Source organism: Aedes aegypti, chromosome 3, assembly GCF_002204515.2.
Source record: "Aedes aegypti strain LVP_AGWG chromosome 3, AaegL5.0 Primary Assembly, whole genome shotgun sequence".
NCBI lineage: Eukaryota > Metazoa > Arthropoda > Insecta > Diptera > Culicidae > Aedes > Aedes aegypti.
In genome coordinates this window covers 362,535,921-362,597,138 of record NC_035109.1, presented here as the reverse complement: position 1 = coordinate 362,597,138, position 61,218 = coordinate 362,535,921, and the positions used below count along the sequence as shown (strand labels likewise).

Genomic DNA, 61,218 nt, shown 5'->3' with positions numbered 1-61,218 from the left:
GCTTTTTCCAGATACTGGGAGAAAGATTTTCCAGTTTCTGGAAGGAAGTTTTACCAGCTTCTGGATGAAAGCATTTCCAGCTTCTGGAGGGAAGTTTTTGCAGGTTCTGGAAAGAAGATTTCCTGCTTTTGGAAGGAAGCTTTTCCAGCTTGTGTAAAAAAGCTTTTCCAGCTTCTGAAAGGAAACTTTTCCAGCTTCTGAAAGGAAGCTTTTCCAGCTGCCGCAACTCATTTATATCCAACGAAGTCTCGCGGGCCGCACAGAATTGTGGAAAGGGCCGCATGCGGCCCGCGGGCCGCAATTTGGTGACCACTGGATTACGGTATTTCCTTGACCACTATGAAAAGAATTCTTGGAAAACCTTAGAAGAAAATCAAAAGGGATACTGTGTTTCCTCCAGAACTTCTTCCAGATTTCTCAAGGAATAGCATAAACTTTTATAGTGACTCGTTGAAGTTTTCTTCAGGAGTACATATGGTCGCCGTTAAGTCAGAGGGGACCAAGTACAAATCTTGAGAAAATTGGATTATTCGCTCATTAGATGCAAAATTAGTTTACCTACGTTACACTTTGATCAGATTTGAAGAATGCTGTAAACTGCGAGAGATATGTAATAAATTTACTTTGGATGATCAACAAAAATCGATAAAAGTGTGCAGTCAGAATGGACCAAGTGCTTATTACCATAACAGCGAAAATGATCAGCGCGCTTAGGAATGCGAGGAAATGAAAGACATTTCGGGAGATTTGTCAGATTTTTCGACATCGAATCATTCTTCTACTTATCCATCAATAGAAATTTATAAATATTACATGATTCGATGCATTTGATTTTGATTTTTGACCATTTACCATATTCGGATGGGTGGCCAGAAATTGCAACAAATTCTGTGCAGACAGAGCGGACCAAGTGTTGAAAAGCAATAAAATGATTGATTACTGCATTTTTTGAGTCAATTTCAGAGTCCGATAGAAGTTTACGGTAGTTCTATGGTGTATGTATGGCATGTCCTACGATCCGCTTATTGGACCAGCATATTTTGGTCGGTACTCAAGATTTTCACTTGGTCCACTCTGACTGAACGCATATTTGAATATTTCTGGTCTTCAACGCCCTGACCCTGCGAAACCTTAATTTTCAAGCTATCGTAATGCCACTGATTTTGGTATTCACCATATGGGTTGTTTAAGAATTTAAGATACTGGTGTCGAAGGGTCTTGATAATCTGTTTATCTTAGAGATATGCTCCAAGTTTGACAATGGAAGCATTGAATGATTGTTATTTTTCAAGAAATTGTTCAGTCAGAGTGAACCAGCTCACTGAACGGTGGTCTTTGGTTCAGTCAGAGTGGACCAACTACATATAGTCCATAAAAAAATCGTTCTATTAGAGGTTTTGATTATGATTTTTCATGATTATCACTTCACATTATATTGTTTGATAGTAACATAAAGACGTGTAAAAATATTGAACCGAAATTTAAATGAATTCAAAAATTACAAAGTGTTAGACTTTAAGCCCATTTTTCTCAAAATATCAAAAATGTCACTTGGTCCACTCTGACTTAACGCCGACCATATAGGAGATCATCCAAGGATTCCGCTAAAAAATCCTCAAGAAACTCATCCGCCCACTCTTGCAGGGATTTGATCAGGAACTCCTCCAGTAATTTTTCGTGGAAAGCTTAATGAATTTTCTTCAGAGATTCTTCCACCGTTTTCTGTAGTAGTTACTGTAGGAGACTTTCCCAAGATTTCAATAGTAATTCTGACAGAAAAACTCACACTGATTCATTCAAATCCTACAAGAGTTCCTCCGGGATTTCCTAAGTCGTTTTTTTCTATTATTCTTTAAGACATTACCACAGAAATTCCTTCAAAAACCCTACGAAATAAACGCAAAAGATCGGCTGCTTGGGCACGTCAGGAGTTAATCATCAATATTAACCTCCTTTTCTCAAGCAGCCTAGATAGCCGCGTAGTGTCGGTAGCGGTTGTTTAAACTGGCTAAGAATTAACACTACGGACTGCCTGTTCCGGTGGTAAAAGTCCACCTCACAGGTGACCCCTAATTTATGGTGTGATGCGTACCGTGCCTAGAAATGAATGGTTAGGGGGGTCTAAATAAAACCTAACCGCTAACGGAGCCTGTGGGGTACCAGGGCGCCCTCCACAGTATTGAGTCCTTCCTGTGCTACCCGGAGCAATGGTGCAGGTGACCTTGTGTTTCTCCGAGATAATCGCCTGCCCTTCTTCAGTCTCTATCCTGAGGCTAAATAAGGGTTGGATTATGAATATGTTGACATTTAATTTAAATTATCACCTATATGGATTCGCATTATGCGTTTTACACAGTGTATTCTGTGCTCTTTCGCCTTTGGCGACTTTAAATAGATACCGATCTGGTTTTTTCGTTGCTGGTCTTTTTCGTGCTGAGATTACAAAAAGCTTAATCCTGCCTAGTTTGGGTTGTGGCTACGGTTAGGTTAGCTCAGATCAATCTTCAGCATAAAAGAACAGCAACGATCAATCTTTGCAGACTCATGCAAAATGGTGCAGCCCAAGTAGCGCTAGTTCAAGAACCCTACTCCCGTAGAGGGAACTTCTATCTAGGTAACCTTATGGACCCAGTTTTTGCTACTTTCAGCAAATTTGAAATGACAAACTCGCGCTCCATGCCCCGCGCATGCGTGCTCGTTAATAAAGCAATCGTTGCTACACTCATTTTTGAGTTAACTACCAGAGATGTATGTGCTGTCACAATTGATGTTTCTGTTGGTGACCTCAACAGGAAATACGTCTATTGTTCGGTATATTTACCACATGATGAACCATCCCCAACGGATGACTTCAAACGAGTTGTCGTACACTGCGTAACAAAAGGCCTTCCGCTGATTGTGGGCAGTGATGCCAATGCTCATCACATCATCTGGGGCAGCTCGGATATCTATTTGAGAGACTCCAGTCTGATGGAATACTTAAGTAGTACAGACCTTGGATTACTTAACATAGGCAATCGCCCAACCTTAATGGTTTCTAATAGAGAAGAAGTGTTAGACATAACGCTCTGCTCGAATAGAATCAGTCACGAGTTGACGAATTGGCATGTATCCGATAAGGAATCATTATCTGATCATCGCTACATTTTCTTTGAACATTCAAATGTAATTGCGCAGACTTTGCGTTTTAGGAATCCCCGATCAACAAACTGGGAACTCTATATTGAATTGGTTGTGACCAAATTTCATGGATATTCTCCGTCCATTGAAAATCCAAGTGATCTGGATGATGCCGTTGATACTACAACATCCTACATTATGGAAGCTTTTGAAGAAGCATGTCCTCTGCGGTCTGTAAAGACTACAAGAGGGACCCCATGGTGGAATTCCGATCTGACTAGACTCAGGAAACTATGTAGAAGGAGTTGGAACAGACGCCGTTCAGCTGGATCACAGTCGTTCAAGTCGGCTCGCAAGGCTTACAAGAAGGCTCTTCGTTCTGCTGAACGATCCGGCTGGAAAAACCTTTGTACAAATGTTTCCAGTTTGAGTGAAGTCAGTCGGCTGAACAAAATCCTTGCAAAGTCTAAGGATTTCCAAGTGAACGAAATTCGCTTATCCAATGGTGACTTTACTTCTTCCGATGAAGAAGTTTTAGAATGTTTATTCAATACACACTTCCCCGGATGTGTGAACATAGCATCTACGGATGATCCAAATGTCTTTTCATGTAGTTACGAGTCTCTGGCCTCGGCTCGCAGTATCGTAACTACTGAATCGATTCAATGGGCACTTAATAGTTTTGCTCCTTTCAAATCTCCAGGAGCGGATGGGATGTATCCTGTTCTGCTCCAAAAGGGATTTGAGTTTATCAAACATGTTTTGAAAAAGCTACTTGTAAGCAGTTTTGCTACCGGGTACATTCCCAAATCCTGGCGTGATATTACTGTAAAGTTTATTCCAAAAGGAGGACGTGCGTCGTATGAGGAAGCGAAGAGTTTTGGACCAATCAGTCTGACCTTTTTTCTTCTGAAATGTCTGGTACGCATTATCGATCATCACATCCGTGATGTTTATTTGGCAAACATGCCTCTTCATGTGAATCAACATGCTTACCAATCTGGAAAGTCCACAGTGACTCTTCTACACAAAGTTGTATACGATATCGAGAAAGCATTCGCTCAGAAGCAATCCTGCTTGGGTGTTTTCTTGGATATTGAGGATGCCTTTGATAACGTGTCTTTCGATGCCATATTGAAAGCCACACGAAACCATGGGCTACCTACAATGATTACCAATTGGATTCATCAAATGCTCAAAAACCGACATCTCTTCTCGACATTGCGTCAAGCAGCGATTCGAAAATTGAGTGTTTGCGGAAGCCCCCAAGGGGGAGTCTTGTCACCACTTTTGTGGAATCTCGTAGCAGATACGCTATTGAGGCAACTCAATAATTGCGGTTTTCCAACTTATGGATTTGCCGACGACTATCTAGCTCTGATGGTTGGTATGTGCATAAGCACCCTATTCGACCTGATGCAAAGTGCTCTTCAGTTAGTCGAGAGTTGGTGTCGCCAATATGGCCTTTCGGTTAACCCGAATAAAACATCTATTGTTCTTTTTACGGAAAGACGAAACCGCGAAGGAATACGACCTTTACGTCTTTTTGGCACTGAGATTAATGTGATTGATCAAGTAAAGTATGTCGGAGTCATTCTAGATTCCAAACTTTTATGGACAGCTCACATTGATTTCAGAGTGAAAAAAGCTTGCATGGCCTTCGGTCAATGCCGGCGAACCTTTGGTAAAACTTGGGGCCTCAAACCCAAATATATCAAATGGATTTACACAACAGTTGTTCGACCAATATTGGCATATGGATGTCTTGTGTGGTGGCAAAAGGGCGAAGTGAGAACAATCCAATCAAAAATGGGCCATCTCCAAAGGATGTGCTTGATGGCGATGTCTGGTGCGTTCTCTACAACTCCCACAGCAGCGCTTGAGGCCATTTTCGACGTTGCGCCACTACACATATATCTTAAACAAGAAGCACTTTCTTGCTCTTACCGTTTATGGTTACTGGATCTACTGGAGAAAAATCCAGTGAATCGAAGATCTACACACACTTCGTTGTTTCCACTTTTGGTGAATTGGGACAAAATTGTCCTTACTCCAAGTGATCTCACAATTGCTTGTAACTTTCCTTACAGGACATTTACCACACAATTCCCTTCACGGGAAGAGTGGACGTCTGGCTATTTGGAAAGAAGTATATCAAACAATATAGTATGTTACACTGAAGGCTCCCTTCTTGAAGGTAGAGCTGGTGCAGGAGTATATTCTCGTGAGCTAAGGCTGAATCAGTTTTACTCACTTGGTAGAAACTGCACCGTTTTTCAGGCGGAAATATTTGCTCTTATGTGTGGAGTGCAATCAGCATTTCAACAGCGCGTAATGGGTAAAGTCATATACTTCTGTTCAGATAGTCAGGCTGCTATAAAAGCTCTCGCTTCGGCCAACTCAAGGTCGAAGCTTGTTATCGCATGTCGAACTCAAATTGAGGAACTGAATTCAGTCAACTCTGTAAACCTTGTATGGGTACCAGGCCATTCTTCCATCGCTGGAAATGAATTGGCTGATGAGCTAGCTCGCGATGGAGCATCGCATGACTTCATTGGCCCTGAGCCGGCTATTCCAATTTCGAAGTGCTGTGTGAAGCTTCAGATAAACTCTTGGGCGGCAACTCAGCACAAGCAATATTGGAATAGTTTGGAGTCATGTCGTCAAACAAAATTGTACATTACTGAGCCATCTCCAAGGGTGGCGAAGTATTTAACAAATCTGTCAAAGCAGAATTGCAGTCTCTTGGTCAGAGCGTTGACAGGCCACTGCCGACTCAACTATCACATGGCAAATATTCAGCGTGCTGATTCATTTGTGTGTGATAGTTGTGACTCCGATTATGGAACTTCGTATCACCTGATATGTAACTGTCCAGTTTTTTCGCAAATGCGATTCCAATTACTTGGTAAACACTTATTAAGTGAAACTGAATTCAGAAGCCTGAATCTTCAGGACATTCTGTTATTCTTAACCCGCTGTGGTAATGAGCTATAGGCTCTCTACGCTCATGCGTTTTGCAGTGCCCTTTTTAGGGCGCTGTTCGAACCCATTGTGGTATGGAGCTACATGCTCTCATTTCGCTTATGCGATTTTCCCTCTTCAAGGGACCCCACTCCTATTTCCTCCCATCTTTCCCTTCCCTTTCCTCTCCCATCGGGTAGATGATAAAATAGGCTCAAATATGGCGATGGCACAAATCTCTCAACTGGTGGGGAGCGTGCCTTTGGAGCCGGTCTTCTGATACCTGATACCTGAATAGAGACTCGTTGAAGTTTTCTTCAGGAGTACATATAGGAGATCATCCAAGGATTCCGCTAAAAATCCTCAAGAAACTCATCCACCCACTCTTGCAGGGATTTGATCAGGAACTCCTCCAGTAATTTTTCGTGGAAAGCTTAATGAATTTTCTTCAGAGATTCTTCCACCGTTTTCTGTAGTAGTTACTGTAGGAGACTTTCCCAAGATTTCAATAGTAATTCTGACAGAAAAACTCACACTGATTCATTCAAATCCTACAAGAGTTCCTCCGGGATTTCCTAAGTCGTTTTTTTAAGACATTACCACAGAAATTCCTTCAAAAACCCTACGAAATAAACGCAAAAAAAAAATTTCTCATGATTTTTCTAGAAAATCTCACCCCAGGAATTTTCTATTGATTTCTTGAGTAATCACTCTGAAGATTCCTCCTGGACAGCTTGGTTGAATTCTACCGTAATTTCTACCGTGTGTTCAACAGCGATGCAGGGTGAACTATTGGGGCAAATCTCGATTAATTTATGATTTCGCCCTAAAATCAATTGGTAATCAAGTGTGCAGCTTCTTGTTATTTGGCAAACGAATGGATACATGTTTATTAACAATGCTACGATGAATGGAAGACACTCCTCTACCTCCTTTCGAAGCGAGACAATAAGATAAAAACGACGCCAAACAGAGCAAATTTCAATTTGCTTTTGTAGTGTTCACAAAATTTAGAACGGGCTGGTTGTCGTTCCAAATGTTGCGCAGAATGAAACGAAGCCGTATGGCAGTTTTATTTATTTGGACTAGAATTGTTCGAATAGCAAATTTAGAACGCCCCGGTAGAGATGCAAAATTTTGGTTTGGTCTATTTAATTGTCAATATTTAGAATAGACCACGACCGCTGAAACCGATCTAAATACTTCATTTTCATACCAGATGTTACCACCAGAGTGGATAAGAGTGGCGTCAATGTCAAATAGAGGCGAACTGTCATTTCCATACAAATACGCCTTCCAATTGAGCAGGAGACCTGCCAAATTTTCTAGATTTCCTAGATAATAAATAGCTAATATAATCGAAAAAAATCAATTGATTCTCGGGATAGTATTCCGCAGAATTTTCTAAAGAAATTTCTGGAAAAATATTGGACAGAATCTCTATAGAAATTTGTGTAGGAATGATCGGAGTAATTATTGGAAAAATAGCTGTAGTAGCTATAGCTGTAGTATATAATGAATACTTAAATATACTATTGAAGATTTCAAGGAGAGAATTCGATTGAAGGATTAGTAAAAAATACCCAAATGAAATTCTTGGATAGTTTTGAAAAAACAAAATCAAAGATATATTCGTGAAAATTACTGGAGGCTGTAGCTCTGGAGCTCTCAAGCATTTCCTGAGCGTATTCTTCCGAGTATCCCTTGAAAAATCACTGGAAGAATTTCTGGGAAATTTGGTGGATAAATCTCTAGAATAATTTATGGAGATATCCCTGTAGGAGAATCTGGAAGTAATCTAAAAATAATCACTATTTGTCACTTTTACTCTGGGAATCTGAGACGAAAGTTTTAAAGAACCTGTCAAACCCGTTATAGTTTCTGAAGTCTTCTTTAGAAGTTGTATAATTTTGCATCATGCTAAAAAAATTTTTCATCGCGCAGAAACTTCATAAAATTTTGTCAAAAATTTAAAAAAAAAAAAAATCTTTTAAAAAATTGTCATAATCTGCTCATAATATTTTTATGAATGATGCCAAAATATCAGTAGGAATTAGATCAAATCATTTTTCAGGAATTAACTGAGAACAACTTTCAGAAATTTCTACATCAGTTTTGTATAAGCCAAGAACTTCTATAGAGTGTGCTGCGGGAGTTCTATAGGAATTGCTCGGAAAATTGTCAAGAGATGCAGCAGTGCTCCGATATATCATACCAATAGTGATCACACGTTTTAAAATCGCTAGCACCATCACACTTGTGTAGTGTATAACATGATGCGAATGGTTAATAGATTAATCCATTTCTTCGTCCAAAGATTCTTCAATAATCTTCTGATGAGGAATGTTTACGGCAATTTGTGCTAGAACATATCCCTTTCGAACGGACGATTTTTCACTTTTATAATCATTTTTCTCGTGCTAAGTGCTAACGTCCAGAATGAATTGTGCACTTCATGTGTTAATGTAACTCATTGGCTATGCATAATTTAAGACGGAATGAAACTATATGTGAATCCGACTCTGTACGAGCCATTCCAAATATTATGTCTAAAACAAATGTGCTGTTTGACCATAGTTATTTTTAAGAAACCATCCATTGATTCATTCACAAATGCCATAGAGGATTGTTCCATTTTTGTAACGGTTAAAGAAGTTTCTTGTAGCAATAATTACAGTTAGTTTCCCAGGATTTTTATTTTACATATTCACAGTCATTCTTCGCACCAAGCAGGCCTTTGGGGGGTTATGCACAAACCATCTCAATCTCTACTAGGCATGAGAATACCATGAAAAACCTCATCATGTCTTCCATCCTCTATAAGAATAAGTACGACGTTGATCGAGGTTGTATGTATTTCTAGGCGATGATAAATAGTTTACTTTATTTTCCAAGTTTTTGACTGATCTTGTTTTTTTTTTGTTACATCGTGGGTAAGACAATCCTTTGACTGTCCTACCCAGGTGTTTTTGTGCGAAGTACATGTGCTACCTGTCCTACCCACTTCCCGTGCCACTAATTTGAGATGAAAATCTTATATTAATTGCATTTCAAATGCGCCAGCTCATGGATCAACCAAATGAGTTGAATTTTTTAGGAAATCTTTTTCAAACCTCAAAACATAATTCTATGGGTACACCGTGAAATTCTACAATGTTTTCTTACATACTGAGTTGGGCCAGTATGGTGCATGAGTATTGGTCATGTTTGCGTAATATTTGTAAAAGAACTTTCAAGGTAGCTTGCCCCACACCACCACCCCTACGGGAATCCTGGCTACGCCCATGACAAGAAGGTTTTCTTTCAGAGATCAAACTCAACGAAATTCCATTCTTAAATGCAATTGTATTCACGCTTTACAAACTTATATCATTAAAATCCTTAAACATCTAGGACCTCAAGGTGTACGCTTAAAAGCGCCAAATCACACCCGGAGGACGCATTACGCGATTAATCACAACACACAACCTTTGGGCGCCATTAAGGCATTAAGTTCTGCTTTCCGCCCCATTTAACCCTTGCCCCGGGTCTTCCCTGCGATGATCGTTTGCTCTCACACTATGTGGGCGTTGGCAGCATCATCCTGTTCCCGTTCCCGCTCCTCGGCCACCGGAGTGAGGGACGAGTGTTTCTGATTATCCCGACGCTGCTGCTGACTGTGGGTGGGTGACGCCGCCGCGTGCAGTTGATTATACCCATTCTCCCAGGGCGGCGTCGTCGTTGGGACCAGTTCTTCAGATGCGGGCAATTGCTGCTCCTGCTGAAGGTAGTTAGGGTGGTGGTGGGGGTGCCGTTGATGACGATGACGTAGTACTTTTGAGATGCTGCTGCCATTGCCAGCATTGCCGGAGCTGGAAAGCAACAACGTTATCGATCGATACCGGAAGCACACGAATACGGCAAATATGGTCAAACCGCACCAACTGAGCGCGTACAGCAAGTTGTACCGGCTGGCCACGAACAGGATCCAGTGCAGCAGCTGCAGGACCGTCGCAAACGAGGACAGGATGGCTCTGTGGGGGAAGAAAGTGAGAGGGGGGAAATTGAAAAGTTGCAAGTGATTGATTGGTTGGCTAAGATGCAGGAAGCTGGAGGTTCTACCTAGTTTCTTAAATTTAATGATGAGGAAATTTCTTCTGAAGTATAAGCTGATACATGACAATTTACTAATAGCTTCACATGGTCCACAACTTTTAGTTTTAAAACTACTAACAGCAGTAAAACAGTTTTTCTCAGTGTTACTTTTTTCTACCTATCCATTCGATCCTTCTATGAACCCGTGTTCTCGAATTTTCGTTGGACCCGTTAGCGAGAGCTAGCGATTGTAATCCTTTTTGGACACCGTCTTGGAAAAAAAAACTCGTAGAAGGTCAGTTCTTCTTTCGTTTATTCGCTGAACATGATTGCAACCACAAAAAAAGGGAAAGTGAATCTCTGATTTCACAATTTCTTTCCAAAAAGTTGGTTTTCAAATTGTCACTAAATGTGAGCAATGGAAGAAAGGACATTCTCCGGAACGCACGCTGTCTTCAAGGGTGCAATAGTTAATGTTGATATTTGCATCGAAATTAACAATCAGTTCGATGCTTTAGGCAAATTTTCCTAACAGTAAATCAAAGCAGCCTCTAGCCCAGGCTCTTTGATTCAAGTGAAGCAAAGAGTGCCGCCTATCGTGGTCAACTATTCCGAATTTGTAGTATTTAGGCAGGAGATTTTGAACTCCATTAGGGGAATCAAGGTTTTCTTCTAAATCGCAAAAAAGAAGACAGTCGCGTTTTGCTGGAAAATTTAAAGATTGTGAACATCGTCTCAAACACAGAGGAGAAGCACTAATCTTTTACTTATGACGATAAACCTGAACGTTTGTTCAAGGTTGTCTTATAAGGTCTCTCAAGTGACTATGAGACCTGAAGAAATCAAGAAATGGAAATGATTAAAGTTCTAAAAAAAACCAGACTAATGATCGATGTCCCTGTGACATGGAAAAATTCCAAACCCCTGGAGGAAATTTCTACACATCTACTTAGACTTCAATATTTTTTTAGTTACCACTAGGAGCCCCGCGATCAAATATCAGTTGTATCTAAAATTTCAATCAGTCATATCTCAGCAACCGTTTAACCAATTTACAAAACTCGTTCACCTATGTCATGTCCATATTTCATAGTTCAGTACGGTAGGAAACAAAATGTTTCTAGGGGTATTCAAGTTTCCCCTAGAACAATTGACAAATACATTTTTACGCACACTGAAGCGGCATGAGATTCGTGTCCAGTTTTACCGCAAATGTTATAAAATGTTTTCCAAACGCGAATGACCTAAGATAACTTTATAAATAATGCTGTGAACGAAATTTACTTGTAGACTTGCAGAGAACATGTTTGAACAAATATATACAAATATACATTACACCCAAAATTAAAATTACTGAATAAACGAACATTTTGCCTATGAATCAAAATTCGAACTACGTACGTGTAGTTTTTTCGACATTAACTTGATTGCAGAAGTCTAGACATAATTTTTGAGAAGAAATAGAAATTCTAGATTACACTAAAAACGTATTTTGATTTAAGAACTTTAGGAAATCTTATATTTAACCTTTACGTTACCGGCCTCCGACAAGGCATTTTCAAATAGCTGCCATTTCGTCAATTCCAATTCGATTTCTTTGAAACCACCGTCAGTTTACCTTAAAAAGGTTTCAGTCATTTGTCTTATATGGAGAATGCTGAATTCGGAACCATGCCGGAGATATTCCGGATTGTACTGGGGTCACGAGGGTGCCGAATTCGGGAAATGTGATTAATTTTTAATTTATTGCAGTTACAACGCTGAAGTTTTTATGTAAAATATAAGATAAAGGACTATTGTCATCATTTCAACATAATTCGGATAAGTGAACCGTTCCGGAACATTGTAGCCGGTTCCGCTAGGGCCAGTTTGGGGACATTTCCGTTCCATGTCCAAAACATACCGTGCGACGTCTCAATCTTCATGAATTCGGGAGAACATGTCAATAAAAGAAGAAAAAACCCCGGTACAAACAAATGTGGCCACTTCAGATCTCCTGGCACAGGTTCCACGAGGGTCTCTTTGGGGACATTTACGTTTTATGTCCAAAACATACCGTGCGATGTCTCAATCATCTTGAATTCAAAAGTACATGTTGACAAAGGAAGAATAAACTAAACATCCATAGATGTGGCCACTCCAGAGCGCCTGACACAGGTTGCGCCAAGGCCTCTTTGAGGACATTTCCGTTTCTTGTCGGAAACATACCGTGTGACGTCTCAATTTTCATGAGTTCGAGGGAACTTGTCAATAAACGAAGATTTGGCTACTCCAGAGCAATAAAATTTGAATTGGAGCGAATTAACTGGCTTATTTGAAACTCAATAAAATAAAATAAAAAAAGAAAATATACATGAAGAATTTGTCAGCAAAAGATTTTGCGGATAGAGCATGAGCTCAAGCATAGATGTACGCTTCGTAGTTGCACTCCGTGATTGACCGGAGCAGTCGAAGATGCACAGAGATTTAATGAATGGGGCTTGGGTTTAGCGAACGATTCTCAAAGAGCACGAATCGAGAGTTCAAAGACTGAATATACCTCTGCATCTTCACAATTTTCTTAGTGGGTGTTTCTGGTCCCATCGCTCGCTCCAGCTGGAGCAAGCAATAAAATCGATGGACCAAACATTTATGACTGGATTACACCACTTTTTCTTCGCACCGCGCGAACCGGACACTTCTGATTTCTATTGCATCGCTCTCCCCTGTAGGGGCAAGTGACACAATGGATGGACCGAACACTAGTCTGTAAGAAAACCCTTTGCGGGTAAAAGATGAAATCTTGAATGGGTTCCAAATTAGATAATTGCTGGCTAGATTATTGTTTAATTTTTTTTGTGTATAGAGACTTTACCCAGAATTATTGTTTAATTTCTGATGAAATCCTTAACATATTCTAAGCAAAATTTTTATTCTGTTGCACGTGGAATTCCTCCATGCATGAATTAGCGGTACGATTGACGGAACCGGCGTTTGGTCGAATTTCCTCTTCTTTGAACGGGCAATAGGTTGTTCTTTTTTTATACTGTTAAAACAATTATTGGCAGTAAATATGCCAAACGTCTGTAAGCAAAGAAATTCCATAAATTATAAGACTGTTTATATGGTGTATTCGTGAGGAGTTCCAAAGCGAATTCCTTTTAAGTTTTTATCAACAAATTTATTGAGAACCCTGATTAATTAATAGAAAATTTTCTTCGAAGTTTACAATAGATTCTTGGTAACATTCTAGCCAAAACCTGTCCAGAAAGATCCTACCTAAAACTGCATCAGTGAAGAGAAGCCACATCAGTTAGTATGTATTTTATCCTAGATTTATTTGAATACATTTCAGAATTTTCAATATGCTTTGCCCGTGGCACATCATGTTTTGTTCAAAGAATTTTCAAAAAAGGCGAGGCCTATTCCTTGTGCTCTGTAGTAGTGATTTCTGTTGATAGCGAGGTCATTCATAAAATAGGCCTTTCTGGAACGGAGTGGAAACACAGGGTCTATTCCTCATTAATTGACATGTTTTGTTGAATTCATGAAGATCAAAACGTTGCACAATAGGTTTTGGACATGAAACTGAAATGTCCTGATGGCCACATCACATGTTAATAAGTTGATTCTTCTTTTATTGACATGTTTTTTTTACAATTCACAAAGATTGAGACAAAAGCAGAAATATTCCCAGAGAAGCTCTTATGGAACCTGTGCCAGAAGCTCTGGAGTGGCCAAATCTTTTACATTTTCTTTACCTTGTTATTTTTCATTCATTGGCAAGTTATTTAAAATTTATTAAGATTGAGATGTCACACGGTATGTTTTTGGACATAAAATGGAAATGTTCCCCAAGAAACCATCGTGGAACCTGTACCTGGAGATCTGGAGTGGCCACATCTGTTCGTACCGAGCTTTTTCTTCTTTTATTGACAAGTTCTCTCGAATTCACGAAGATTGATACGTCGCACGGTATGTTTCCGACAAAAAACGGAAATGTCCTCAAAGAGGCCCTGGCGGAACCTGTGACATGTTCTCTCGAATTCACGAAGATTGAGACGTCGCACGGTATGTTTCCGACAAAAAACAGAAATGTCCTCAAAGAGGCCCTGGCGGAACATGTGTCAGGTGCTGTGGAGTGGCCACGTCTATGGATATTTAGTTTATTCTCGTTTTATTGACATGTTCTTCTGAATTCAAGAAAATTGAGACGTCGCACGATATGTTTTGGACATAAAACGGAAATGTCCCCAAATAGGCCTTCGTGGGACCTATGCCAGGATCTGGAGTGGCCACATCTGTTTGTACCGGAGTTTTTCTTCTTTTATTGACATGTTCTCAAAGAGGCCCTGGCGGCACCTGTGTCAGGTTCTCTGGAGTGGCCAAATCTACTGCCATTTAGTTTATTCTTCCTTCATTGACATGTTCTCCTGAATTCATGAAGATTGAGACGTCACACGGTATGTTTTGGACATGAAACGAAAATGTCCCCAAACTGGCCCTGGCGGAACCGGCTACGATGTTCCGGAACGATCCACTTATTCAAATTATGTTGAAATGATGACAATGGACCATTATCCCACGTTTTACATAAAAACTCTAGTGTTGTAGCTGAAATAAATAAAAAAATAATCACATTTACCGAATTTGTCACCCTGTGACCCTAGTACAATCCGGAATATCTCCGGCATGGTTCCGACTACAGAATTGTCCATTTATGACAAATAACTGAAACCTTTTTAAAGTAAACTGAGGGTAGTTTCAAAAAATCAAATGGAAATTGATGAAATGGCAGCTATTTGAAAATGCCTTGTCGGAGGTCGGTAACGTAAAGGTTAATAAAAATCATTAACCGTCTTCAATATCAATAGCCAAAGTGAGCATCGTTTTAGCATGTGGACACCAATACGTAGCTGGACCAAACATAAATCATGCGAAATGGTTCAACTTAACTTAACTGTCGTCCTCTAAAATATCAATTTGAAAATTATAAGCCGTATCAACGCCCTGAAGTAGTTTGACCTTATTCTACGAAATGCAGTCGCATCTTAACCCCCCGAAGACATTAATTCATTGTCCAAATTGTATCAACGCCCTGTTGTAATTTGACATTATCCTTTGTAGATCAGGTACATCTTGGCGCCCTCGACATCAGATAGAAATCATAAGCTGCATGAACGCCCTAGAGTTTTTCAACCTTAACCCACGTAGACCAGGTGTACTCAACCCCCTGTATGACATTAATGGAAATGTCCTAGTTGTATCCACGCCCTGGAGTAATTTGACCTTAAGGGTTCCGGGTCATTTGGCCGAATGCCGTTTGGCTGAATGCCATTTGGTCGAAAGGGTAATTTGGCCGATTGCCATTTGGCCGAAATTGAAAACAATAGTGAACTACAGTTAGTATGAATTTGTAATGAATTTCAAAAAACTTATTCTGCTCATTCGTAAAGAAAGATAAATCATCATTGATACACAAATAATTAGCTCTTTAGTATTATTTCAAAAAACAGTCAGTGCTGAAAGAAAAACGTCCTAAATGTAAGCAATCATTCACTTCTCTGCTGGGGGTGAGAGCTGCCAGCTAAAAAAAATTAAATTAAATTTTAAGTTAAAAAAATGGGTAGGGAATTACGTTTATACCTAGTTTTAATATATAATGTGTGCAAACGATGGTTTTCTTCAAGTCGAGTCTAGTACACGACACTGAAGACGGCCTTACAGTTGAGGTCGAAATACTCGTATCTGTTAAAGGATACAAACTCTAGTGGAATTAAATGGTATAGTACTAAATACGTTTTTTTTTCATCTACCCACTTATTTTTTTTTTTTTTTTTTTGACTTATTGCAAGTCAATTCCACAAGTCAGTTTAAAGCAAATAAACTTGCTGCCTAATGCATTGAAAAAGCAAATAAGTAGCTATGAAAGTATATTTACCAGGCTGTATTTCAACAGAAACATACAAATTTTCAAAAACTTTGGTTTTAAACGACGGAAAAAGTAACTTTAACAGAACCCATTGTTGAAGTAAGGGACATTACATTACCAAAATGTGAAATTCGTATCCGTGATTATATATGATGATCTTACACTCCTGATCCGTCCTTGAAAAGTGAGGAGAAGGCAATTTAAACGCACTCGCGATCCTGCTATGAAAATTATATGGCAGGATCTGCAAAAAGAAATTAAAAAACGGGTTTTTTCAATTACACTGCGGAACACTGTCTCAAGCATGAAAATACCGCTATTTACTTAATTAAGGGTTGCTGAATCCATTGCCGTTTAAAAAATTTTACAGCACGTCTAGTTCTCGTAATATTGGCAGTTGAAAATGTAAAATATGACTTTTTAGGTCAACTTGCATGCAAGTTTGACAGCTTGAATGGCAATTTTTTTTTGCTTAATTTGCCACATAATTCAAACTTTATGTGTATAAAAATACTTATCATCAAAGTTTATAATACTATCGACATTCAAAAGTTATTTTTTTGGTTATTAAATTAATTAACTAATTACGCGTGGTAAAGATGGACAAATTATGGGTGAAATTATGAAAAAATCCACGAGCTCGGCTGGGATTCGAACTCAGGACTCTTGTATGCTAGACGAGCGCTTTACCAACTAAACTACCGAGCCACTTGGTGACCCAATAACTGAGTTGGTTACAAGTTTAGAATTCAAATCCCTACAGACCACGCGAGCACGTGGATTTTTTTCATAATTTCACCCATAATGTGTCCATCTTTACCACGCGTAATTAGTTAATTAATTTAATAACCATGCGGATTTGATTACCGAACAGCTCAATATAAGCGTCAATTTATTTTTTGGTGTTTTAGAAAAGTATTGTATTTCACCATATAAGAGAAACAAAGAGATTTGTATGGAGACTGCTGAAAAAAATCGATGAAATTTAAATTTTAACGTGCAATTTCAACCAAATTACTTCTAAAATGAAAGTTGAAGTCCTATTTCACATGTTTGCAGGATTGGATTACAAAAAAGATTGATAAATGAGCAATTCTCGCTGAAACCAGGCCGCCATCGGCACCCATCGTTAGAATTCCAATTTTATGTCACTGATCGCTAGTTTTCGATAAAACTTAAGGGTGGTCCTTTCTGTTTTCTCAAATTGGTGGACCCCTCGTACGCCAGCTAGCTGAACAGTTTGCGAAAAAGCCCATTTTTTGATAAATCTTGGGTATTTCTTCACGGGATATGTCTCATATTTCGCTTGGAACACATAGCAAACTTAGTGGCATCGTATAGAGAAAGGATATAGCTTTCATTTAAACTTGAAAAAATTTTGGCGGCCGTTTTGAATTTGGCCGCCATCTTGAATTCAAAAATGTCATTTTTGTTACGCTGAGTTAGGAAACAAAAATTTTGAGAATAAAATTTCCAAATTTCCCTGGCTCTAAGCTCTTTTGGAAATTATCAAAATTTTGAAAAACCTCATTAGCCAATACCGGCATTAAAAGAAGAAAACAAATTATAACTAAATTATTGCGAAAAAGCTCATAACCTTGCCATGCAGTTGAAAGCGCGTACAATATAAATTTAGGACTTACTAGTTCAATTGAAATTCAAATTACTCAGGATTTTGAAAACATTCTCAATCATGAGAACATTTCTAAAAATTCCTGGGAGATTTAATTGGAAGAAGTGAAAACTATCATTCAAATAAATCAAAACATGAAAGCTCCTTACGATGATGGAATTTTTTACATCCATATCAAGAAACTTCCAGAAAGTAGCTTATCATTCTTAGTTGATATATTTAACAAATGTTTTCAGTCGGAATATTTTCCTGACAAATGGAAAAACACCAAGGTTGTATAAATTTTAACACAAGATAAAAATCCTTCAGAAACTTATAGCTATCGTACAATCAGTTTGCTTTCCTCCATCAGTAAACTTTTTGAAAAAGTAATTTTGAACAGAATGTTGGTCCACATCAATGAAAATTCAATTTTTGTCAATGAACAGTTCGGATTCCGACATGGACATTTGACCAGCCACCAAATTTTACGTGTAACAAATTTGATTCGTTCTTATAGATATAGAAAAAAGCATTCGACAGTGTTTGGCATGAAGGCTTAATTGTAAAATTAAAAAAAACTTCAATTTTAGAATAAGCATTTTTATCTGCTGAATCGAAGTGTAATGTTTGAAAATTTTGAACTGCTACGGCGAAGAAAAAAGAAATGTTAATAATAGCTTTGTTTAGTTTAACGAAAGATTCACCCCCGCACCAAATGCACGATGTACAAAACGCTCATATGACCGGTAGTCCTCTACGGGCATAAGACGTGGACTATACTCGAGGAGGACTTGCAAGCTCTTGGGTTTTTCGAACACCGAGAACGATCTTTGGCGGCGTGCAGGAGAACGGTATGTGGCGGCGAAGGATGAACCAAGAGCTCGCTCAACTCTACGGCGAACCCAGTATCGTGAAGGTAGCTAAAGCTACGCTGGGCAGGACATGTTGCAAGAATGCCGGACAACAACCCTGTTAAGATAATGTTTGCTACGAATCCGGTCGGAACAAGAAGGCGTGAGGCGCAGCGAGCTAGGTGGATTGACCAGGTGCACCAGGACCTGGAGAGCGTGGGTCGCAGTCGGGGATGGAGAGAAGCGGCCATGAACCGAGGGAATTGGCGAAATGTTGTTGGCGAGGTTTTATCAAGATAATTGATGTAAAGCCAAATAAATGAATAATAAGTTTGACGAAATTAGGATGATTGTTTTTCCTAACACATTGATATAAGAATTAATGTTATTTTTTCATTGATGCTACAAATGTATTTGAAAATATATAAAAGCTATAATCTTTTCAATACTTACAGCTCTTTCCTGTGGTAGACATAGGTTGAATACTCGGAGCTATCTGAAATCTCGTAGCAACTGTCCATCGCCGTGAGCAGCTGATGTCGGCGGTTGAAAATCCCCCGCAGGATAATCAAATTGACTAGAACACTTAACAGCAAACCGCTGAAAATGGTACAGAGAGCGACCATTTTGTCTGAAATAAGTTAGGTATCAATTAATAGTCAAATTTCTTATAAGCCAAGTACAAGTTCAAAACATACCATTAAAGTACATTGTTAGCAGAACGGAAGCCACCCAGAAGATGCAGCATCCAAACGCCAAGTACACCACGTTTCGATTGTCTATCTTCTGGTAGTTGCTCAGACTTGTGAACAAGGAATACAAATTGGCTGCCGCAAAAAGGACATATGCCGCTCCAATGAGGAAGTACACGATAGTTGAGTAGAAAGCTGAAAATTTCGGAATTTTGAATAACCTGGTCAACTCTAAACTAGAATCAGACTAACCTTCGTTGAACTCGGTCAGCGCCGCCTCCAGTAACAGTGCGGTGAACAGCAATCCCGCATGGATCAGAATCAACCGTCCGAACACGGTCTGGAAGCTGGGCTCGAAAGCGTACAACAACACCGTCACGAACAGGAGCAACAGTGCCATGCCAATGATCAGCTTATCAACCCAGTCGAACGGATCCGGAGTGTAAATGGCATCGCACACGTGTGCGATCAGTACCGAACTTCCCGTTTCCTCCAGGCAGTAATCCTTGTAGATCAGCACCTTTTCTGCGGTGGACACCATCAGGGACCCGTTCTGGATCACCGTGAACATTGCTCCGTCGTTGAACACCAGACTGGATCGAAGGTAAAATTGATTGATTAATGCTGATTACGTGGCATGAATTGATCGAACTTACTGTTTCCCGATGCAATGGCCATCGACGGTCAGGTTATGCTTGAGGTACGTCCCGAATTTATAGCAGGATCGATCGTACAGATGCACCTCGCGGCTAACGACCGGGAAGCGTGGTCGACGCAGTGGAATGCGGCATTTGCTGATGCTTTCGTGCAGGAATGACTGGCCCATGGGGCAGCATTTGTTCACTGTTAGCCCCGCAAGTGCTTTGATTGGTTGTGGCTGCAAAAAAAAACGAAAATACGAGTTTATTAGTGTTTTTGGGGGCTTCCTTAGTTTAGTGGATAAATTCACGGCTCTCCGCCAAAGGACGAAGCCTTCGTGTTATCTGTAGTAGATTGCAAAGCCAAGGTCAAGGTGTCTGCGTTTAATTCCCAGTCGCGACTTTTCGGTCCAGGATCTCTTCGTAAGGCAGCGTCCATAAATGACGTAGCATTTTCAGACGATGTTTACAACACCCTCCCCCTACTCCATGGCAGCCTATTTTCACATATCTATTACACCTTTGGTCACAAAATCATGGACTCTACCCTAAAATACTACATCATTTATGGACGGTCCCTTATGGAAATTTATTCGACTACGGCCTGTCATATGAATTACGAATACGAAAATGGCCACTTTGGTAAAGAAAGCCGGAGACATAATGCCAGTAAAAAGAAAAAAAAAAGTTCTTTTAATTTTTAATCCATTTTAACTCTAGTTTTGTATTACAGTCATCTCTCCCTTAAGCCTGATTTGCTGCTGAACAGGAATCGCTAAAGAAATTTCTCGCCGATTCCTTGCAGAAACTTTCTACAGCAACTCCCGTTTGAACTGACATCTCTTTTCAACTGCGTACTGCGATCAGAAAAAAAAGCGCTTCCTTGATCGATTCCTTGCAGGAATTTTGCATGCATCAAGATAGGCCAAGAAATTACTTGTCAGCAGCGAATCAGGCTTTACTCGATATTCTGTACCTCGATATTTCCCCTTAACTCGATGGAATGCGCGGTCCCTTCAATTTAGCATGCTTTGATACCTCTGTAAGTCGATACCTCTCTAACTCGATGTTCCCTAATTCGATGCTATCTGTTTCAGTTTTTCAAGTAAGCTTACCTCTCTAACTCGATATTTTCATGAACAGTTCCAAATGTCCTCCAAACATTAATAAATTTCATGAATTTGATTCTAATGATCAAATTGATAGTTAAATCAAATTTAACTGTCAATTTCTGGATGCTAAAATTTTTAATTTTTGCAGATCGGTAAAAAAGTTTCACATAGGTAAATGTGAAAAAAATGTATTGTTTTTCACGTTAAAATGACTATTCAGAAATTATTTTGTCAAAATAATGAAAAGTTTAAAATTTGAAAAATATGTGTTCTGTATCTCGATACCTTCCTAACTCGATGGGGGGGTCCCCGATTAGTCCCTTCAATATCGAGTAAGGGAGAGTTAACTGTACTTGTGTGATCTTAAAGAGCATTTCTCCCTCTTCTGTTTGAGTGAGCCACTGCGACCAGTATTTTGATCTATTTTAGCATTACCTCCCATTATCTCCGTAGAGTACAGTTTCTTTCACGTTTCTGCATTGCCATCGGCACAGAAAGCATATTGACGATGGAAGATGCATTCAGATCTGCAGAACGAATTTTTAATCAATAACTGTCTTCTGAAAAGTTGTTCGTATCAACTAGGCCTTAGAGGGAGGTTTGGAGAAATTCTGGAAACATTCCAGTGTGATTCTGTAGCATTAATTATGAATTATTAACCTCTCTTGCTACGTTTCTGTATGGATCCTCTTAAACGTTTGTAAGGTTTGTCACATTTTCCATAACCTCCTAGACAATCAGAATGTACGTTTAATAAAATCTCCTTTTGCGTGATATACTTCAACATCTTTTTACGACCGAACTTTCTAAAACGGTTGACCACTTTTTATGACACGCGTAACAAAAATAAAATTTTTGTGAACAATGTTTAAATTACAATAGGGAATCTAGACTCTAGAACGGTTTAGGTAAAACAAAAGAAGAAATATCAAACGTCGAAAGACAAAACTATCGGAAGGAAATGGCCATAGAACGAAACATCAGGCGATTAGTGGCGAAAAACTCACGAAAATCGGATTTTAAAAGACCCGTGCGAAGAAATCGTGCTCGCTTATTACGCATTAACTTTTATTCTAAAATACAGAAGGAAATACAAAGGTTGGCAATATTTTCTCTTCCGCTGTTTGACAAATGACAGCTAGTCTTGCTTCCGTTTCTGAAACGTCACCAGGTCGTCAGCGCCCTTCAGAAATTCCGCTTACACTCCTCCTCGCTGACGAACTGCATTTCCGGCATCAGTTAAGTTCGACAAGTCCTAGAGCCTTCGTGAAATATTTGATCTTATTCGGCCCCAAAGGCTTCGTAAAGATGTCGGCGATCATCTCACTGGTCGAACAGTAGCGTAGCTGTATTACTCCCTTGGCGCATAAATCCTTGGCATGATGATACTTGGTGTCTATATGTTTGCTTTGTTTGTTCAGACGATCTAAGGCCACGAAGTCTATACAACTACGATTGTCTTCGTTGATTATAGTCGGCCGCCGTTGCTGCTCGCCCAGCTCACCCAGCAAACGACGTAGCCATATCACCTCTTGTGCTGCATCCGATAGAGCCAAGTATTCAGCTTCCGTTGTTGATGTTGTAACGCATCCTTGTTTCCTGCTGGCCCACACTACAGGAGCTCCACCGAAGAAAAACACAAAAATTGCTCGTTGATTTTCTGTCGGACCGATCACCGGCCCAATCAGCATCACTGTAGCCGGCAAGGACCATATCACCGGTTTGTTGAACGCCTAGCTTCAGCTCGTAGTCCTCTGTGCCGATCAAGTACCGAACATCTCGCTTGAGCTCTGTCCAGTCACGCTGCGTTGGAGCACTGGTCCTCCGACTCAAAATTGAAACAGCGGCTGCGATTTCCGGTCGCGTATTGGAAGCAATGAACAGCAACGCGCCAACCAAACTGTGGAACTGCTTGTTATCTGGTAGCACGTCACTTTCAATCTGCTTGAAATATCCAACATCCAACTGCTTGACTTCTTTGCTCAATCCAATAGGCTGTCGTACATAAACGTCTTCCTCCAGCTTTCCGTTTAAGTAGGCACTTTTAACGTCAGCGTGTCTTACCTCGAGTTTCCGTTGTCCGGCGATGGCCAACAGTACCCTAAGCGTCGACTGCATCGCGACAGGAGCGAAAACGTCGCTGAAATCCACTCCATATTGCTGGGAATAGCCTTGGGCTACAAATCGTGCTTTGTAGCGCACCGTTTGGCCTGACGTGTCTTTCTTTCGTTGAAACACCCATTTTGATCCGATGATTGGATGATTCAGTGGTGGTGGCACAAGAGTCCACGTACCTCGTGTCTGATGAGAATTGTATTCCGCATTCATTGCTTCTATCCACCTTTCTTTATCCTGGCAATTCACTGCTTCCATGTACGTTGACGGAACATGGTCCACCACTTTAGCAACATCTACCACAAAATCGTCGAACCTTCTTGGGCGCCACCGTTGTCGCACACGTTGCTCTCTTACACTTGAGCTTCCAGCTGGATTCAGATCCTCGCCTTCAAATTCGTTGTCAATATCCGAATAGAACCCCTCAAATTCAGATTCGTCCGCAATGCTGTTCCAATCCTCTTCACTATCTGACTCATTCTCCGGAGCCGACTCCAGCTGTACTACTTCCTGTTGCTTCTCGATGTCAGCCTCCAGCTTGGTTTCAGGATCTGGAACGACCGAAACTTTCTCCTCCTGCATCTCTGAACCCACTTCTAGGAACCGAGCATCCCGGCTTATGGTGATCCTTCTTTTTGCCTTATCGAGAAAGCGATACGCCTTCGCCTTGCAGTCATAGCCAACAAAAACTAGTTTTTTAGTACTTGTTTTAATTATGAATCGTGGTTTACGGCCAACCAGCCGAGTGGAAGTTTAACAACTACCGAAAAGCTAAACATTACATATAATTTGCAATTGGATTAGATGGACAAATTGATGTGAAGATTTGCGAAAAAGTTACACGTCTTCTCAGTGAGAATCGAACTCACGACTCCCCGATCTCTAGTTGGGGCGCGTTAACCACTACGCCATGAGAGGACTCATGAACGCAGAAGTTAACCTGAATTCGATTTCAGCTCAATAATCACGTGGTCCTCTTTCGCAAAGTGCACCTCTTTCGGAAGAATTAGATGCCCATCCAAACACAACGCTTTCTATATATATCCAATGCCTAGCCCGAGAGCGCATTGTTTTTTAGGTATAGGAATAGCACACTACACTAGCCAGCAACTGCGCTGGCTGAGGTTTCTATTGTGTGGGCTTCCAATGGGTCGCGACGTTCTCAAACGACCGGTTACGGAACATGGGATGGGCATCTAATTCTTCCGAAAGAGGTGCACTTTGCGAAAGAGGACCACGTGATTATTGAGCTGAAATCGAATTCAGGTTAACTTCTGCGTTCATGAGTCCTCTCATGGCGTAGTGGTTAACGCGCCCCAACTAGAGATCGGGGAGTCGTGAGTTCGATTCTCACTGAGAAGACGTGTAACTTTTTCGCAAATCTTCACATCAATTTGTCCATCTAATCCAATTGCAAATTATATGTAATGTTTAGCTTTTCGGTAGTTTTTTTAGCTTTACTGTCGAGCATACTGCGCTTTACGTCCGGCACGTGGACGTAAGCCTCACAGCCGAAAACCTTAAGGTAACCAAGATCCGGTTTACGTCCTGTCCACAATTCATAATTACTTACGGATCGCGACGGGAGGCGATTTTGAATGAAGGCTGCCGTTGCTATTGCCTCGCCCCAGAAGCACTTCTCCAATCCAGCGTCGAGTAGCATGCAAACCGACATTTCTTTCAAATATCGATTGCGCCGCTCCGCCACTCCGTTCTGCTGAGGAGAATACCCGGCGGTCAGCTGCGACTGGATTCCCTCTGAACGGTAGAACTGCTCCAGTTCCTTATTCACGAATTCGCCGCCACGGTCAGAACGAATGAGTGCTGGTTTCCTGCCGAACTGGTTCTCAGTAAACCTAACGTAATTCTTGATGCACGCTGTTGCCTCGGATTTATCTTTCAGGAGATACAAGACGATGTACCTACTAAAATCGTCGATAATCGCCATGAAGTACTTATTGCCGCCCGGGGTGACATTCTGCATCGGTCCACACAAGTCTGTATGAACCAGCTGCAATGGCCGCGTAGTCCGTCTTTCCGCTTGATGGGGAAACGGCTGACGTGCCATCTTCCCCTCTAGACAGCATTTACATACAGCCCTTGATCCGCAATCGATGACCTTCACACCAGCGACTAAATCTTCCTTTCGGATTCTGTCCAGGACGGTGGAGTCACGGTGCCCCAACCGACGATGCCAGGTGTGTTGGCAATTGACGGTATGGCACTGACCCGCAGCAAGTGCTTTGTGACCAGCCTCCTTCAGAATGTACAATCCACCGTCCATCTCTCCAAGTGCAACAATCTTGCCAGTAGAATCCACAATTTCAACGCCATTTTGGCTGAACTTGACGTCAAAACCGTTTTCGACTATCTTGCTAACCGATAGCAATCCGCCGTCCAAGTCGGGTACAAACAATACGTTGTTGAGCTGGACATTCATGGGCTTACCTCTTCCATCAACGGTTCTAATCGTTCCACATCCGACGCCACTAGATTTGGCTCGATTACCATCAGCCATCACCACAGTAGTCACCGGCGATTCTTCCAGCTTACCGAAAAATTCTTCACAGCTGGTCATGTGGCAGGATGCGCCGCTATCAATCGTCCACGATGAAGCCTTCACTTTGCCAGCAACCGATCGGTCCAATTCGCGAGCCGAAAAACTTACAGCATCACAAGTTGTTTCCTTGGCCTGCTTGGCTTGTTTCTTCTTCCTTGCAGCATTTTTGCTCCCGGCAGATTCACCGTCGTAGCGCTTTTCCTTCAGTGCCAGAAACTTCCGGCAGTCCCTCTTGTAGTGACCTGGCTTATTGCAGAAGAAACACACCTTCTGCTTATTTGCTTCTGCCTTCAGCACCTGCTCCTCTCTCGTCGGCGGTCCTTTACGCTCAGTTCGCTTGCGATACTCGTCGAGTAGCTTCGATCGAACTAGCCCCATAGTTACGTCCTGATCCGGACGTGCTTCCAGAGTCGACGCCAGAAAATGATAGGACTCTGGCATACTACGGAGAACCATTGCAATTTGCAATTTCTCGTCCAGCACTAGCCCTGCACTCTGCAGTTGTCCGAAAAGCACATCCATGTCAAGTAGGTGCTTTTCAACATCTCCTTCTTCACATACCTTTGCAGCGCACAGCCGAATGAGAAGCGACAGCTGTGACGCAGCAGTAGTTTTCTCATGGTACTGCTTTAGTGCCTCCCACATATCCTTAGCTGTACTGCAATCTTTTATGAGGGGATATTGGCTTTGTTCAATGCTCAACGCAATAGTTGCCAGGGCCTTCTTGTCCGCCTTGTGCCATGCGTCCGGGATTGGGGCTGCTGGTGTAGCTTCGGACACAACATTCCAGAGTTCCTCGCGAACAAGGAACATCTGCATCTGGAATTTCCACGCTGCATAGTTGTTGTTTCCCAACTTGGCGATCGAAAATCTTCCGGGATCCGCCATTCCACTGTCGGTGATTGGCTCCACCACCTCAAAAAGAGCAAACGTCGAACGAGTCAGTTACTGCGCACGCCGAACACCGGCCGAAAATCACGCCGTGACGCAATTCGAGAAAAAGTCCTATTTTCCACTCCGCACCGACCGAATTTTACAGATTCGCGCCTGGGCCCATAACCTATCGGAAGGAAATGGCCATAGAACGAAACATCAGGCACTCACGAAACTCGGATTTTAAAAGACCCGTGCGAAGAAATCGTGCTCGCTTATTACGCATTAACTTTTATTCTAAAATACAGAAGGAAATACAAAGGTTGGCAATATTTTCTCTTCCGCTGTTTGACAAATGACAGCTAGTCTTGCTTCCGTTTCTGAAACGTCACCAGGACGTCAGCGCTCTTCAGAAATTCCGCCTACAAAAACATCAAATTATTCCTCGTAAACTTATTCAAACAGCCTCAAGTCAGAAAAGTGAATAAACTTACTTTATCGATCCTACACGTGTAATTGATTTTCTCAAAACCGTATGAAAGTTACTTACGTCAACTTTGAAGGTAATCAAAATTTATTTTTTCGAAAAAAAATATTTCTCAAAATAACAAAATTGGTTCCTTTACCACAGTGGTCCTCAGCCTAACCGATTACACGGGCCATCTCAACGTTTTCAAAATATGTCGCGGGCCGCAAGATTCATAAGGATTAATTTTAACAGCTTTCAATGGGATTGCAAAAAATCAATATTTCTTTGAACACGAATAACACATTTCTGGGAACTTTATGATCAAAGCAGAGGGGTTTGGAAGCAAAGATATAAGGTCAGGACAGAGAAACAATGCCAAGTTTTTAATAAATTATGGTAGCTAATTTAAAATAATTCATGCCAAAAAAGTCACCTTCAAATACTTTTTAAAAGCTAGGAACAGAGCTTTATTAGTACACTTTACTCAAATTCAATCAACATGTCACTTACATTATTGGACAATGTATTTTCAACTTTTCGATTAATAATACAAAATAGTCTACTTAAGAGGTTTATATCTTTTTTAAAGGATCGATTTATATTAAATTTTAACATAACTTATATATTTGAAACTTTTTTTTCTTTTACGAGTTAAAAGCAGTAACGGTAAATCTTTCATCAAATATCAAAATTTACACAAACCAAAAAAATTGGAATATATTGATAGTATCTTCAGCAAAGTTGAACATTTAAATGAAATTAACAATTATGTTGAAGATACTTGTGTAGGTCTCTTATATTTTGAGATAAATAGTTTGAATTTTTTTCGCGAAATTCACTTCAATCCAAATGATATTATTTTTAATCTTTTTCTTTTTGATTTTTGATATTTTGAAAGTGTTGACACTTGAATGTTCTAAATGCTGTGTAAATTTGATTCATATTGGACTATTAATCCCACAAAAGTTGACCATTTTGTATGGGAGGTCGAAAAAGTTGAAAATGTATTGTCCAATATGGTACATGTCTTTGCATTTGGGCTCCTCAACCATTCAAAAAGCAATCCATATTTAAATATTTTAAATAACATAATTATCGAAGTTTTACAGAAATAGGAGACATTTTTGAAGTCAAAATAAAAAAAAAACTTTGTAAAAATATCAGCGTCCTGTGGACACCTGTGCAAGACGAAGATCCTGGTTCAATTTTTCAAACTGAAATATGTTCAGCAGAGAGATTTTTAAGGATTTGAAAACTTTTTGCTGGCCCTTAGCCTTCCTTTTAAGATTCAAAAAAAAATCAGGTTTTTCAGAAACTTTGAACCTTTGATTGTCAATTTCATATTACTCCTAATGCCATGAAGATGGATAAACGCAGAAACATTTTACATGATTTCAATGACTGACTTTCCAAGAAACAAGTTGGCAAGAGTAAAGGATTAAACATCAGCATGAATAAAAATTATAACATGCGGGTCGCACCACATTAATATTCAAAATCCATTCGCGGGCCGCACAAAACCTTCTCGAGGGCCGCATGCGGCCCGCGGCCCGCAATTTGGTGACCACTGCTTTACCATTTATTTTTACCGACCACGTTTATGATTGACGACAAACAATACTGTACTACTGAAGCCTGAAATCGGTATTGAGCTAATCATTTATTATAAGCGACCCATATAACATATTATTTCACAACACAAATCAAACAGCCAGCAATAGTTGGGTAACTTTATCGCCATTAATTGAAGGAATGTAAGTCATTGATGCTCCGGAACCTTCTCCAGCATCCTCGGAAGCCCTAGAAACAGATATAAGTGTTTTTTTCTATGGATTTATACAGCCATGCCATGAAAAACCGATCTAGTGGGTCATCGAATCCGTGAAAATTTACAATTTTGTTCCTAATCCGAAATAAGAATACACGTGTTTTTGGATTGTTTTTATTAGGGTGACCATTTTCGGAATAGGGTGACCAGAAAAATTGCGATTTTGCAAAATTTGTGTATAAAAAATAATATTACTTTTGAACCGTTTGACCGATTTTCAATCTTTTTGGACGAAATGAAAGCAAAAGATTTTTACTTTTCAGGAAAAATATAAAGTTTCACAAAAATTCACAAAAAAACTTTTGAACAGCTCAACCGATTTCCAGTCTTTTTTTATGGAATGAAAGCTTATAATTAAAATTTTGCAAAATCGCTATTTTTCTGGTCACCCTGTTTCGAAAATCAAAATATTCAAGAACACGAGTATGATTTTTAAAAAAATAAAAGATCTAATGCACTGAGACCTACAGTGTGTGCCGATGAAAAATGACTGATTTTAAATTTTCAAAACAATATAACTCAAAAACTAAAAAAACATGTTTAGCAGATAATTTGACAGTAAACGTAAAATTTTCTGAACTTTCATGAAAAAATGAGAACAGCTATAGCCTGTTTGGTCCCGAGGCCTTCAAAACAAGAAAAAAACGAAAATTTTGGATATTTTTTCATAAAAAAAAAATGTAAAATTTCATATATTTCCTTCAAATTCAAAATCTTTAGCTTTTATTTCGTCCAAAAATATTGAAAATCGGTCAAACGGTTCAAAAGTAATATTATTTTTTATACACAAATTTTGCAAAATCGCAATTTTTCTGGTCACCCTATTCCGAAAATGGTCACCCTAATAAAAAAAATCCAAAAACACGTGTATTCTTATTTCGGATTAGGAACAAAATTGTAAATTTTCACGGATTCGATGACCCACTAGATCGGTTTTTCATGGAATGGCTGTATAATTGGACTCAAAGTTCACCTTAAAAAAATGGAGGAACGGTTGAATCGTTGCTTAAAAACTTAATTTTAAGTAAGAGCTATTTTCGAGATTATAAGTTGACATATTGAGTGGGTGGATAAATTATAAATCTCTCATTTGACGTACAATAGAATCAGAAGAGGAATATTTCATATGAAAAGCTTCTTTGCTAAAGTTTCGCAAATTTTCGCTTTACGCAGCTTTTAGTGAATACCGTAATTCGGGGTGTAGTTGATCAGTGAGGAGAAGTTGATCATTCCCGTACCCACATGTATGAATTGCCAAGAGAGCTATTATCCGTTTTCAATTATCACAAATTATGTCATATCGTATTACCTGATAACTGCTCTTGATGTTTCTGAATTCGGTTCGTCGTTCAAGATGGTTATATCATGAAAAAACAGATTTTTAACAAAATATTCGATGAACTGTTGAAGGGTTCTACCCCAAACATTCGACTATTGCCAAGGCTATATAAAGACACCATTTAAATAAACTGTTTCGTACATTCCATATAAGTTATGTGAACCCAGTTTTATATTTTCATTGAGGATAAAAAATCATTTTCAGCGATAAAAATGTTCTTTTTGTGAGCGCGTTGCTAATTTCAAAGAAAATTGCATACCTTTAGGCGTTTTATTTGGTGTATTCTGGATTTCTCATCATTAAATTCTAAAATTGACCGATTTATCAACAAGTTGTAAGATATTTGAGACTTGATTCGAAATCAGTGATCGCAAATTTAGTAAATAGCATGTCTCTTTATTTTAGGAAACGTGTCACAGTAATTGATCAACTTCACCCCGGAATCAAAAATTCCACTTTTTGATTTCTAAAAAATGTTTTTGTTATTATGATAACAATTTGTAAAAACTTCGTTTGTATAATTCGATAAACATCCAACCAGTACAGGTTTTAAAAATATTTAGATGAGAATACATGCATCCTACTAGGAATTATAGAACAGAATCGCTCAAAAGTGACCTACTTCACTCCATATTACGGTACTCCTGTTGATCTTAATATTACTCGCATCACAAACATTTTCAGTAGCATTAGACGTAATTTTATAAGAATGACGCATTTATTACGTCGAGTTTATTTTTTCTTTATATGAAATTTACGTCATGTGTAACATTAGTTTTTTACAGTGTGAATGTAAAAATGGTTCATTAGCAATGAAAGCTCTCCTTCTATACCTGTGGAAGTGTTCATAAGAACACTAAGCTGATATACAAGCTCTGTCATAGTTAGAACTCAAAAAGAAATAATAATGCGGATTAAACCTTTAATCGCGGAGGTGTACTCCAAAAAAGAAAAGAAATGTAAGAAGAAAGGAAAGCAAATCAACGTGTATAAGACAATGCATAAGTCTTAAGTTAAGTTGTATGAAATAGTGGCGGCATGAGTTAGTCAATCCAAAGCAGACTTCAGTTCAAGTTAATCTAATCAGACATATTGAACGCAAATATTGGACATTAATATTTCATTACTCATTTTGAAGAACAATGCTGTGAACTGAAGTCATTAACTAGCAGTAATAAATTTCAATGCAATACGTGATACGTTATGCAGATTAGTTTTCAATCATTTGTTTTACTGAGAACCAGAAACAATTCGTTGGATGGTATATTGGAAAGGAATAAAGCTGTACGATCTACTCGTACATCTTTTTTCCTGCCGTTTGCTTCAAATTTCTTAAAGATATCATAAATAAATTAACTAAACAATTAGACTCTCCAAAATACTGAATGGTATCTACGTTAGTTGCAGATTGTAAATTGTAAATAGCTACACAAAATGTTTGAGAAAGTGATCTTCTTGATTGAAACTAATGAGCAGCTTTTCTGAGTTAGAATCAGTTTATTTCAATTAATGAACTTCACTAGCATCAAGACTACTGCCTTTCTATATGAAAATGCGATTGCCCTTAGAACTAAACAGTTTTCGTCGTAAAATAGCAAGCATTCATGAGTCTTCAAGCTGTTACATGAAAGTTAATCTAAACCTAATTTTATTGAAGTACGTCATGAGACTGACGGTATTTACCTAAAACCTGTTTGAATAAAAAAAATGTAATTTGTTGTACTTTTAAGTAAATATATTTAAAAAAACTAATGAATGACAATTTCATCATCGGAGTTATTTTCAAACATTCACCCTTTTTAAGAGAAAGGTCCTATAAAAAGAAGATCTTAGCGCATTATGTTTTGGCAAACACGCGTGCCCAATTCACCAATATGTTAGGCAATTCTCATCACAGTCTCTTACCCATATTTATTGAAGGGCACCCATGTGCACGAGAAATGCAACACTGTAGAAAATCAACTCTTAATTGACATCCATATGTACTTCAACTCAAATAACATAATTGGGGCAATTAACGGAACGGGTTTTGCGAATAACAATAAAGATGAGGTCATAACCGAATTTCGTTTCAGTCTGTAATGACCGCTCGATTTCGGTCAATCAATGTAAGAAACAGAAGGACAGAAAATAAAGTGTGTGTACACAGTAACCAATTTTGTCATCGGATACGCTAATCCACTTAATCCACTTAACGACAGGCAGAGGAGTGGTAATTGCAAACGCAAGTAACTGCTGCCTAAAAACAGACACGTCGTCAACCATTATCGAATGAACGCTAAAATCTCCGCCACACGAATAAATTCCAACAAACGCAAAATCCCATTCATAGCTAATGAGTTCATCTCTGATCCGCTGAGAAAACTAGTTCCGACAAAAGACATTGACATTTTGGGCATTTCCAAGAAGGAACCATGGGCGTAGGGAGGATTTCTATAAAGTGTGGGACGAAGGATCATTAATATATTTTTACATATTTGACACATAATTTGACCGTTTTTGATACCCTTTTTTTGTATGAAACTAAACACTATGGAGGATATTTACTGTCCTCTTTATTCAAGTATATGACAAAATTTCATTCTTCAACTGGATTATGGAGTTAGTTAACGCTTTGAAACACAGTCGATTAGTAAAAGCGCTGGATCGATTCGTGACCGACCAGAAAAAATCCCGAAATCATTTTAAGCTGCTATTATTGTTTGACAATCAACTTTGTTGACAAATTGTTTAATTGTTGCGCAGAATACCTGCATAATATTGCGTAAATCAATCCTAATATTCCTATAAATATTGGATTCGAAAACAATTGATTCATTTCTAGAAATAAAGTGGATCAAAACGGCATAATTGGGGTTGATTAGAAATATATTGGCTTATGTTTTCAGTTGAGAAAACTGCAATAGCTGCTGCTGCTTCAGCAAACCATATTCGAATATTCATGTACAATGCTAAAATTTAAAGTCTTTTTTCTAGAGACGTGGGCTCTATTTCAATGCAAGTCTCTAAAAGTACCTATTTTTAATATAATGCCTCCATAATCTTTGACCATATCGGTGTTGGAAGCCCCATTCATCCTCTTTTTCTTTGCAATGAATCTCGGTCCTATTTTCTTCCAGAGAAATTTTCAGTCAATGCTACTGGAATTCTTGTGTGAAGAACTCCTCCAGGCATCCCTCAGGAAATCTCACTAATTCTCCTAGGAATTTATCCAGTAAAATGATGCATAGAGGAATTTCTCCAGTATGTTTCATTTATTTTTTATCAATTTCTCTGGAGAGTCCTATAGGAACACTATCAAGAAAACTTTCAAAAATTGTTTCCACAGTTTTTTAAGAAATTCACTTTGGGATTTCGCTAGAAAGCTCTGCATTCTTCCAGGAATTTCTAAATAAATTAGGGATTTCTCTTTCAGTGCCTTCAGAAATTTCTCCAGCATTTTATTCAGAGATTACTCCTAAAGTATTTTCGACTGTTTCCAGGCAATTGATTAACTATTAGCTAGCTTAGTAAATTATCTAAACTAGACTTCATTAGGAGTTCATACAAATAACTTTGCAAGAGTTCATCAGGAATTTCTACCGAAATTTTATCAGAGATTGCTATAATAATACCTTAACAACAATATCCTTAACAATGACCTAGAGGCATCCATGTTTAAGTTCTTTATTGCTCTTTCTTTTATGAAACTGCTCAATAATTTCTAGAGGACTTCCTGTAGGTAGTTTTGGAGTAGATCTTGTAGGATAGAAACCCCTTCATGAAATTTGTGTAGGTAATTTCAAGAAATCATTGGAAAAATTACTGCTTGGATTTCTGAAGATGTCTTAACCAAAAATCTTGGCCAAAATCATAGTGATATCGATAGAAGAATCACTGGATTAATTCCTGAAGGCCTTCTGACTTTTTTGAAAACAAAAAATAAAGCATCCTTGAAGTAAATCATTGTTTTCAGGTGGAATCTTTGGAAACTTTCTAGATAATATGCTTGATTATATCTTTAGCAAAATTCTTGGATAAATTAATCAGGGAATCCTACCGAAATAACGACTCGAATGAAATCAACAGTGAGAGAACGGTTATCGCTGGAAAAAAGAAAAATGTGATCAAATAAAAATGCTGTTTCAGAAAAAAGAAAGCAATTACAGAGAGCAATGTTTGTCTGGAAAAACACATCTTTGAAAAATAAATTACAAATGTTTAGAGTCCGGTAAAAAATCGAAGCAAAGTCTTATATTTAAACTTGGTTATCAAGGCTTCTGAATATGAAATATATTTATAGTGACACACAACAAGGATCAAACATTATAATATTTTGAAAGTATGGGATAGTACATATTGAAAAACATAAACAATTAAAAAATTATGTCTTTGATACTAAAATAGGTTACACAAAATTGAGTATGATTCACACAAAATCGAGCTTCTCTGGATCAACATCAGGAAGTGCACTTCGAGAAACTCGCAAAAGGATTCAGTTTTCGCATCGCCTGAGTGTAAGCAGAGCCGTAGCGTGGCCTCATGGCGCCCTTGGCGAACTGACATTTGGGCGCCCCTTTGAAGCTATTTTTTTGTCATTTGACTAAGGAATCCTTATATTGATTATTATTTTTAAAATTTTTGCGAGACTTCTGTAAAAATCGTACCTCAAAATCCTCTTGATTTATTGGATAAAATTCTGTAAAAAGTTGTACACAACATATCAAATTTTATTTTAGAAAGATTGTCTGTATTCTATTATGACTCAATAAAAGCTTTGAATGAGAATTATTTTGCACAATTGAAATCATTGCTCATGTTACTGATAAAACTTAGTATTATGGATTTTCACTCCTGTTTTCAATTCAATCTATAAACATAAAAATGGAATGGTGTTTGTATGCTATCGGATTATGAAAATTGTTTCATAATTTTGTTCCTGAAGTGCTCCGACGTGTTTGTATGTAGTTCCAAGATATTCAACGGGAAAGTAGGTAAAATGAAAGTGAACGGAAGTGACATTTTGTATGGGAAGTTTCATGGCGTTTTTCAAATAGCCTACTTGATGGGAAAACAATGTTTGCCGGGGCCACTAGTGTTTATACTTCAGTCGTCGCGTTGTTGTGTTTTGTACAACAGTGCTGAAAAAAACTCGCTTTTCGATCACAACAGCAGCGTGGTGGTTCTGATGGTGGCCAACCACGCGACGACTGAAAGGTTAAATAATTTTCTAACAACCAAGCAAGAAATTGTTCTCGAAACTGAATCAGAATCTTTAATTCTATGAAAATTCTCCACGTGAAGACACCGTACAAAACTTACAAAGAATCCTCTTTAAAATTCTGTCAAAAGCTCGTCTGAAAATATGTGGAAATTTCAACCAAGATTTTCTAGTAGAAACTGAGCCCCGATTTGTATGAGTATATTATCATCAATAATTCTGTGTAATCCTGCTGTTTAAATGTTTCAATTATTTCAGAATCCAAATATGGTCGACATCTACACAAATCATCGTTTTAAAGGCATTTAAAAGAAGAAATAGTAAATTAACGTTCTGCTAGTGCACAAAGCGCTAAAATAAAAATTTCACTTTTGTTTGTAGCTTATTTCGGATGGTTTGTACTTTCAAAGTTTTGATACAATATTTAACGTCTATTCTAAGTTTTCTAATCTTCTAATCTTTGGTGTTTTATAGAATTTTGTGTAAAGTTATCTACAAATCCTTGCTAGCATTAGAAAGTTTTCAATTATTCATATGGGGTCATGCACAAATTACGTCACGCTCCAAGGCGGGAGAGGGGGTCGTGCCAAGCGTGACAAGCCTTACAAAATTTTCGAAGGACTCATACAGAAAGTGTGACATAGAGGAAGGGAGGGGGGGGGGGGTGGAGGTTTTCGAGAAAGTTGATATTTAGCGTGACATAATTTGTGTACCATCCCTATTGATAAATCTGAAATTCTAAAATAGCTATTCTAATTGTTCAGCATCTTCTAAACAGCTTAATATTTAGTTACACACAATTTAGTAACTTTGACAAGCACAAAGACACTCTATGCTCTGGTGAATCGAAAAAATCTGAGACCCAAAAAGATTCTCGACCGGCGGGTTTTAAACCACGAACTCTCGCTCTTGCTGAATAGCTTCTTGTTTACTGCTATGACTATCTAGACCCCACAATTTTAATTTTTATATAGGCGCCATCCACAAATTACGTAACGCTCTAGGGGGAGGGGGGGTAGGCAGATAGCCGTAGCGGTAAACGCGCAGCTATTCAGCATGACCATGCTGAGGGTCGTGGGTTCGAATCCCGCTGGTCGAGGATCTTTTCGTAAAGGAAATTTTTTCGATTCCCAGGGCATAGAGTATCTTCGTACCTGCCACACGATATACACATGCAAAAATGGTCAATCGGCAAAGAAAGCTCTCAGTTAATAACTGTGGAAGTGCTCATAAGAACACCTAATCTGAGAAGCAGGCTTTGTCCCAGTTGGGACGTAACGCCAGAAAGAAGGGGATGGAGAGAGTTGGCTCAAGCGTTACAGCTCATACAAAAGTTATATTTGTTTTCATACAAAAAGCATAACGGACGGAGGGGAGGGAGTTGAAAATTCCCAATTTTAGCGTTACGTAATAAATGGACGCTGCCATATATGTTTTTTTAGAGGGGCTTTTATTAATTATGTATCTTTAAAAATGTTACCAAGTGTGTCACGCATTTTGGCGCCCCCTAAAGGCTGGCGCCCTTGGCGGGTGCCAACCTGGCCAACCGCACGCTACGGCACTGAGTGTAAGTTTTGTATAAAACGGTGAGCTTGTTTCATGATTCTATTACAAAAATAATTGAATATTATAGCTCACATTATACGTTGCATATCATATACTACTCTAAGGTTATTTTTACGTCGTTCGTCCCGCGTAAAAAAACAGGTTGTAAGCATAGCATAAACATTACCCTTCATCCAGCCAACATACTTTTCACATGCTGAAAAACACACTAAAATGTGTTTTTTTTTTGTTTCTCGATGAATTTTGTTGAAATTTTAAGAACTTCCCGAAAAAACTCTTCTAGTGTGTGGTCCGGAAAACTTGGAAAAATGATTCCGGATTGGTCAAATCGTCCATTCAACGGATATCTAAAGACCCTGAAGAGCTAGAACGTTGGTATCTTCGGCAAACTTGTTGAGCAGATCATGGGCTATCTGAAAACAAATCTATGAAACAAAAAAAGAACAAATCTAATTGTGAATTTATCCGGTAGGAGGCGCTAGTAACAAATTTCCTTCAATCTTCTATATCTCGAGATACTGATAAGCTTGAAGCTTGCTGTCTTCAGTGAAGCTGCTCAGCAGATCAACGATGAACTGGCAGTGACGGTTCTGGTTGAGAATTCATCCGCTAGGTGGCGCTTGTAACAAAATTCCTTCAATTTTCAGTTTCTCGAGACTACTATGCCTCTATTTGTCAAGCTTGAAGGTTGGTGTCTTCGACATTTTTTTTTTGACAGATCAACAGATCAATAAGTACAGCTTTTGAAAAACGCGTATAAATAAACCATGTTGAAAAACTTGGTTGGTTCAAGTTTTTCATGTTTAAAAACAACATGCATTAGGGTATCCGTCCTATTATGGAGGACTTAAGCAAGGTGTTGAAATTAAAATCGTATTGCAGTGTCTAAAATCTAAATATTATAGTATTTTGCATTGTTAAGTGTTAAAACTATCCTTTATCTGGAGTATAGTGAAGTAAAAAAGTATTTTTTGGAATTATACATACATTTTCTGGATATAAATCTGAAGCTCTTCCTCTGTCCTATTATTGCGGTATTTTGTCCTATTATTGCGGTAGTGCCGTCCTATTTTTGCGGTATACCAAAAACCATAGATTTTATTACATTCAATACCACACAATGTTCGATCATTGAAATTATGCTCCCTCCATGTTAATGACACTGCACGGTACAGTCACTTTGTGTGACTTTGGACATATCTATGAGGAAAACTAATTCATTACTTTATATCACGATTTGAAAACAAATCAACAGAATCGAATGATTTTCTGCCGGTTTCGTCTCCACTTTCGTCGTAGGTGGACAATGTTAAAGTGAATAGAAAAGGTTCTTCCATTTGAAACCACTAGTCGCTATATAAGAAATGAATTTGTTGACTTAAGTATAACCTACAATTTTGATGCTTTTAAACATATTTTCCACTAGCAGCACAATTTTAAAGGATTGCTTCCTTGCGATCATGTTATATCCCAGTTTTTCAACGTATTTTGGGAATGTGTTCCGATTTTCAGTCAGTCTACGTGATTTTTTGGTAAAAGATTGTGCTTATTTGCAAAATATTTGTAAATAAGAGGAACTACAGGGTAAAGATAAACATAGATCTTTTGTTTGACTAAATAAATGTATGAATAACTCAAAATTATGTCCCTAATTAGTATCCTAATAATATAATTAATGTTTCCAGCAATCACATTTAAAATGACTATTGAAATATCTAATTTTTGAATGAGATTTACAGATACCGCAATAATACGCAAAACGCTATTTTCATTGTCCTATTATTGCGGTATATGCTTTTTTCTAAAAAATATAGAACTTTTATTCAAAATTCAATATCTATCATGTAACTACATCCATATTGAACTGATATACCCGCTACATATAATTGTTTTGGTTCTAAACTTAAAAAACAAAGCTTATGTAAACCCGCCCGTAGATAAAGAGACTGGTTAAAAATATAGGCTTTTCTTGACGCATCATTTTAAACTGTTCTTCCAACGATCAAAATCGTTTAATTTTAAAGCATTCATCTGGTACAGCTTGGGAATACTATAAGCTTTCATCACCACCAACAATATCCATAGAAAATAGAGTTTTAGATTGATAATGAGGGTTTAATTCTTATACCGCAATAATAGCGAATACCGCAATAATGGGCAAATTACCCTATCCCTTGTTTATTTTTATTTTTCAAGATACAAGATCTTTGAATGGTTCGACCAGAGACAAATAGAGGCATAGTAGTCGGGTTCAGAATAGGTACCATTTCTAGTATTTGGTACTGCAAAGTACCCAAGTTTGACAGATCACAGCACACTTTTCTCTGTCGACCTTTTCATCAGAGACTGATAGATGACGTTTTGAATTGATGTTGCATGATTAGCATAACGCAAAATCTTTAAAAGGTTCGTTATCAAAGGTGCACATATTGTGCGTGCAGTCAAGTTTTGTACAGATGGATAGATTTGGTTTTCAATTGAGGCATTGTCATACCTTATTATGTTTTGGGTAGGGCTGTGCACAAGGACGATTTATCTGTATCGGCGATATCCAATTGATTAAATTTCGGTATCGGCGATATATCGAATTTGACATTATCGGTATCGAACCGATACCCGATAATTTTAAAAAAAGGGATTTTCAACCAATATCGACTATTCTGGCTTCATTTGACACCAACTGTTGTATTATGAAGTCAAATATTTGAATTTTGTAATTATGGTATGTTACATTTAACGGATATCTAAAATTCCGTTTTAACAAAATCATTGGGTGTTGTCCTAATTATCGGACGAACAATAGTTTTATCGATATCTGAAAATATCGGGTCGGAAAATATCGGATATCGTATCGATAAAATCGATCCGATTATATCGATATTGCACAGCCCTAGTTTTGGGTATGTGTAGCCAGTAAAAATAATGGGTTATTTCTGGATGACCTCTAGGGCCTCTATAACTAATCGTATCGTTTACCAAGACTGATTCTGTAATTCAACCCTATCCCGTCATCAAGTGTTTTCTCGTGGAAGTGCAGATTACTCAACGACTTCCTTGAAGCAAGTAATATGTCAACATTTCCTCCCCATCTCAAATTGGCGTAACCAGTGTCGGTATTGCTTAATACAAATAATGGGAACTCCAATACTTGCACACTGAGGGTGCTATCAATCCCAATTAACATCTGTTAGTTCCTTGTGCAAGTACCAAGGGCCCAAGAGCGCCAGCTTTTAGGGGATATATTAAATTAATTAATTCAAATTACATATTAAATGAGATTGCATCCTTAGTCACAATTTCAATTTTTACAGAACCCTGTAAGAAATTTTCAAAGAAAACTGATCAAAAATTGTAAACAATCTAGAAGAAAATCTACAGAATGCTTAAAAGGATTCGAATGGACAGTTGGATTCCTGAAAACTTTGACCAGACCTTCGAATAACTTTGAGCAGGATTCTTGTGAAATCTTTGACATGGTACTCATAGAATTCTCTTCAAGATTGTCATGGAATACGAAACATAATTCTTAGAGAAAATCCTGAGCAGGCCTATAACACAATTCAAAATTAGGTTAAGATAGAAGATTTTGAAGTTTCTGTACACAATTTTCATAAGGTATAATTTTCAATGATTTTAAACTTGCGAATCCAATCTAGAGATTCTTTCAGAATCCTCATCAGACTTTTTAGAGAATGTCATAACAGTAATAAGCAAACGTGAGTTATAAGTAGTAAAGTTAGGTTTTGTTTCTAGCGTGAGAAATTAGATCGGCATATTTTGGTTACAATATTATTTTTGTGATTGAACCCGCGCTGCAAAAGTTTGGGCGGGTCTGATTAAAATTCTACTTATCCATTCGGTGCCAGGAGAGGTTATAGGTTCGGATATAGAAGAGGTTATAGGCATTTTTGATATGAGTTTTAAAACAAGTTTAAGAGCCTGTCAATATCCTTTGTTGAAAAAAAAAATATTTAAATAATTAGTTAATTAATTTAATCAAATACAAAATGATTCTTGATTGATCTTCTCCCCTATAATGATCAATTAATTTGAGTCATTCTAGGGAAACATCATATGGAACTGTAATCGTCTGTAAATTACTCACATTATGAAAAACATTTTATATTATTAGGAGTGAAAATAACTTAAAAAATCATAAAGAACTCTCCGTAACATTCCATGTGATTTTAATTTAGTAATGACCTCATTTTCATTTATTTTTATGTAACAATTTTGAAATAAAGCTTTTAACTAATAGCTTAGCTAAGCCTCGCTTAGACTGACTACACATATCAATGGTTGCTATTCCGTGATTGACCGAAGTCAGTGAAAATGGCTTCGGCTGGGATTTGCCATAATCTTCTACAGTGTGCATAATTCGGTGTCTCTATTTTTACATGGTCAGGTGGGATTGAGGGAAGGAATGTTAGTGTTAGTTACTATTTGGAGACCGTGTTTGCCTTTGCATCTCCACAAAGATAACTGGGAGGGATGCTTGTTAATGGGGAGGATCGTTGGGTCACAGGATTCACTTTGATAAGCGATTAGACCATGATAAATAATTATTTGTGAGATATAAACATGCTTAGATGTAAATAATTTGATAATTTTCATTTGATATGAAAAATATCTATGTAGAGGTAAATTATGCCACACGTACCATTCAAAGTTTGTTGAACAAATACCTGAATTTAACATTCCTACAGCTGTCAGGTCGAAAGCATGTGTTATTATATTTTACATATTTGAAAAGAAACAAAAAACTCGATTGGCTGGAACATCATGGAACACTCTTATTCTTATGCCGACACTTACAGTGGCGAACCATCCAAAGTTTGTAGAACAAAGTGAACCTTCCGCAAGTCTACACTTGTAGTGTCGAACCATTCAAAGTTTTTTTTTTAATTACAAAAATAAAGGTAAAAAGAAAGGAGTGTTTTGAAAAAAAAATGTTTAACATAAATAATTCATGAATCAGAGTTTATGTCGACACTCACAGTGACGAACCATTCATAGTTTGTTGAAAAATCATATATACGTCCCGAATCTATGACATTTGGTCGAAAGACATTTGGTCGAATAACATTTAGTCGAATAACGTTTGGTCGAAAGTACATTTGGTCGAATGTACATTTCGTCGAATGGACATTTGGTCGAAAAGGTTTAGTTGCAACAGAAAGCATATGATATTTGGTCGAACCGACATTTCGTGGAAAAGTAAGTAGTCGAATCTTAATCGTATGGAAAAAACTCTGTTTCGTACGTTTAGTCTGACTTTAGCCGAGAGTAGCATTTTGTGCTAATACAAGAGATATTGAATAATTAAAAAAGTATCAGCCATTTTACTAACAATCTCTGAACGATTAGCAAAATTTTGATATTCAATTTGATGAACGCTCTCTCAACATATTGATCAACCTCTTGCGTTTTTAATGTTTCATGCTGCTTTTTCGTTCAGGCATGTTCTGCAATTCGAGATAAGTTGATCTTAAATGGAAGTAAGCCATTTTTTGTCTCCTCAGTAAGCTCGTCTTCCTTTACCCGATTCATAGAATCAGTACAATTTTCATTTTTGATAATTCAAAGCTTCTACTGCAAACTATGTTATTCATCCGAGGTCATCAAAGCCATATATTTGCTTAAAGCAACTTTTTTCTGTCGTTTTAATTATGATTTCCGCATTCAAAAATCTTACCCACTTCCGTAAGCGGAAAGACACGAAATTCAAAGAAAGATCCCAAACACTCTCTCCGAATTCTTCCATGAAGATCAGCAGTTTATTACAAAGAACGATGACAATTCAAAAGAGTAATAAATAATGCAAGCCTTCACAGCGTTGAGTAATAAAATAAAAACTTGAGCATTTTTTCAAAGATTGATGATAATTTCAAAGAATAATAAATTCACTAGAGCTAAATATTTCAGTCAATGTATAAACAACTATTTCCGAAAATTTCATTTTATCAAAAGATGTATGGAATTTGAGAGTAAGACGACATACATACATACAATGTCCCATTTTTTATTTAACAACAGGTAATGATTCAGATTACTTAAAATAATACATTATCTCACCAACTTTGCAAAACTTAGAAAACAATAATTAATTTCACCGAGTGATAATGAACCATTTAAAAATAAGCCTTCAACCAAATTTCCGTTCAACTAAACGTCATTCCAGCAAAAAAAAAAGTTCCAAAGCAATTCGACCAAATGTCCATTCGACCAAACGTCATTCGACCAAATGTCATTCGACGAAATGTCCTTAAGCCATACGTCCCACCGTTGCAACGATTAAATGTCCAGTCATACATATTTTGTAGATTAGAAATAGTACCATGAAACGAGCTCACCAATTGATCCGTCATCCTTGACTGAGCAACCACAATCCATTTTCAGCATCATTCAGTGCATACAGGCTAACTGAGAAAGAAAACACTCTGCATGGAGGCTCGAGAAAAATTACATTTTTGTTTTTCATGCAAAAAAAAGCTCTGAAGACACAAAAACAAAACATTTCTTGGGCTTCCACGAAGCACTCCGCTTGGGCCTTAGCGACGCACTCTTTGAAGAAACCCCTTGAACTCTAAAGAAGTTTTGGGTGATTTCCTAATAGAAATTCTGTTTTCCTGGCACAAAAGTGTCTGGAGTAATTGGTGCAGAGATTTTTAAGAATGAGGTATATTTAGAAAATGTGTCTAAGATTTCAATAAAAAAAAAACAACCCAGGAAAAATCATCAAACAAAAATCTCAATGGAGTGCTTGTAGTAAAATTAGGGCGACTTCTGATAGATTCCAAAACAAAAATATCAGGATGAATATCTCTATATCACTTATTCCATGTTGAGACGTCAAATCAAAAATTGTGGTGGACTCGCAAGCTTTTTTTTTCTTTTGTATACTTAATATAAAGGAAAACAATGCTGAAAACTTTCAAAGCCCCTAAGAACTAGGTCTTTGCTACATCTATCACTTTGCTTCTAAACTACTCATATAAATATATCGGTTGAGTTGTTCAAAATCCAGAGTCAACTTCTATTTGGGAGACTGTTTATTACTCCTTTCATGACATGAACTCCTGAAAGAGCAATGGGGAACTCCATCCAATTACAGATTAGCAACCATAGACAAGTGTTAAGCTAAGCTTAGTTTCTTCTTCTTCTTTCTGGCGTTACGTCCCCACTGGGACAGAGCCTGCTTCTCAGCTTAGTGTTCTTATGAGCACTTCCACAGTTATTAACTGAGAGCTTACTATGCCATGACCATTTTTGCATGCGTATATCGTGTGGCAGGTACGAAGATACTCTATGCCCTGGGAAGTCGAGAAAATTTCCAACCCGAAAAGATCCTCGACCGGTGGGATTCGAACCCACGACCCTCAGCTTGGTCTTGCTGAATAGCTGCGCGTTTACCGCTACGGCTATCTGGGTCCCTCTTAGTTTATGAACTGGATAAATAGCTTGTTGATTCAATTGTTTGAACTCATAAACAGTTTGGAGAGCCTGAAATATATCAAATTCTGTTTTACATATTTTGAACTGAACTGTTGGGATTCCTCTTGAAAGCTTGAACTAACCGATGGTCAAACGTCCGTGATACCAACTCAAAACACGATACATAGTAGAATGTACCATTCCCAGCTTTCTGGTGATGGCACGATGAGATAAATCCGGATTCCGTACGCCTTTTAAAAAGTCTAATGTTTGGAATATGTCATGTACGGAATTTAAGACCAAACAGTGAATCCATGAAGTATCATTATGGACATTATGGCGTTGCATGGAATTGAAAATCCAAAGCAATTTGGAAAACTAACAATATCTTGATTACTGTTCTATGCCTTCGAAATGTCATGTATGATAATCTCATGATTTAAAATAACTTCTTGGACATACTCGAAGAAGAGAAGTTTTTTACTCATACTTGTTTACTATCAAAATCAAATATCTCAAAAAATATTTTCCAACAGATTTTGCATTTCTGTAACATTTATGGCACATATGAATAGAAAAACTACGATCCGTTTGTAATCTATGTGTAGAAAAGAGTCATTCTGAAACGATTAAGATAGTCAGAGAAAATCATTAATATTCTTGGCTTGTTGTTCGATTTGATTTCCTTCTTCATCAGCCAGAAAGGCGGGGGTAAGTTTTTCCTCTGCCCCTCCTTTGCAACGCCCATTAGAGGATCCCCCACAATATCGGCAGCAGTAGAATGACACAATGTTTCTTCCCACTGCTGGAATCACACGCGCACCAACACAGATTCGCACTTCTATCTTCTGGCCGATCCCGTCATCGCACCGACGTCGTCACGGCTCATCGCACAGAAACAGATGGGTCTTGTTGACACACGCGACCATTCGTTATCGTAATGCGCTCCCTCCGAAAGTAATTAGCTCATGCGATCGCTAAAAGCCACACCGACTACTACAGTCAGTGACAAAAATTAGTAATCAAGTGCAGTGGCAAAACTTTCTTTTTAAGATGTTTAGCTCCATGCAAAACAAATGTTAAAAATGTTATGGTGGTTTGAATGCTTTTCAACAAGTAAGGGACTTTGAGTCCAAGTATCATAGAAATCGATTGAGATTTAGGAAAGTCATATCGGTTTGTTTTTTTTAGACGTGAACATTGTAAATTTAGCTCGAACTTTCATTACATGGAACAAAATGAAAATAATTATTTTTTTTTTTATATTATGGCTTAGCTAAGCCTATCGTACGGATGCTTTGAGAAGTTTGAGTTTTTGCATAAATGTTAGGAAACTAATTTTGATCCATACTTGAGAAAAAGTTTGAAAAAGCGGAGTAAAAGTTCAAACCCTTTATTCTTTTACAAAATAATATAAAAAATTTAGCTAGATATGCCTGATTTGATGAAAATAGTTACAAAAAATTCAAATCAAAAATTCTGTTAACGTTCTTTTTACGGCTAGTAAACTGTATTCTTGTGTTTGTTTAAGACGATTAATTTTGAATTTAAACTAAAAAATGAGTAAACATTTTGACACATGTTTCTTCAGCAACACTATAGCCAATTAGTTGAAGCTCCACTGTGTGGTATTTATTGCTTTTCAACAATAAATGTTTTTCTACAACTGCATATGCTTGCTGTTCCCCCTGAAATGTACCACAAATGGTACGTTTTCCCTATTTAAACTTCGTAATTGAAATTTATGCCAAATTGGATTATCAGAAATGCAGAACTTGGGCTTTTTTTTATCGAATAACGGAATTTGGTTACTAACTTTTGTCACTGACTGTATCTGTAACCCACCTTGATGCCGATTGTGACACCCCGTTAGAGAACCAGTTTCAACAATGTAACCCAATCCCCATGAGTGCACGCACGAAACAACGAACGGCAGCACAAAGCCCTAGAAATGATTTGAATCTCGTTTGTCACACCTACCGAGCGACCTGCCGCACACGTCAGATCCACATCTCGCTCGGTTTCCTCAACTGCAGCGGGCGCGACGTCGACCTTGTCCGTCTCTGGGGATTCCTGATGATGCGTCTCGTTCAAAGCGTGAGAAATCAACCGATCGATGGCATCGTGATAATCGGCACGCTTCTGCTCTTCATCGTTGACGTACTCTTCCAGACCTGTGGTATCCTTATCACCTTCGTCGTCGTAGGCCACAAAATTTGCCTCACAATTGCGCGCCAAAACGATCACAACCAGCACTAGCCCCACCAACACTTTCATCACTTTTGTTGCTTTATCCGCTGCCGTAGTCAAGGGCGGTTTCCTTCGTTTCGTCATCGTTGCACGCACGCACGCCACGCTTCTAATCTACGACGCCCTAATGCTACACGATCGCGATCACGCACCCGCGGCGATGAAGGCTCTCTAGAACCTCAAACCTCGAAGATGGCTCCCCACGAACTGATTTCAAACTTTGACTTTAGCAGTCTCGGCGAGCAGACAACCCAACGGCCGACAGTCTGAAGCGGAGTCAAACACACGTCTAATGTATCGCTCTTGTTTGGCCGCGGTCGGTGTTTCGTGGATAGGCAGTGGTGCCCAAGTTGGATGGGATTGTGGCGCGATGCATAGGATGATTTTTTTTTCTTATTTGTTTGTGTGAGCTCAAGTTTTACGGATATTCATTTTGTTTTGTCAGATGCGATTAGGCTTACCAGATGAAAATTTTGGAAAGGAGGACATTTCATGTGACTGGCTTTGAAAAAGGAGGACATCGATTTTTTTCACAAAATCGTGAGACGCTCTGGCTACGTTCTTGTGACAGGTGGCTCTATAAAATGTTTCATGAACGTTCAAGAATTTTTGCGTAAAATGTTGAACTGGGATTGAAATCATTTCCTTCTGTTAAGTAAGCTGTCGTGGTTCTTCTCCAACATCCCAAATTACAGCAACCCGTATAAAATCTGATTTCCAGCACACCAAGCTCAACATCCCAAAATTGACCGTAACCACAAATAATTCATTATTCAAAACTTTGCACAGAAATTCAGGGCCATCTTACCATGCACCCCAGCTGTTTTATTTTGATTCTGCATTTCGTTCCACAATGTTTCACTTCGCTTTATTCTGTTCCACGAGCAGAATGGCGTTTGAATTATTTTTAATTTGAACAATGAGCATATTAGCGAAATGCAAACTAGAAAGTGTACAGATTAAAAGCGGTCAAACCAACGGGGGTTCCCGGTACTTTTGAGATTATAACATTTGGAGTAATTACCCATTCAGGGTAATGAAGTTAGGTATGCTAAAGTTCGGAGTAATATATACTTCAAAACAATAGTTATCAAAGGAAAATAAATAGCTGGAAACATCCTGATATTTTTATTATGAAGAACAGCGATTCGAGCAAAACAAGCGTTGTGAAACTTGCCAAACTCTCGTTTAACCCCATTTCTTGCAGCTTGAAATGCACCGTGGTCAATATATTCCCATACACTTTTTCTTTCCTTTGGTATAATTTTACTGCATGTAGGGTAATCCTATGTTTTGGCATTTCATTCAACTTTGGTAGTAGTAGACTAGCGTAGCACAGCTTGATGATGAAGTAGGAAAAAGGATTTCTATTATATGTAATAAAATGTTCGTTAAAGTCGTATTTTGTATTTTAAATTAATTTTTTAATATATTGGTCTGATTCATAAAATAAAAATCAGAGCATATACATACAACAATATTTAAGAAAATTTTAATCAACTATATTACGATTTGGATTGATGAAATTAAAAAAAGGCGTGCGATAACAACATTTTAAATTAGGCTTTGCCTATGAGCGGGCCGCTGGAAACAATTTTTGCAAAGGACTTGAGTTAAAAAATAGGTTTATAATTTAAATAATTCCAAAATACTTCGTGTAGTGAACCAGTATTATAATACCCTTAAAAAAAGATTCTTCAATGATGTCAATTAGGTTAGCGCGTAATAATGGTACTCACCTAGAATTTGAATAAGAATATACTGGACACGGTGCATTGGAACTATAAGTGGAAGAAGCAAGTTACATAAATGGATTTAAAAAAATAAATTCGTTCATTTTGTATAAGGAGGACATTTTCAGTCCAAGGGAGGACGGGAGGACATATGGTGAAAAAGGAGGACATGTCCTCCCAAGGGATACCATCTGGTAAGCCTAGATGCGATCCATAATCCGCAACGTGGTCATTGGCAACCTATTTAATGCACCCATAAAGCATATTAAACGCACCATAAATAACCGAAAAGTGCACCAAAATTTGTAATGTATCAATAAAACATTCAAAGGTGTCCAGCAATTAGCAGAAGTGCGGTCCATGAATAGGTCGAATAGTGCTGGTAAAACGAGACATTTTCAGATTACACTTTTTATAATGTTTTTAAAACTTAGAGCTAGTCAGGAGCTCGTCAGGAGCGGTCACCGGAATGGTGCCTCCAAAAAGTAGAAGTGGTCCCTTAGGTGATGCCCTTTTCGAACACAACCAAGGGGTCTCGCCGAACCAGAATAAAACTACAGTCATCTCTCCCTAGCTCGATATCGAAGGGACCATCTAGTCAGGGAGGTATCGAGTTACAGAACACAAAACCAGTGCAACTGCGATCCAAGGGACCATCGAGTTAGCCATGAAAACCAACTTTTACTATGGTTCTATAACTCGATATTCTGAGTAAGGGAGAGTTAACTGTATTTTAGCTGACTCGCTGAACGGTCGTCCCGTTTTTGAAATCAGGATTATTTTTTTTATTTTTATTTTTTTTATTTTTTTATATTAATTAGGATGAAAATTCGCATCGTATAATGTGAAACATCCTTATTTTAAGAAAATTTGATACCTAATTGAGTATAGCCGGTGATTAAGATTGAGTGATTGGCGGTGAACATCTGCTTAGTGTTGTTCACATTCGGAAGCTCGACAGAGCTGCAAAACCAAGATAAAGTTATTATTTATTTATTTATTGGCTGGGAGTGTTAGCTCAGATTTGTCCGTACAGGTTGATAGCTTTTAAGAATCCTAGATTAAGATATCTCTCGTATTTCCGGAGGATCTCCGGAATGATTCGTAATGGGGACATGCACATATAAAGTATTCAACAGAGTTCTGAACGCCACAAATAGAGCACATCCGTCTGAAAGGACCACGTCCATCCATGTTATGTGAAACCCGCGTATGCCAGGTTTTCAAACGGGAGATGACTCGTTGATCGTGAAGAAGTAGACAATCGGCCCAATGTTCGGTTCAAACTTTGATTTTCCGTAGGTGCGGAGAGTAAAACTGAGCCCATACGTTCTTGAAGGTTTTCTAAATCCATCTTTTGACGTCATCGAGATGAACCGTTTCTTCGAAATGAGGAGAAGAATGGCCAGAACCTTCAAGGTTATCGTCTTACGGCAACATACTGGGATACAATTTCGAAAAACGAAAATGGCTCGTGTCACGAAAAGTGGTTAGGTTTTGAATGTTAATAACTTATTAACGCCCGAATAGATTTTCAAGTTCTTGCACCAATCGATTGGAAATTCAGAAAGGATCCAAGGTAGACGAACTCATCGATCACCTTGAACGTATCCCCGTCTATCGTAACACTGCTACCTAGGCAAACCCTGTCGCTCTCGGCCCCACCAACTAGCATGCTCTTTGTCTTGGACGCATCACCACCAGTTCATCTTTTGCTGTCTCGCGTTTCAGGCCAGTGTACAGGTCTGACACCTTTTCAAATGTTCGGCCGACAATGTCCATATAATCCGCGAAGCAAACCAATTGACTGGATCTTGTAAAAGCGTACCCCGGCTCTCCGCATAACACCTTCTAGCGCAGTATTGAACAGTAGGCACGAAAGTCCATTACCTTGTCGTAGTCCCCGGCGGGATCCAAACGAACTGGAGTGTTCGCCTGAAACCTTCACACAATTTTGCACACCTTCCATCGTCGCTCTTATCAGTCTCGTGAGTTTCCCGGGAAAGCTGTTCTCGTCCATGATTTTACATAGCTCTACGCGGTCGATACTATCGTATGCCGCCTTGAAATCGATGAAAAGGTCCGTTGTCGATCGGCCGTCAACAAAGCTGGCGTAATAACTTCCCACGAACTCGTTTACTACAGACGACGGAAGATGATCTGGGATAATACTTTATAGGCCGCATTTAGAAGGGTAAATGCTCGAAAGTTCTCACAATCTAACTTGTCGCCGTTCTCGTAAATGGAGCATATTACCACTTCCTTTCGCTCCTCCGGTAGCTGTTCTGTTTCCCAGTTTGTCAGCCGGTGCAGACAAATGGCCAGCCTCTCCGGGCCCATCGTTATGAGTTCAGCTCCGATACCATCCTTGCCAGCAGTTTTGTTGTTCTTGAGCTGGTGAATGGCATCCTTAACCTCCCTCAAAGTGGAAGTTGGGCGCCATCAGTACTGACGAAGGCATTTCCTCCGTTGTCTCATCCTTCATTGCCTGTGCTTTCAGCGCCATTCAGGTGTTCGTTGAAGTGCTGCTTCCACTTTTCGATCACCTCAAGCTCATCCGTCAAAATGCTCCCATACTTATCCCTGCACATCTCGGCTCGCAGCACGAAGCCGTTGCGAAATGCGTTGAGCTTCTGATAGAACTTGCGTGTTTCTTGAGACCGGCACAGTTATTCCATCTCATCGCACAACGTCTCCTTCAGGTGGCGTTTTTTCTCCCGAAAGAGGCGGGTCTGCTGTTGCCGCTTCCGTCTATAACGTTCCACGTTCTGTCGGGTCTCTTGCTGCAGCATGACCGCCCGCGCTGCATTATTCTCCTCCAGAATCTGCCTACATTCCCGAGGAGGAACAAATAACTCCCCAATAACTAATGCATACCATATTTTGGTATCATACCAAAATTAGGTATTGTTCAGTTGTCAATACCTCAATTTGTTATTATAATGGTATTGGAAAAAATCTTTTAAACAATTAAAAATACTTCATTCAGGTATTAAACAGCTATTGAGGTCTGCTGGAGGTATTGAACTACTATTGAAAAATTTCACTTTTATATGAAAATCCATCAAGTATTATTTAGGTATTACAATACCCGATCTAATTATCAGTTTGGTATTTGTTGAATATGCAGAAGGTATTATTTGAGGTGAGTGATTCCAAGCAACAGCACCAAAATTTGGTAAATTTTTTAATTCATTTTTTTCTATTGAGCTGAAACTTTGCACAGTTTTCCAGTTCCATCTAAATCGTCATTTTCCGATATCAAATCTTCAAGTTGAGTCACGACTAACTTCTCAAAAGGGTGTATGTGAAAATGGTTCAAAAATATTGAAAAAGATTCCAAAAAATATACACAGAGTAAAAAAATTTTTTTTTTGCATTACAAAACATAATTTTTGACACAAAAACTCAAATATCTCAAAACCCTATCGGAATACCAACGTAATTTTTTGAGGGAAAACGGTCCATTATATTAGCTATCTACCATAAAAATTTGGTGATGGTAAACCAATAAACAAAAAAGTTATGACATTTCAAACATGTCACAATTTTTACATTTAGCAGAAAAAAAAATTTTTTTTTTCGGTGTAAATTATTACGGGAACCGCAGTTTGTTGCTGATTTTATTGTTAAGGGCCTTGCGTGAATTAAACAAGTCGTTTCCATGTATTCATTAGTATTATGTATATTATATGTATAAATATTATGTATATGTATAAATATTATATGTATATGTATATATGTATAAATTAAAATGAATTAAATGAAAATATTTTTTTTTACCAGGATATTTTTTTTTAGAGTATGATCGATGAGTTTCTAAATGTTATATATAAACTTTAAAAGTTTTGGATTTGGGTATGCGTTATGAGATCATGAAAACATTTTATTAATACTTATTTATTTATTTTTTGTTATTCAATTTTTTTACAATATCGAACACTCTTGCATCATTATTAGTACAGTTCGAGTATAGTTTTGCTTTAATTTTATTTTCTGACAATGGAATGAAAAAGTGAAATTTTTGGGTTCCTTGGATCGTTATCGCGTTATTATATTGCTCGCTGAGCTCTGATGCCGTTAATTCGTACTCTTCAGTAGTAGTAAAACAAAATGATAATTTTGTTAAATCTTCTTCTTTTCTGCGATTCGCCCAATCAAATAGTTCTTTTGCAGTTTTAATTGGATGCTCACGTTCTTTGGCTAAACTTGCTCTTGTGGCCATGCGCTTTATGGTTCCTCCAATAGCATCACAAGGACCTTTGCCATGTGACGTAGCAAAGAAATGCCATTCTGCATCAATTCCGTACTTTGATTTAAATTGACATAGGCTCGAAAAATTCTTACGGTTTTTGTACTGCGATGCTGCTCCATCAGACATGAAATATATCTTTCTGATTTCTTTATCCTTATCAACGCGTAAAAAGTTAATCATTTTGGCAATGAACAAATTTACAGATACTGAGTCGTGTCTTAAATCTTCGGAAATTACAATAAAACTAAAATGTTCAATTTGCGTACTTCCATTGAAATAAATAACGAATGGATGAATTGTAGCTTGTTGTACGTTCCAGTGATGGGACTGCACTTCATCTTGCAATACAAAGCTATAGTTTTCAGAAAAATCACAAATGACTAAAAATTCACCATCTTGTAATGTATTGTTCGTATTTTTTAAAAAGCGGGATTGCTCTGTTTTAATAAATTCGTGAGGAATTAAACTTTCTAATTTCAAGCAAAAAAATTACACAAACTCATCTACAGGTTTTACAATAGTTTCTAGGTCACACCTATCCGTGGTCACCCATTGCTCAAATGATAACTGATCAATATAATTTTCTTCAAACTCAGCGAATAAAGTGTTTTCCAATGATGAAGAATCTGGACAATCCGAACAAGATCGTAGATAGCAATTTGATGTTGTATTTTCACACAAAAGACTACCAGTTAACATTTTAATATCCTTCGATAAATTGATTCTTTTCAAACTATGTAAGATTAGGTTAATATTTTCGTGTGTTGTGCACACACAAACATTATGTGTTCCTGAATTGGATAGAAGCTTGCATTGCCTTGGACGAAGGCTTGCAAATGAGAAAACACCTACCATAATATTTTCGTTAATTTCCTTGAAGCGTGTATACGCTTCTTTCAAAGTAGTCATCATTAATCGTTTTTGGATTGCTTGACGCTTTCCATCTTTTTTTACAGATACATAATCTTTTTGGCAAGGCATAGCTCTACTTACTTCATCGTCTTCAAAATATTGAATTATTTTTTCTTTTGTCTCATCTGTTAATGAAGTACTCGACCTAGCATTTTTGGTTGCAAGACAGTTATTTTTGAATTGTTTTGCCTCTTTTGCTGTATTTCTATTGGTTTTGAACTCATCAATGGCGTCTTGAATAGACCACGAGCTTGGCAGCATCGACAAAATCAATAATTTTTCTTTCCTTGTCGTGGCTAGATTCGAGAACCTTTCCTTCATATTCATAATTACCTCATCGTAGTCTGTATTTTCCACATCCTCAGGTCCTAATTTGAAGAGGTTTTTTCGTACAGCTTCGTTGATTTCACGGTATTTTTTCTTGGGATAATTGACGTAACCCATCTTCGTCCATTTAATCGGAGTCACTTTTATTCCAGCTATCCCTTCGTTGAAGCGTTCGATGTTGACCTTCTGGATGCACTCATCTTCTGATTGATTTGTTGAAACAGATGTCGCTGATGGTACCGTGGCAAGACTATCTGCACTTGGTACTTCTGGTAACTCCTCAGTTGTTGTCGGTGCATCTAGTAATTCCTCAGTTGTTGTTGATTTCGAACTTCCTGCAACCTGATCCACCGATGATGTACAGATTGCCCGTTTGTCAACGTTTAAACGGCAGGACGTACAAATGCGTAAAATTGTATTCAATGTAGACATTGGAGCATAACCAGCCGCTTTCAGTTTATCTATGGTGCTTTCGGTGAGATTTCGTAGCTCTTTCGAACACTTTTTTTTTCTGCAAACGGCCTGCAACAGTTGAGAAAGCGACTACTCATGTTGCTCGTTAGATTTTAATAAACAAAATCACTTTTAAGTTTTCACTGACTAGTTTGGTGTCGTTTGCTTGACTGAAGAAAAATTTTACAATTAAATCTTTTATAACCATAGTGGTAGTATATTTTTAGCGTTTTCGTGAGTATGTTCATGGTATGTACCTATCATGTTTTTGATGTTGTTGAAGTTACTCGCTTTCTCCCAAATATGATTAACAAAGTCTATTCTCTACCAAGGCGGGTCTATACCCAGGTGTAATCAGATTTTAACTTTGTGGAGAAAACCAGCGCCGAGAAAACCGACCTGCTTTACGTATACTAGATCACCTGGGTATAGACCCGCCTTGTTCTCTACGAGGTAAACTTTTTGCAGGTAAACTAGTCGTATACCTGTATAGAAAACTTTTTTTGTAGCTTTTGTCTTCAATATTAGATTTCTTATAGGTTTCTTTTATCAAAAGGTTTCAACACTATTGAGAGAATTTTTCTTCAGTTACGTACAATAAAAAATATGACACTATCAAGACTTTAGATCACAACACTGGATCGCGTCCAACTTTCTAATAGATGCTATAATAGTTGTACAGTTGTAATAATCACCAGAAATCTGATCGGATGACCCCTAGATCATCGCTGTGGAACCTATTTTTTGACCACAGTATATCAGATCATGGGAACCCAATACTACGTTCGATCTCTAATACAGTGGCCAATGTGTACGAAACGTGTAGGAAGAGAAGAAAAAATGCACTTTTGAAGAGGTCAAGGGACGGAGAAATAGAATTTAAGTTAGTCATAAGATGCCAATCGCTTAGAGCCGTTCGGTCATGGGACCAAATTGTAACTAGAATTAGTGTAATAAATGTTGAATGTTAGTGTAAAGTAAATTGAATGTTTAACGTGTAATAAAGTGTTATGTAATTGTAAATAAAGTGTGTATGGAATAAAGTGTATAGTGTCTTCAATAAAAACTTTGGAACCTTGACTCACCCGAGCAAACAAGACAGCCCAATACTTGGCCTAATTCCGAGGAAGGAGCCTCCCGAATCGCCTGAAATCCACCCAAGGTAAAGGAACCAGTAACCAGAAGCAACATTTGGTCCTTCGAACCGGATGACTGAAGGAAGGTCGTGCAAAAATCACCGGTTTGCCTATCGATCCACCAAGGATAACCGCCATTGGAGGCACAGTTGGGATCGCCTATTCACGCCATCACAAAGCCAGTCGTCTTTTGGCTCAATATTCGCCCGATCAACCGCCATCTCGATCATCTTCGCATCTTCGAACAATCGCCATCGTTGAAGACACCAAGGCTGCGGGCAGTAACACACTGTAATACGTAACAAAGCACTTTAGAACTTCTTGCTGGATTCGGTACCGATTAATGGTCCCATAGGTGGGTACACATTAGTATTATGTCCAGCCGAAGCTAGGATCAACAACTATTGCTAACACTACATTCATTCCATTTATGAACACTTCGCCATTCATCACTGCACCATTCAACATTTCCACCAACACTCGAGGGAGTACTAGAATCCGATATCCATTGAAGATCTTCGAAGGCAACGTTTAACCACTGGGTAGTAAACCCTGGTTCATCCAGGTAAATATTCACGGATATATGTCCAGCCGTCTCTAGGATCTTCGGATAATCTTCACCACCAATTATTTCGATTTCATACTGCTCCAATTCGACGAGTAAACCAAAACAAACTACGGAATACGTTCATCACGATTAGCAGTATTACACCTACCACTACTATCGATGTGAGAAAGATCGCCATCTCGTTACGTCATCATCTGCCCAATTGATCATCGATGTGAATCGATCCCTTTCGTCATCACTATCACCATTGAGCATTACCCGGACGCGAATCCACTGCTTCATTGCATCACTGGTCATCAGCTGCAGAATTTAGTTGCACAGGTTAGTTAGAACAAACACTTTTCGCACTAATTAGTATATGGCCAGCCGATGCTGGGAATCTACGGAAACTACATGTGGCACTTTTGACTTTTCTTTGAACACTGATACGTTGTGATGTATGCGTGGGATGATCGATATCAATATTTGATTTTGTGGAACGTGTTTTCGAGGGGCCGATCGGAGCATTCTCTGCACGTTCTACGTATTGAGGAGGAACAGTAGTGATTACCGTGACTAGCCGGCACTCTGTTTTTTGGAACACCAGTACCACGAATTTGTCTCTCAGGTTTAAGACAGTATATGCCCTGCCGAGGCTTCGGACTCCGATGTATACTACATGAATGTTTTTTCTTCATGCAATCCCATGGTACTGGAAACCTATTGAACGAGATTTTCCCCATATCAATTTGAATCAACCGTCAATTTGAAGTTGTGCATACCTGTAGAGAGGAGGAGTTCATCTTTTGTGAAGGTCAGTAAGCTCTACAGTGTATGTCTTGCCGAAGCAAGTAGGAAATACGGAATATTACAACTACTTTTCTTTCAACTTTCCTGGGACGAATCTTGCCGTACGATGCCGCCGAAGACAATCGCCTCAACGAAGAAGGAGCAGTCACTCCGAGTGTTACAAACTCGACTCAACTCATCATTGGCAAAGTTTGATGAGATTCTAAAATTTTCTCAATCGATGAATGAGGATACCACAGCCATTCAGGTGTCAATTAGGGTTGATAAGTTGGAAGAGTTATGGGAAACTGTTAATGAGGCTATTATTGAGGTAGAATCGCATGAAGATTACGCAGATGATGATGAAGATTGTTCTAAGGTTAGGGCAAAATTTATAGAGCGATATTTTACGGTGAAAACGTCATTGTTGGAGAAGGCCAAGGAAGTGGAAGAAGTCGCTTCGAATCAATCCCGTATTTTGGATTCATCACAATCGCAGTCCACGCTGGATCATGTCCGCCTCCCACAAATCAAACTTCAAAGTTTCAGTGGTAACATTGACGAGTGGTTGAGTTTTCGGGATCTATACACATCGTTGATCCACTGGAAAACCGACCTCCCCGATGTCGAGAAGTTTCATTATCTTAAGGGATGTCTCACCGGCGAAGCAAAGGCGTTGATAGATCCACTTGCTATTACTAAAGCAAACTATCTAGTAGCGTGGGACACATTAACGAAACGTTACAATGATAGTAAGCTCTTGAAACGTCGCCAAGTCCAAGCCCTTTTCAAGTTGCCAATGCTGACAAGGGAGTCAGCGTCGGAGCTTCAGTCCTTACTGGAAGGATTTGAAAGGATCATTCAAAACCTGGATCAACTTGTGCAGCCTCAAGATTACAAGGATCTGCTGTTACTTGACATCATAGGGTCGCGCCTTGATCCAGTCACACGACGAGGATGGGAAGAGTATTCAGCTTCAAGGGAACAGGATTCGATTAAGGACCTCACGGAATTTCTTCAAAAGCGGATTCGAGTATTGGGCTCGCTACCATCCAGGAATGCTGATCTTAAGGGAGATTCAGCAGCTATTACCAAGAAGAAGTTCCTCGGTCCACGAACAAGTCATAGCGCAGTACAAGCATCTGGTGGACGATGCGTGGCTTGTTCAGAATCCCATCCGCTATACCAATGTTCATCCTTCCAACGTCTAACGGTGTCCGCTCGAGATAAGCTTCTTCGTAATCATTCGTTATGCCGCAACTGTTTCCGACGAGGACATCAGGCTTCTGACTGTTCTTCTCGTTTTGTTTGCCGAAATTGTAAAGCGAAGCACCATACCATGGTTTGTTTCCACTCGGACAAGGGCGATGGCGCCAAGAGTAACTCTTCATCAAATTCTACGCAAGCTGATTCGAGTAATGTGACATTGGAACGAAATGCGCATCCAACTACTTCTACCACTACAGATTCGGTTTCCTCAAATACTGCCTTTCAACGTTCTTTGTCAGTACTGTTAGCTACGGCGGTAGTTTTGGTAGAAGACGAAACAGGTAACAGTTTCCCTGCTCGGGCTTTGCTAGATTCTGGGTCCGAATGCAATTTTATGACAGAGAATTTGTGTCAACGGTTAAAAATCCAACGAAGGCGTTCGGATATATCTGTCCTGGGGATAGGACAAGCAAATACGCGAGTCAAACATAAGGTTACGGCAACCATCAAATCAAGGGTGTCAGAATTTTCTCGGAATATGGAGATCCTCATTTTGCCAAGGGTTACAGCAGATCTACCCACCACAAGTATCCAAACGGCTTGCTGGGAGATTCCCGGAGGCGTGGAATTAGCGGATCCAGCATTTTTCAATTCCAAGGCGGTGGATATGGTTCTAGGAATCCAGTATTTCTTTGCGTTCTTCAAGACCGGCAAGGAAATTGAGTTAGGGAAAGGACTCCCATTGTTGACAGAGTCGGTATTCGGCTGGGTGGTATCCGGTTTGGTGAATGCTGATCGTCCTGGGTCAACAATTTCCTGTAACATGGCGGTTACAGATAACCTGGAAGAAATATTATCTCGCTTTTGGGCCTGCGAAGAAATCGAGTTTCTCAACAACAACTCACCGGTAGAAGCAAAGTGCGAGGAGCACTATAGCTGCACGGTTCAACGCGGTGTTGATGGCCGGTATACAGTCTCTCTTCCGAAGGATGATACAGTTCGGGCGCAGTTGGGTGAATCAAGGGATATTGCCCTTCGGCGTCTCCAAGGAATAGAACGAAGATTACTTCGAGAACCAATATTACGAGATCAGTACGAGAAATTTATGGAGGAATATTTGGAGCTAGGGCATATGCGCAGGGTGGATGTGCCCACATCGGCGAACAGGTGCTATTTACCTCACCATCCCGTTGTAAAGGAGAGTAGTACAACAACCAAAGTCAGGGTGGTATTCGACGCTTCGTGTAAGACGAGTTCGGGAGTATCGCTTAACGATGTGTTACTGGTTGGGCCAGTGATCCAAGATGATTTACGCGCCATAATTCTGCGGGCTCGAACCAAACAGCTCCTCATCGTGGCAGACGTGGAAAAAATGTTTCGCCAAATTTGGATAGACCAGAAGGATCTGGTTTTGCAAAACATCTTGTGGAGGAAGGATTTCAACGAACGCGCCGAAACGTACGAACTTTGCACGGTTACGTACGGTACGAAACCCGCTCCGTATTTAGCGACTCGAACATTACAGCAGCTGGCGATAGATGAGCAACAACGATTTCCTATGGCAGCAAGAGCAATCCTGGAAGACGTATATATGGATGATGTTCTGACAGGTGAGGATGATACCGAAGCGGCAAAACAATTACAAGTTCAACTTGAAGAAATGATGGAAAGCGGAGGATTTCATTTGAGGAAATGGGCCTCGAATTCATCATCAGTTCTGGAAGGAATCGCAAACGAAAATCTTGCGGTAGCGAAAGAGGATGGTGTTCAGTTGGATCCAGATCCGGCTGTGAAGACCTTAGGGTTATACTGGTTTCCCGAAACGGACGTGTTCAAATTCCAATTCAAGATTGCGAAGATCGGCCCGGTCGAAAATTTGTCAAAACGGAAACTATTGTCGATGATAGCCACTCTGTTTGACCCCCTTGGCTTGATAGGCGCAGTCATTGTCACTGCTAAAATCTTTATGCAGCGTTTGTGGTGTTGGGTCGATGAAGATGGAAAGAAGCTGGATTGGGATCGACCTGTTGACGCCAAAGAATGTGAGAAGTGGATAGAGCTACATCAACAAATTCCAATTCTTAACGAAATCAGCATACCACGGTGTATTGTACTTCCAGGAGCAACAAATGTTCAAATTCATTTCTTCTCTGACGCATCCAAGGCTGCGTATGGAGTTTGTGCTTATGTTCGTAGCACAGATAACTGCGGAAGAAGCTACGTCGCATTATTAACTTCGAAATCCAAGGTTTCCCCATTAAAAACGCAAACAATTCCGCGGCTGGAGCTTTGTGGAGCGTTGTTAGCAGCACAACTGAAAGAGAAGGTATTCAACGCGCTAAAAATAGATGCAAGGGCATTCTTTTGGGTAGATTCCACCTGCGTTCTTCAATGGTTGAAGGCAATCCCGGCTACTTGGACCACCTTTGTAGCTAATCGTGTGGCAAAAATTCAGCGTTCAACGGAAAATTGTGAATGGAACCATGTTCAAGGCGTTGAAAACCCAGCGGACCTTATTTCGAGGGGCTTGTTACCGCAAGAAATGTTGAAAAACCAACTTTGGTGGGAAGGTCCACCGTGGCTCAAGCGGGAAAGAGAACTCTAGCCGAATCAATCTACAGGAGGTGCACCAGACGAAGCAACCGAAGAAGTAGTTGAAGAAGTTCGTAGATCTCGTGCACATTGTGTTACAACTGAGACAGAAACATTTGGAAGAAATTATGTGAAGAGATTTTCCACTTTCACCGATATGATTTGCCGAACAGCGTACATACTTCGTTTCATAAAAATGTTGGAAAAATCGAAGAACTGCAAATTTCCCAGTTTTCTAACAACAGAAGAGCGTGCCAAGGCGGAATTGGCGATTATACGCTGTATTCAACGTGAGGAGTTCGACGGAGAATGGGCGGCCCTGAGCAAAAATGATGCTGTAGCAAGAAGCTCACCACTTCGTTGGTTCAATCCAATACTTTCGAAGGATAACGTGATTCGAGTTGGTGGCAGATTAGGACATTCCCAGGAAACCGAAAATACTAAACATCCTATTGTGATACCTGCATCTCATCCACTGTCAAGACTACTTTTCCAACATTATCACCAAAAACTTCTGCATGCCGGACCGCAGCTTCTACTAGCAACCATGAGACAGCGGTATTGGCCTTTAGGTGGAAGAAATATAGCACGAAAGGTCGTGCATGACTGCATACGGTGTTTTAGGACTAAACCAAATACAGTCGAGCAGTTTAT

At 38.9% G+C, this 61,218-nt stretch overlaps 1 protein-coding gene across 1 annotated transcript; it reads right to left on the bottom strand.

The window, feature by feature from the left end:
- Positions 1–9,409: 9,409 nt before the first annotated feature.
- LOC5566893 lies at positions 9,410–46,915 on the bottom strand. The gene is made up of 6 exons (XM_001651256.2): positions 46,342–46,915; positions 19,884–20,104; positions 19,480–19,820; positions 19,234–19,422; positions 18,989–19,166; positions 9,410–10,097 (listed from the first exon to the last, which is right to left on the bottom strand). Exons 1-6 carry the CDS (start codon positions 46,693–46,695, stop codon positions 9,638–9,640), a joined length of 1,743 nt encoding a protein of 580 aa, XP_001651306.2. The 5' UTR covers positions 46,696–46,915; the 3' UTR covers positions 9,410–9,637.
- Between the last annotated feature and the right edge of the window lie 14,303 nt (positions 46,916–61,218).

Coding starts and splice junctions, on each gene's coding strand:
- LOC5566893 (XM_001651256.2), bottom strand. CDS start 46,695: ATGACGAAACGAAGGAAACCGCCCTTGACTACGGCAGCGGATAAAGCA. Junction 19,821..19,883: donor GGCCATTGCATCGGGAAACA/GTAAGTTCGATC, acceptor CCTTCGATCCAG/TCTGGTGTTCAACGACGGAG. Junction 19,423..19,479: donor GCTGACCGAGTTCAACGAAG/GTTAGTCTGATT, acceptor CGAAATTTTCAG/CTTTCTACTCAACTATCGTG.